This window comes from Stegodyphus dumicola, chromosome X2 (genome assembly GCF_044657685.1).
Source record: "Stegodyphus dumicola isolate Sdum_Otavi_A_Nest chromosome X2, ASM4465768v1".
Lineage (NCBI taxonomy): Eukaryota > Metazoa > Arthropoda > Arachnida > Araneae > Eresidae > Stegodyphus > Stegodyphus dumicola.
This window is the reverse complement of record NC_140781.1, coordinates 23,447,559-23,519,647: the sequence shown is the minus strand read 5'-3', so window position 1 is coordinate 23,519,647 and position 72,089 is coordinate 23,447,559.

Here is a 72,089-nt window from a genome sequence, read left to right as displayed (position 1 = left end):
AATACTGGCTCAGCGTGCTATAGTTACACCACTAAGGCACGCTATGGAATGGGAACAAATACCTTATATACTCACCATTTTAAAGGGCGACTAGAGTTTTAGGGGACCTAGTCGCCAAATTATGGGTGCGGAGAATCATAATCCACAACCCTTTTAGTTCGGGCATCACTTGTAGACACGTTAGGTTAATTGGAAACAGAAAAGATGAAAAATATGCAACCGCCGTCGCCGGGAATCGAACCACGGACCTCTGGAATACTGGCTCCGCGTGCTACCATTACACCAAGAAAGCATGCTAGGAAAGGGGAACAAATACCTTATATACTCACCTTTTTAAAGGTCGACTAGGGTTTAAGGGACCTAGTCGCCAAATCCTGGGTGCGGAGTATCATCATCCACAACCCTTTTAGTTCGGGCACCACTTGTAGACTCGTTAGGTTAATTGGAAACAGAAAAGATGAAAAATATGCAACCGCCTTCCCCGGAAATCGAACCAAGGACCTCTGGAATACTGGCTCAGCGTGCTACTATTACACCACGAAGGCACGCTATGGAAGTGGGACAAATACCTTATATACTCACCTTTTTAAAGGGCGACTAGGGTTTTAGGGGACCTAGTCGCCAAATCCTGGATGCGGAAAATCATCATCCACAACCCTTTTAGTTCGAGCACCACTTGTAGATAAGTGATAAGTGACGGAGGGCCTGGGCACCATCCCTCTACCATGATGGCCAATTGGTATAGCGCCACGTCCTCCCTTATCTATGTCCGGGTTGAGGGGCCACGCGCGAGCCTCCCACAGGACGCTCTGTCCCAACGCCCGGACCGTACCATCAGCGGTCATGCCGACCAAATGCCAACGGGGTGGACTCCCGTCCAAAGTGTTCGGGCCCAGCGTATATTGATCTCCAAGAAAAGTTTACGTGGCCGAACAGAGGCAGTAATACATTCGTTTGATATCATTATGCATAAGTGCCACTAAAAAATGCATAATAATAATAATAATAATAATTAAATATATATATATATATATATATATAATAAAAAAAATTAAAAAATTAACATATATTTAAAAAAAAACCTAAATGCATGAATACCTGAGAACTTATTGCGTGTGCATTTGAGTACTGAGGACAACGTGTGCACATGAGTGACGTAACAACAACGTAACCTGGAGACTGAATGCATAAATATTTGCATACATTTGCGACATGTTCTTTCGTACAAATCGACCTAATTAAAACACATATATACATAAATTCATATATACATATATACATAAATTCACAAATGCCGGTTAAATACATAATAAATAAACACCTATATGGCTGAGACCAATTACGTGCGCACATGCGTACTAAATGCGATGTTACCTTGAATCTGAACACATAATTAATAGCAATCTAGTAACTTTACATATTATGCATACCCCTGTTGTATATATATCAGCATGTTGCCAATATTTACTTTACGCATTTTTACTTATTGGTACTTATATCTTTGCATAATTATCATTACATAATTTATATATATTGTAACTTGACTAGTTTTAATCGTGCCAAAGCGTGTGTCTCTTCAGGCTGCTCTACGCTACTATCACTAGGCACTTTGACATAAATCAACACCTAATGCCGAGAGTTTTGACATTATGTTGCAGACTTTTCGTACCAAATGTTTTTGTTTTATTAGGTACTTGCAATATGCCTGAGTGTTTGTCGAGGGAATAGTCAGGTGTTGCCCAGCAGTAAGTTGGCAAGTAGTCACATAATGTTCCAGCGTTCCTTGTGAGACGCAAACGCATAATCAGTGTTACTGATTCCAAAGCGTTCGAAGTAAACTGGGAATGGACCATGGCAGCTGATATACCGGATTAGTTGTGGGTTCCCGATGTTCCTTTCCGAGTCGACATATGCAATGTGGTATGCGGTACGTCGCCCGGTGGTGCTTGAGTCCCACTTCTGTTGCCATTTAGAGAGAACTTGCAACCTGATAGATCTTTTGGAGATGTGAGAGTGTCCATGGAAGGTGGATAAACTGGCCTTTGCAGTTGGTGGCAGCCTATTTGGAATGTTGGTCTGCTATTTCATTCCCTGTGTGGCCAACGTGAGCCTTAATCCATTTAAGGTAGATCTCTTTATGTGGGTGTGTCTTTACCACTTGTAGTGTACTTGTAATACCACAAGTGTCTTTACCACTTGTAGATCCGTTAGGTTAATTGGAAGCAAAAAAGATGAAAAATATGCTACCGCCTTCGCCGGGAATCGAACCAAGGACCTCCGGAATACTGGCTCAGCGTGCTATAGTTACACCACTAAGGCACGCTATGGAATGGGAACAAATACCTTATATACTCACCATTTTAAATTGCGATTAGAGTTTTAGGGGACCTAGTCGCCAAATTATGGGTGCGGAGAATCATAATCCACAACCCTTTTAGTTCGGGCATCACTTGTAGACTCGTTAGGTTAATTGGAAACAGAAAAGATGAAAAATATGCAACCGCCGTCGCCGGGAATCGCACCACGGATCTCTGGAATACTGGCTCCGCGTGCTACCATTACACCAAGAAGGCATGCTAGGAAAGTGGAACAAATACCTTATATACTCACCTTTTTAAAGGGCGACTAGAGTTTCAGGGGACCTAGTCGCCAAATCCTGGGTGCGGAGAATCATCATCCACAACCCTTTTAGTTGGGGCACCACTTGTATACTCGTTACGTTTATTGGAAGCGGAAAAGATGAAAAATAAGCAACCGCCTTCTCCGGAAATCGAACCAAGGACCTCTGGAGTACTGGCTCAGCGTGCTACTGTTACAAAAAGAAGGCACGCTAGGTAAGTGGGACAAATAACTTATAAACTCACCGTTTTAAAAGGGCGACAAGGGTTTTAGGGGACCTAGTCGCCAAATCCTGGGTGCGGAGAATCATCATGCACAATCCTTTTAGTTCGGGCCCCACTTGTAGACTCGTTAGGTTAATTGGAAACAGAAAAGATGAAAAATATGCAACCGCCTTCCCCGGAAATCGAACCAAGGACCTCTGGAATACTGGCTCAGCGTGCTACCATTACACCACGAAGGCACGCTATGGAAGTGGGACAAATACCTTATATACTCACCTTTTTAAAGGGCGACTAGTGTTTTAGGGGAACTAGTCGCCAATTCCTGGGTGCGGAGACTCATCATCCACGACCATTTTAGTTCTGCCACCACTTGTAGACTCGTTAGGTAAACTGGAAGCAGAAACGATGAAAAATATGCAACCTCCTTCACAGGGAATCGAACCACGGACTTCTGGAATACTGGCTCCGCGTGCTACCATTACACCAAGAAGGCATGCTAGGAAAGTGGAACAAATACCTTATATACTCACCTTTTTAAAGGGCGACTAGAGTTTCAGGGGACCTAGTCGCCAAATCCTGGGTGCGGAGAATCATCATCCACAACCCTTTTAGTTGGGGCACCACTTGTATACTCGTTACGTTTATTGGAAGCGGAAAAGATGAAAAATAAGCAACCGCCTTCTCCGGAAATCGAACCAAGGACCTCTGGAGTACTGGCTCAGCGTGCTACTGTTACAAAAAGAAGGCACGCTAGGTAACTGGGACAAATACCATATATACTCACCGTTTTAAAGTGCGACTAGGGATTTAGGGGACCTAGTCGCCAAATCCTGGGTGCGGAGAATCATCATCCACAACCCTTTTAGTTCGTTCACGACTTGTAGACTCGTTAGGTTAATTGGAAGCAGAAAAGATGAAAAATATGCAACCGCCTTTGCCCGAAATTGAACCACCTACCCCTGGAATACTGGCTCAGCGTGCTACCGTTACACCAAAAATCACGCTAGGAAAGTGGGACAAATACCTTATATACTCACCTTTTTAAAGGGCGACTATGTTTTAGGGGACCTTGTCGCCAAATCCTGGGTGCGCAAAATCATCATCCACAACCCTTTTAGTTCGGGCACCACTTGTAGGTTCCTTAGGTTAATTGGAAGCAGAAAAGATGAAAAATATGCAACCGCCTTCGCTGGGAATCGAACCACGGACCTCTGGAATACTGGCTCAGCGTGCTACCGTTACACCATGAAAGCACGCTATGGAAGTGGGACAAATATTTTATATACTCACGTTTTTAAAGGGCGACGAGGGTTTTAGGTGACCTAGTCGCGAAATCCTGGGTGAGGAGAAACATTATCCACAACATTTTTAGTTCGGGCACCACTTGTAGACTCGTTAGGTTAATTGGAAGCAGAAAAGATGAAAAATATGCAACCGCTTTTGCCCGGAATCGAACCACGGAACTCTGGAATACTGGCTCAGCGTGCTACCGTTATAACAAGAAGGCAGGCTAGGTAACTGGGACAAATACCATATATACTCACCGTTTTAAAGTGCGACTAGGGATTTAGGGAACCTAGTCGCCAAATGCTGGGTGCGGCGAATCATCATCCACAACCCTTTTAGTTCGTTCACCACTTGCAACCGCCTTCCTCGGGAATCGAACCAAGGACATCTGGAATACTGGCTCAGCGTGCTACCGTTACACCAAGAAGGCACGCTATGGAAGTGGGACAAATACCTTATATACTCACCTTTTTAAAGGGCGACTAGGGTTTTAGGGTACCTAGTCGCCAAATCCTGGATGCGGAAAATCATCATCCACAACACTTTTAGTTCGAGCACCACTTGTAGATAAGTGATAAGTGACGGAGGGCCTGGGCACCATCCCTCTATCATGATGGCCAATTGGTATAGCGCCACGTCCTCCCTTATCTAGAGTCCGGCTTGAGGGGCTACGCGCGAGCCTCCCACAGGACGCTCTGTCCCAACGCCCGGACCGTACCATCAGCGGTCATGCCGACAAAATGCCAACGGGGTGGACTCCCGTCCAAAGTGTTCGGGCCCAGCGTATATTGATCTCCAAGAAAAGTTTACGTGGCCGAACAGAGGCAGTAATACATTCATTTGATATCATTATGCATAAGTGCCACTAAAAAATGCATAATAATAATAATAATAATAATAATATATATATATATATATATATAATAAAAAAATTAAAAAATTAACATATATTTAAAAAAAACCTAAATGCATGAATACCTGAGAACTTATTGCGTGTGCATTTGAGTACTGAGTACAACGTTACCTGGATACTGAATACATTAATTTTAGCATACTTTTGTAACATGTTCATTCGTAAACACCGACCTAATTAACCACATAAATACGCACATAAATACACACATAAATACACTTAAGGACATAATAAATAAATACCTAAATACATAAAAACCTGAGAACTGGTTACGTGTGCACATGAGTGACGTAACAACAACGTAACCTGGAGACTGAATGCATAAATATTTGCATACATTTGCGACATGTTCTTTCGTACAAATCGACCTAATTAAAACACATATATACATAAATTCACATATACATATATACATAAATTCACAAATGCCGGTTAAATACATAATAAATAAACACCTATATGGCTGAGACCAATTACGTGCGCACATGCGTACTAAATGCGATGTTACCTTGAATCTGAACACATAATTAATAGCAATCTAGTAACTTTACATATTATGTATACCCCTGTTGTATATATATCAGCATGTTGCCAATATTTACTTTACGCATTTTTACTCATTGGTACTTATTTCTTTGCATAATTATCATTACATAATTTATATATATTGTAACTTGACTAGTTTTAATCGTGCCAAAGCGTGTGTCTCTTCAGGCTGCTTTATGCTACTATCACTAGGCACTTTGACATAAATCAACACCTAATGCCGAGAGTTTTGACATTATGTTGCAGACTTTTCGTTCCAAATGTTTTTGTTTTATTAGGTACTTGCAATATGCCTGAGTGTTTGTCGAGTGAATAGTCAGGTGTTGCCCAGCAGTAAGTTGGCAAGTAGTCACATAGTGTTCCAGCGTTCCTTGTGAGACGCAAACGCATAATCAGTGTTACTGATTCCAAAGCGTTCGAAGTAAACTGGGAATGGACCATGGCAGCTGATATACCGGATTAGTTGTGGGTTCCCGATGTTCCTTTCCGGGTCGACATATGCAATGTGGTATGCGGTACGTCGCCCGGTGGTGCTTGAGTCACACTTCTGTTGCCATTTAGAGAGAACTTGCAACCTGATAGATCTTTGGAGATGTGAGAGTGTCCATGGAAGGTGGATAAACTGGCCTTTGCAGTTGGTGGCAGCCTATTTGGCCTGTTGGTCTGCTATTTCATTCCCTGTGTGGCCAACGTGAGCCTTAATCCATTTAAGGTAGATCTCTTTATGTGGGTGTGTCTTTACCACTTGTAGTGTACTTGTAATACCACAAGTGTCTTTACCACTTGTAGATTCGTTAGGTTAATTGGAAGCAAAAAAGATGAAAAATATGCTACCGCCTTCGCCGGGAATAGAACCAAGGACCTCCGGAATACTGGCTCAGCGTGCTATAGTTACACCACTAAGGCACGCTATGGAATGGGAAAAAATACCTTATATACTCACCATTTTAAAGGGCGACTAGAGTTTTAGGGGACCTAGTCGCCAAATTATGGGTGCGGAGAATCATAATCCACAACCCTTTTAGTTGGGGCATCACTTGTAGACTCGTTAGGTTAATTGGAAACAGAAAAGATGAAAAATATGCAACCGCCGTCGCCGGGAATCGAACCACGGACCTCTGGAATACTGGCTCAGCGTGCTACTGTTACAAAAAGAAGGCACGTTAGGTAAGTGGGACAAATAACTTATAAACTCACCGTTTTAAAGGGCGACTAGGGTTTTAGGGGACCTAGTCGCCAAATCCTGGGTGCGGAGAATCATCATCCACAATCCTTTTAGTTCGATCACCACTTGTACCCTCGTTAGGTTAATTGGAAGCAGAAAAGTTGAAAAATATGCAACCGCCTTCCCCGGGAATCGAACCAAGGTCCTCTGGAATACTGGCTCAGCGTGCTACCATTACACCACGAAGGCACGCTATGGAAGTGGGACAAATACCTTATATACTCACCTTTTTAAAGGGCGACTAGTGTTTTAGGGGAACTAGTCGCCAATTCCTGGGTGCGGAGAATCATCATCCACAACAGTTTTAGTTCGGGCACCACTTGTAGTCTCGTTAGGTTAATTGGAAGCAGAAAAGATGAAAAATATGCAACCGCCTTCCCAGGGAATCGAACCACGGACCTCTGGAATACAGGCTCAGCGTGCTACCGTTACAACAAGAAGGCACGCTAGGTAACTGGAACAAATACCTTATATCCTCACCGTTTTAAAGGGCGACTAGGGTTTTAGAGGACCTAGTCGCCGAAGCCTGGGTGCGGAGAATCATCATCCACAACCCTTTTAGTTCGATCACCACTTGTAGACACGTTAGGTTAATTGGAAGTAGAAAATATGAAAAATATGCAACCGCCTTTGCCGGGAATCGAACCACGGACCTCTGGAATACTGGCTCAGCGTGCTACCGTTACACCAAGAAGGCACGCTAGGAAAGTGGGACAATTACCTTATATACTTACCTTTTTAAAGGGCGACTAGGGTTTTAGCGGACCTAGTCGACCAATCCTAGGTGCGGAAAATCATCATCCACAACCCTTTTAGTTCGGGCACCACTCGTAGACTCGTTAGGTTAATTGGAAGCAGAAAAGATGAAAAATATGCAACCGCCTTCGCCGGAAATCGAACCATGGACCTCTGTAACACAGGCTCAGCGTGCTGCCGTTACATCAAGAAGGCACGCTAGGGATGTGGACAAATACCTTATATACTCACCTTTTTAAAGAGCGACTAGCGTTTTAGGTGACCTAGTCGCCAAATCCTGGGTGAGGAGAAACATCATCCACAATCCTTTTAGTTCGATCACCACTTGTAGACACGTTAGGTTAATTGGAAGTAGAAAATATGAAAAATATGCAACCGCCTTTGCCCGGAATCGAACCACGGACCTCTGGAATACTGGCTCAGCGTGCTACCGTTACACCACGAAAGCACGCTATGGAAGTGGGACAAATATTTTATATACTCACGGTTTTTAAGGGCGACGAGGGTTTTAGGTGACCTAGTCGCCAAATCCTGGGTGAGGAGAAACATCATCCACAACATTTTTAGTTCAGGCACCACTTGTAGACTCGTTAGGTTAATTGGGAGCAGAAAAGATGAAAAATATGCAACCGCTTTTGCCCGGAATCGAACCACGGAACTCTGGAATACTGGCTCAGCGTGCTACCGTTATAACAAGAAGGCAGGCTAGGTAACTGGGACAAATACCATATATACTCACCGTTTTAAAGTGCGACTAGGGATTTAGGGAACCTAGTCGCCAAATCCTGGGTGCGGAGAATCATCATCCACAACCCTTTTAGTTCGTTCACCACTTGTAGACGTGTTAGGTTAATTGGAAACAGAAAAGTTGAAAAATATGCAACTGCCTTTGCCCGGAATTGAACCACCTACCTCTGGAATACTGGCTCAGCGTGCTACCGTTACACCAAAAAGCACGCTAGGAAAGTGGGACAAATACCTTATATACTCACCTTTTTAAAGGGCGACTATGTTTTAGGGGACCTTGTCGCCAAATCCTGGGTGCGCAAAATCATCATCCACAACCCTTTAATTCGGGCACCACTTGTAGGTTCCTTAGGTTAATTGGAAGGAGAAAAGATGAAAAATATGCAACCGCCTTCGCTGGGAATCGAACCACGGACCTCTGGAATACTGGCTCAGCGTGCTACCAATATACCAAGACGGAAGCTAGGGAAGTACGACAAATACGTTATATACTCACCTTTTTAAAGGGCGACTAGGGTTTTAGGGGACCTAGTCGCCAAATCCTGGGTGAGCAAAATCATCATCCACAACCCTTTTAGTTCGGGCACCACTTGTAGGTTCCTTAGGTTAATTGGAAGCAGAAAAGATGAAAAATATGCAACCGCCTTCCTCGGGAATCGAACCAAGGACATCTGGAATACTGGCTCAGCGTGCTACCGTTACACCAAGAAGGCACGCTATGGAAGTGGGACAAATACCTTATATACTCACCTTTTTAAAGGGCGACTAGGGTTTTAGGGTACCTAGTCGCCAAATCCTGGATGCGGAAAATCATCATCCACAACACTTTTAGTTCCAGCACCACTTGTAGATAAGTGATAAGTGACGGAGGGCCTGGGCACCATCCCTCTACCATGATGGCCAATTGGTATAGCGCCACGTCCTCCCTTATGTAGAGTCCGGCTTGAGGGGCTACGCGCGAGCCTCCCACAGGACGCTCTGTCCCAACGCCCGGACCGTACCATCAGCGGTCATGCCGACCAAATGCCAACGGGGTGGACTCCCGTCCAAAGTGTTCGGGCCCAGCGTATATTGATCTCCAAGAAAAGTTTACGTGGCCGAACAGAGGCAGTAATACATTCATTTGATATCATTATGCATAAGTGCCACTAAAAATGCATAATAATAATAATAATAATTAAATATATATATATATATATATAATAAAAAAAATTAAAAAATTAACATATATTTAAAAAAAACCTAAATGCATGAATACCTGAGAACTTATTGCGTGTGCATTTGAGTACTGAGTACAACGTTACCTGGATACTGAATACATTAATTTTAGCATACTTTTGTAACATGTTCATTCGTAAACACCGACCTAATTAACCACATAAATACGCACATAAATACACATATAAATACACTTAAGGACATAATAAATAAATACCTAAATACATAAAAACCTGAGAACTGGTTACGTGTGCACATGAGTGACGTAACAACAACGTAACCTGGAGACTGAATGCATAAATATTTGCATACATTTGCGACATGTTCTTTCGTACAAATCGACCTAATTAAAACACATATATACATAAATTCATATATACATATATACATAAATTCATATATACATATATACATAAATTCATATATACATATATACATAAATTCACAAATGCCGGTTAAATACATAATAAATAAACACCTATATGGCTGAGACCAATTACGTGCGCACATGCGTACTAAATGCGATGTTACCTTGAATCTGAACACATAATTAATAGCAATCTAGTAACTTTACATATTATGCATACCCCTGTTGTATATATATCAGCATGTTGCCAATATTTACTTTACGCATTTTTACTCATTGGTACTTATATCTTTGCATAATTATCATTACATAATTTATATATATTGTAACTTGACTAGTTTTAATCGTGCCAAAGCGTGTGTCTCTTCAGGCTGCTTTATGCTACTATCACTAGGCACTTTGACATAAATCAACACCTAATGCCGAGAGTTTTGACATTATGTTGCAGACTTTTCGTACCAAATGTTTTTGTTTTATTAGGTACTTGCAATATGCCTGAGTGTTTGTCGAGGGAATAGTCAGGTGTTGCCCAGCAGTAAGTTGGCATGTAGTCACATAATGTTCCAGCGTTCCTTGTGAGACGCAAACGCATAATCAGTGTTACTGATTCCAAAGCGTTCGAAGTAAACTGGGAATGGACCATGGCAGCTGATATACCGGATTAGTTGTGGGTTCCCGATGTTCCTTTCCGGGTCGACATATGCAATGTGGTATGCGGTACGTCGCCCGGTGGTGCTTGAGTCCCACTTCTGTTGCCATTTAGAGAGAACTTGCAACCTGATAGATCTTTTGGAGATGTGAGAGTGTCCATGGAAGGTGGATAAACTGGCCTTTGCAGTTGGTGGCAGCCTATTTGGCCTGTTGGTCTGCTATTTCTTTCCCTGTGTGGCCAACGTGAGCCTTAATCCATTTAAGGTAGATCTCTTTATGTGGGTGTGTCTTTACCACTTGTAGTGTACTTGTAATACCACAAGTGTCTTTAAAACTTGTAGATTCGTTAGGTTAATTGGAAGCAAAAAAGATGAAAAATATGCTACCGCCTTCGCCGGGAATCGAACCAAGGACCTCCGGAATACTGGCTCAGCGTGCTATAGTTACACCACTAAGGCATGCTATGGAATGGGAACAAATACCTTATACACTCACCATTTTAAAGGGCGACTAGAGTTTTAGGGGACCTAGTCGCCAAATTATGGGTGCGGAGAATCATAATCCACAACCCTTTTAGTTCGGGCATCACTTGTAGACTCGTTAGGTTAATTGGAAACAGAAAAGATGAAAAATATGCAACCGCCGTCGCCGGGAATCGCACCACGGATCTCTGGAATACTGGCTCCGCGTGCTACCATTACACCAAGAAGGCATGCTAGGAAAGTGGAACAAATACCTTATATACTCACCTTTTTAAAGGGCGACTAGAGTTTCAGGGGACCTAGTCGCCAAATCCTGGGTGCGGAGAATCATCATCCACAACCCTTTTAGTTGGGGCACTACTTGTATACTCGTTACGTTTATTGGAAGCGGAAAAGATGAAAAATAAGCAACCGCCTTCTCCGGAAATCGAACCAAGGACCTCTGGAGTAGTGGCTCAGCGTGCTACTGTTACAAAAAGAAGGCACGCTAGGTAAGTGGGACAAATAACTTATATACTTATCAGGTTCAATGTTTCTTCTAACCTTCTTCGGAAACATACAATGACCTGACTAGAACAGAGAGCTTACTAAAGCTATGTTCACTAATTGTAGTAAGTAGACAGGATACAGACGAAGGGTATATGAAACCCTTTATTTTTTCTCTATATACAATGACTTCCGTACTTCGGAATACAATGACCCTCCACTCGGGGTCTAACTTAAAAGATATCAAAATAAAACTAAACTCTAATTTAACTTTAGAATAAGATTGGCCTTATAATAACAGAAAGCGTATGTAGCACAGAGACTGTGAACACTACAATACGTTTAATTTATCAAGAGGATTAAAACCTCTGGCCTGGAAGGCAAAGTAGCAACTGCGTAACTTCTAAGGTAAGCGGCCTGCTTCGATCTCACGGCTTCCTCTTTCTGCTTGGCAAAAAGGCCACACTTAAATACTTGGCGTTCGCCAGACAACTTTGCATAAACTCCTTCACGCTTATAATTCTGGCCGGAAGTAGAAAATAAGAAGTGATAGTAAAGATTTAAAATAAAATAAACGTTAGTAAAACTTAAGATCCTTACATACTTCCCGCCAGAGTTAATTAGTTTGAAACTGAGGTCTAAAACGACCTTGTTGAAAACTTTTAGCTCTAGAAACTAACGCGAGGCCAACCTTTAACAATCATAACTTAGCTAGAAACTAGAAAATTTTAAAAGAAAGAAATTTGTTACAATAGCAGCTCCCGGAATATACAACAATCTTTTTTCTTTTTCATCTGTACTGCATCAAAACAGGAGCTTTATTCAATTCTGGTTCCTTCCAGAGATCTGGAAGGAAAACTAGTTTAATGAAATGTTACAGAATCACATTGTAAATAACATATACAATATACTTTTCTTAACATTCTTATTTCATTCATGACTATTTTAATTATCTCTCCCCGTGCTCTCTGACATGTGTTGTAAAAACACCAAACACGAATGTGTTTCTGTCTATGTGTTCAACAGTTCCTCCTACAATCAAAACACTAACGTGTTAAAATTCAACATACGAGACCTCTTAACACACCCTAATTTCAACTCTAGACCCTGAGGTACTATTCTGAATGTGGCTAACTCTAAAGTGTAGCGTCAGAGAGCCTAACTACATCATTCAACCTTTAACACATATTCACCATGATTTAATCTTTACAGTCACACGAATAACAAATTTTTTTAACATTACTTTCACTTTTACCATATCACGGTATTTCTAAACATTCAAAATAACAGTTCACATGTATACAAGAACATATCAAGATGCCGTTAATTTTACACATTTAAAAACATACATTAGTAGTACATTGTTAACTTCTATTCTTTTCAAAGCAAGTGCCAATTCTTTCTACATTGAAATAATACTACATTTCAAAAAGTCTTTCAGACTAAAACTTCTTTCTTGCTAGAATGTTTTAAATAAAATTTATACAATAACTTTTTACAATATTTAAGTCTTTACACAACGCTATTATACATCAACTTTAGTTTTACGCGCGAGTAATTGAAAAACATAATAAGAAAATCGGTCACAACTCATTTCTCGCCCTTTTGGCGATAAAGGTAGACCTCGCATGAGGTAATACTTCTTGAAATCTGCCACTTGCAGTAAGAATGAAAGATTAACTTAAGTTTGTAAAGTAACATAAAATTTTACTTATCTTTGTAATATTCAGACATCCTTTTCTGGGCCCAGTCTTTAAAGGTGCTGCAGACCGTAGCTTGGTTGATCCTCCTTCTTGTACGGGCTCGCCCTTCAGTGCTTTCCTCTGGAAGCTTCCGTTTTTCACCACTACGGCCACCCTTGAACATCTTCCTTTTGTGCTCTGCTTGTGGTTTTGGCCGTTTGAAGGCAGCTGGTCTTGGTGGAACCGGGAAACTTCTGTCGTGATCCTGCTTGGACCTCGTTGTTGGCCGTTCAAATTTTTCTTGTACTTTTTCCTCCGCCGCTGATGGCCCTTCCGCAGTTCGGCGACTTTTGCTGCGGAGAGTTCTGTCGGATGAGTCAATCTTCCGTTTATCAGGTTCAATGTTTCTTCTAACTTTCTTCGGAAACATACAATGACCTGACTAGAACAGAGAGCTTACTAAAGCTATGTTCACTAATTGTAGTAAGTGGACAGGATACAGACGAAGGGTATACAAAACCCTTTATTTTTTTCTTTATATACAATGACTTCCGTACTTCGGAATACAATGACCCTCCACTCGGGGTCTAACTTAAAAGATATCAAAATAAAACTAAACTCTAATTTAACTTTAGAATAAGATTGGCCTTATAATAACAGAAAGCGTATGTAGCACAGAGACTGTGAACACTACAATACGTTTAATTTATCAAGAGGATTAAAACCTCTGGCCTGGAAGGCAAAGTAGCAACTGCGTAACTTCTAAGGTAAGCGGCCTGCTTCGAACTCACGGCTTCCTCTCTTCTGCTTGGCAAAAAGGCCACACTTAAATACTTGGCGTTCGCCAGACAACTTTGCATAAAACTCCTTCACGCTTATAATTCTGGCCGGAAGTAGAAAATAAGAAGTGATAGTAAAGATTTAAAATAAAATAAACGTTAGTAAAACTTAAGATCCTTACATACTTCCCGCCAGAGTTAATTAGTTTGAAACTGAGGTCTAAAACGACCTTGTTGAAAACTTTTAGCTCTAGAAACTAACGCGAGACCAACCTTTTACAAACATAACTTAGCTAGAAACTAGAAAATTTTAAAAGAAAGAAATTTGTTACAATAGCAGCTCCCGGAATATACAACAATCTTTTTTCTTTTTCATCTGTACTGCATCAAAACAGGAGCTTTATTCAATTCTGGTTCCTTCCAGAGATCTGGAAGGAAAACTAGTTTAATGAAATGTTACAGAATGACATTGCAAATAACATATAGAATATACTTTTCTTAACATTCTTATTTCATTCATGACTATTTTAATTATCTCTCCCCGTGCTCTCTGACATGTGTTGTAAAAACACCAAACACGAATGTGTTTCTGTCTATGTGTTCAACACTTCCTCCTATAATCAAAACACTAACGTGTTAAAATTCAACATACGAGACCTCTTAACACACCCTAATTTCAACTCTAGACCCTGAGGTACTATTCTGAAAGTGGCTAACTCTAAAGTGTAGCGTCAGAGAGCCTAACTACATCATTCAACCTTTAACACATATTCACCATGATTTAATCTTTACAGTCACACGAATAACAAATTTTTTAACATTACTTTCACTTTTACCATATCACGGTATTTCTAAACATTCAAAATAACAGTTCACATGTATACAAGAACATATCAAGATGCCGTTAATTTTACACATTTGAAAACATACCTTAGTAGTACATTGTTAACTTCTATTCTTTTCAAAGCAAGTGTCAATTCTTTCTACATTGAAATAATACTACATTTCAAAAAGTCTTTCAGACTAAAACTTCTTTCTTGTTAGAATGTTTTAAATAAAATTTATACAATAACTTTTTACAATATTTAAGTCTTTATACAACGCTATTATACATCAACTTTAGTTTTACGCGCGAGTAATTGAAAAACATAATAAGAAAATCGGTCACAACTCATTTCTCGCCCTTTTGGCGATAAAGGTAGACCTCGCATGAGGTAAAACTTCTTCAAATCTGCCACTTGCAGTAAGAATGAAAGATTAACTTAAGTTTGTAAAGTAACACAAAATTTTACTTATCTTTGTAATATTCAGACATCCTTTTCTGGGCCCAGTCTTTAAAGGTGCTGCAAACCGTAGCTTGGTTGATCCTCCTTCTTGTACGGGCTCGCCCTTCAGTGCTTTCCTCTGGAAGCTTCCGTTTTTCACCACTACGGCCACCCTTGAACATCTTCCTTCTGTCCTCTGCTTGTGGTCTTGGCCGTTTGAAGGCAGCTGGTCTTGGTGGAACCGGGAAACTTCTGTCGTGATCCTGCTTGGACCTCGTTGTTGGCCGTTCAAATTTTTCTTGTACTTTTTCCTCCGCCGCTGATGGCCCTTCCGCAGTTCGGCGACTTTTGCTGCGGAGAGTTCTGTCGGATGAGTCAATCTTCCGTTTCACAGCCGGGTTATAGTTGCCGTCCTTTCTCCCGGTCTTTTCCACATACGTCGTCCTTCTCCCTTCTTCATTCTGGGGGTGTTCGTGAACTCTGTTTTTTGGACGGTGGAACGACTTCTTTTTCTTTGTACCTTCAATTTTTCCGCGGGGCAATTTTCTTTTCACTTGCTTCTGTCTCTCATTGGCTTGCCCTTGTACTTGTCGTTTTCCCACCTCTGGAACTTGTACCTGCGGTGTCTGCCGTACCGGATCCTGCAAAAGATCTGAAAAGATTTGCATTTTATTACGGTCATAGAATGGTTTTATCTGGTCAATGTTTGCGGAACAGGTTTCGCCATTTCTTGCCTTTAATACTACAACAGCGTGAGTTATTTTTTCTATAACATATGGTCCTTCAAAGCGTGGGAAAAATTTGGCAGTTTTATCTTCTGGTGCTGAAGAAAGTGAATGCTTAATTTTTAGTACTTCATCCCCTACTTTATAAGTTACTCCCCGTCGTTTCAAATCATAATAGAGCTTCTGTTTTCTTTGTGCTACTTCCGTATTCTTCTTTGCTTCCTTAATTAGTTTTTCTATATCACCCATTTTAAATTCTGGGGCTCTTTGTTGCACATAAAATAATTTATCTAACGGTGTTATAATCTTTCTGCCTAGAAATAACTCAGCAGGAGTTTTTCCCGTTGTATCATGTTTTGCGGTCCTAAGGGCGAAAGCAAATTCATTGACATAGTTATCCCAGCTTTTATGAAAATTTTTAACATAACTACGGATAATTTTCACTATATTTCTGTTGACCCGTTCCGCTATATTTGATTGCGGCCGATACGGGACCATTTTTAAATGACGTATGCCCAGTTTTTGGCACATGTCTTCAAATATATTACTTACAAATTGAGGACCATTATCCGATATAACTTTTAGGGGCGCCCCGTATTTTAAAATATATTTATTTAAAATAGAATCGGTAACTAATTTCGCGGAGGCTCGTTTTAAGGGAACAATTTCGGTCCATTTACTAAAATGATCAACTATAACAAGGAGATAGCGACTTTTGTTTAACTGACTTTTTGGGAAAGGGCCCAATAAATCGATGCCGATTATTTCATTTGGAAATTCGGATTTAATACTATTTAGAAACCCGGCCGGGCGGAAATTAATATAATTAACGGCTTGACATGTTGGGCAGGACTGGACATACGCCCTTGTTAACTTTTGCAGTTCAGGAAAGTAGACTGCCTCGCGTACGCGTTGAGTAGTTTTTCGAATACCAGCATGAGAAGCTAAAGGGCTGTCATGGAGCTCTTGCAGGATATTTAATCTAAGACTAGCTGGGATAACAGGTCGAAATTCGTTGTTGGAATTCGTAGTTTTTGTATAAAATAATAGACCATCTATTAGTTCGTAATGGGCCGCCCTATTTCTTATCGCCACAATATCTTGGTGGCTAAAATTTTCAGGATCCTTCAAATACTCATAAATACTTCCAAACTCAGGATCCTTACCCAGTTCGGTTATTACAGTTTCTCGGGAATTTATTGTACACGCTGTCAGCATTGCAACTTTTACGGTATTACCCTGTTCGTCTAATTTAATTCGTGACAGGGCATCTGCTACGATATTTTCCTTTCCGGGGGTATGCTTGATTACCAGATTATATTCTTGCAGCTTGAGTGCCCATCTTATTAACCTTGGGGATAAATTTTTTCCAGAGTACAATCTAGTTACCGCCGCATGATCAGAATATACTGTTATCGGCGCCTTTCCAAAATAGACTCGGAACTTTTGCACTGCTAACAGAACTGCAAGTGCCTCTCTCTCGGTCGCGGAATAGTTTCTTTGTGTTTGATTTAAAGTTCGGCTAAAAAATGCTACTGGCTGCTGATTTTGCGAAAGTACCGCTCCTACCGCATAATCCGAAGCATCCGCTGAAATTTCTAAATTTTCATCCTTTTCAGGAAATTTCAACACAGGGGCTTGCGTTAATGCTTGTTTTAATTTTTCGAAAGCACTATTGGCTTCGGCCGTCCACGAGAATCTTGCCTTTTTCCTTTTTAATTTTAACAATGGCTCAGCGATAGCCGCAAAATCTTTTATAAAGGACCTATAATATGAACAAAGTCCTAGAAAAGAAGAGAGCTTCTTTGCCGTGTTTGGAGTCGGATACTTTTGTACAGCGATTATTTTTGATTCATCTGTCTCGATCCCTTTTTGCGATATTTTGTAACCTAAATATTTTAATTCAGGGGCTGCAAATTTGCATTTTTCGACATTAACTTTTAGACCGGCCTCATTTAATAAAGAAAACACCTGTCTTAAATCCTGTACATGTTGGTCTAGATTATCACTAGTAATAATGATATCGTCTAAATAGATAAATGTGGACTTTCCGAGAACAGGTCTTAACACAATGTCCATGCATCGCTGAAATGTTGCTGGGGCGCCTGAAAGGCCAAACGGCATTCGCAAAAATGCATAAGTGCCAGACTTGGTTATAAAAGCAGTCTTAGGCACGTCCTCAGGCCTGATCCCTATTTGAAAATAACCATTCGTTAAGTCTAAAGTTGTCATAAATTTGGTTGATTTTATGTTCCTTAAAATTTCTTCTATAATCGGTAACGGATATACCGGATATTTCGTTATGGAATTTAATTTACGGTAATCAATAGCGAATCTCCACCTTTTTGGATGCTCCAAAGGATAATCATTATTTTTCTTACATAAAACCACCGGACTAGCATAACTACTTGAGATAGGCGTTACGATCTTTTTACGTAGCATATCGGTAATATGCCATTCTATAATTTTTTCCTTATTCTTATCATACCGGTATGGTTTTTGACGAACCGGCAATGCATCTCCGGTGTCAATACTATGGTTAGTAACCTGGGTAAATCCTGGAATATCACTAAATAAGGAAGCAAATTCACTTACCACTTGTCGGATTCTATCTTGCTCGTCATTAGGCAGGTGGTCGAGATTTACCCTTGGCGGTTCAACCTTTTCTACACGCACTGGCTTCATCGTCAGCTTAAGAGACGCTTCATTAAAATCCAGTGTAGCTTGTGCGTCTGAAAGAAAGTCTATTCCTAGTATTAAGTGTGCTTGCAAATTCTTTACTATAAAAAACATCACCTTTACTTGTTCGTCCTTGATACGGATGTACAAAGGTACTTTACCTACGCACTTACATTGTTCTCCTTGCGCCGCTAATACTGTTGTATTATCCGCATTATATATGCGGTATTTGTGAAAATACTTTCTAAAAAGGACTTCTGCCACACAGGAACACTGCGCGCCGGTATCCAGGAGTGCGGTGGCCGGGATATTATTTACCAAGACTTCAATCTTCGGAAGAGTTAAATTTTTCACCATTACTGTATTTAACTTGTAGGAAGAGGGGTTTTCGTGGCCTTCGGATTTCCGCACCCTCTCGTCAGCAGAAATCCGTTTTAGTTTAAATTATTTTTTCTTTCGGTGCTTTCCTTCTTTCTCCACTGGCCTTGAGACTTTTTTCCTGGGTTGCTATTGAACTGTCGACGTTCGCCGGCTGTTTTTGAATGCTCGGGTTTCCTTGCCCACTGATTCGCTTTTTCTCCGTAGCCATGTGCTTGAGTTTGCTGTAGTCTTGGCGTACCAAATTGGTTTCGCTGTTGATATTGGCGTCTTCTTTCGACGTCCGCCGTTCTTCTACTTTCAAACTGGATTGCTAGCTCAAATAATTTTTCCAGTGTAGTCGGATTTCTCAATTCAATAAAGTCTTGCACTTGGGGTAGTAACCTCGGCAAAATCACTTGAATTATTTCAGGATCCGGACGGTTTCCATACAAGAGCTTGAAAACGTGAATTTTTCTTAAAATAAACCTGGAGAGGTTTTCCATTCTTTGTTGATATATACTGAAAAGTTCTGTTTCTAATTTCGCACGATCCCTTACAACAGGGAAGGCTTTTAGTAGGGCAGTCTTGAAATTTTCGTAGGTATAGGTGGGACTTCCTGCTTGACCCAAGAGACTTCTGCCGATACATTTGAACCAGTTAAGCGCTTGGCCCCTCAAAGCGCTGGTAGCTAAGGTAACTTTTTGAAACTCGTGCACGGGGTAGAGCATGAAGTGGTCATCCAATTTTTCCAAAAAACTGGTTACCTGTGAGTTTCCATTAAACGTTGCTTCCGGTTTCATCGAAGCGCGCATGGTCTGGACAATATACCCAAATCCTTCCAGGGCGGCAGCTGGCATTTCTGGATTCTGAGCTGTTTCTGCAGGCAGCACAGGTTCTTCTTGAAACTCGGCCATGGTTATTCTTCGTCGGGCGCCACTATCAGGTTCAATGTTTCTTCTAACTTTCTTCGGAAACATACAATGACCTGACTAGAACAGAGAGCTTACTAAAGCTATGTTCACTAATTGTAGTAAGTGGACAGGATACAGACGAAGGGTATACAAAACCCTTTATTTTTTTCTTTATATACAATGACTTCCGTACTTCGGAATACAATGACCCTCCACTCGGGGTCTAACTTAAAAGATATCAAAATAAAACTAAACTCTAATTTAACTTTAGAATAAGATTGGCCTTATAATAACAGAAAGCGTATGTAGCACAGAGACTGTGAACACTACAATACGTTTAATTTATCAAGAGGATTAAAACCTCTGGCCTGGAAGGCAAAGTAGCAACTGCGTAACTTCTAAGGTAAGCGGCCTGCTTCGAACTCACGGCTTCCTCTCTTCTGCTTGGCAAAAAGGCCACACTTAAATACTTGGCGTTCGCCAGACAACTTTGCATAAAACTCCTTCACGCTTATAATTCTGGCCGGAAGTAGAAAATAAGAAGTGATAGTAAAGATTTAAAATAAAATAAACGTTAGTAAAACTTAAGATCCTTACACGTTTCACAGCCGGGTTATAGTTGCCGTCCTTTCTCCCGGTCTTTTCCACATACGTCGTCCTTCTCCCTTCTTCATTCTGGGGGTGTTCGTGAACTCTGTTTTTTGGACGGTGGAACGGCTTCTTTTTCTTTGTACCTTCAATTTTTCCGCGGGGCAATTTTCTTTTCACTTGCTTCTGTCTCTCATTGGCTTGCCCTTGTACTTGTCGTTTTCCCACCTCTGGAACTTGTACCTGCGGTGTCTGCCGTACCGGATCCTGCAAAAGATCTGAAAAGATTTGCATTTTATTACGGTCATAGAATGGTTTTATCTGGTCAATGTTTGCGGAACAGGTTTCACCATTTCTTGCCTTTAATACTACAACAGCGTGAGTTATTTTTTCTATAACATATGGTCCTTCAAAGCGTGGAAAAAATTTGGCAGTTTTATCTTCTGGTGCTGAAGAAAGTGAATGCTTAATTTTTAGTACTTCATCCCCTACTTTATAAGTTACTCCCCGTCGTTTCAAGTCATAATACAATTTTTGTTTTCTTTGTGCTACTTCCGTATTCTTTTTTGCTTCTTTTATTAGTTTTTCTATATCACCCATTTTAAATTCTGGGGCTCTTTGTTGCACATAAAATAGTTTATCTAACGGTGTTATAACCTTTCTGCCTAGAAATAACTCAGCAGGAGTTTTGCCCGTTGTATTATGTTTTGCGGTCCTAAGGGCGAAAGCAAATTCATTGACATAGTTATCCCAGCTTTTATGAAAATTTTTAACATAACTACGGATAATTTTCACTATATTTCTGTTGACCCGTTCCGCTATATTTGATTGCGGCCGATACGGGACCATTTTTAAATGACGTATGCCCAGTTTTTGGCACATGTCTTCAAATATATTACTTACAAATTGAGGACCATTATCCGATATAACTTTTAGGGGCGCCCCGTATTTTAAAATATATTTATTTAAAATAGAATCGGTAACTAATTTCGCGGAGGCTCGTTTTAAGGGAACAATTTCGGTCCATTTACTAAAATGATCAACTATAACAAGGAGATAGCGACTTTTGTTTAACTGACTTTTTGGGAAAGGGCCCAATAAATCGATGCCGATTATTTCATTTGGAAATTCGGATTTAATACTATTTAGAAACCCGGCCGGGCGGAAATTAATATAATTAACGGCTTGACATGTTGGGCAGGACTGGACATACGCCCTTGTTAACTTTTGTAGTTCAGGAAAGTAGACTGCCTCGCGTACGCGTTGAGTAGTTTTTCGAATACCAGCATGAGAAGCTAAAGGGCTGTCATGGAGCTCTTGCAGGATATTTAATCTAAGACTAGCTGGGATAACAGGTCGAAATTCGTTGTTGGAATTCGTAGTTTTTGTATAAAATAATAGACCATCTATTAGTTCGTAATGGGCCGCCCTATTTCTTATCGCCACAATATCTTGGTGGCTAAAATTTTCAGGATCCTTCAAATACTCATAAATACTTCCAAACTCAGGATCCTTACCCAGTTCGGTTATTACAGTTTCTCGGGAATTTATTGTACACGCACGCTGTCAGCATTGCAACTTTTACGGTATTACCCTGTTCGTCTAATTTAATTCGTGACAGGGCATCTGCTACGATATTTTCCTTTCCGGGGGTATGCTTGATTACCAGATTATATTCTTGCAGCTTGAGTGCCCATCTTATTAACCTTGGGGATAAATTTTTTCCAGAGTACAATCTAGTTACCGCCGCATGATCAGAATATACTGTTATCGGCGCCTCTCCAAAATAGACTCGGAACTTTTGCACTGCTAACAGAACTGCAAGTGCCTCTCTCTCGGTCGCGGAATAGTTTCTTTGTGTTTGATTTAAAGTTCGGCTAAAAAATGCCACTGGCTGCTGATTTTGCGAAAGTACCGCTCCTACCGCATAATCCGAAGCATCCGCTGAAATTTCTAAATTTTCATCCTTTTCAGGAAATTTCAACACAGGGGCTTGCGTTAATGCTTGTTTTAATTTTTCGAAAGCATTATTGGCTTCGGCCGTCCACGAGAATCTTGCCTTTTTCCTTTTTAATTTTAACAATGGCTCAGCGATAGCCGCAAAATCTTTTATAAAGGACCTATAATATGAACAAAGTCCTAGAAAAGAAGAGAGCTTCTTTGCCGTGTTTGGAGTCGGATACTTTTGTACAGCGATTATTTTTGATTCATCTGTCTCGATCCCTTTTTGCGATATTTTGTAACCTAAATATTTTAATTCAGGGGCTGCAAATTTGCATTTTTCGACATTAACTTTTAGACCGGCCTCATTTAATAAAGAAAACACCTGTCTTAAATCCTGTACATGTTGGTCTAGATTATCACTAGTAATAATGATATCGTCTAAATAGATAAATGTGGACTTTCCGAGAACAGGTCTTAACACAATGTCCATGCATCGCTGAAATGTTGCTGGGGCGCCTGAAAGGCCAAACGGCATTCGCAAAAATGCATAAGTGCCAGACTTGGTTATAAAAGCAGTCTTAGGCACGTCCTCAGGCCTGATCCCTATTTGAAAATAACCATTCGTTAAGTCTAAAGTTGTCATAAATTTGGTTGATTTTATGTTCCTTAAAATTTCTTCTATAATCGGTAACGGATATACCGGATATTTCGTTATGGAATTTAATTTACGGTAATCAATAGCGAATCTCCACCTTTTTGGATGCTCCAAAGGATAATCATTATTTTTCTTACATAAAACCACCGGACTAGCATAACTACTTGAGATAGGCGTTACGATCTTTTTACGTAGCATATCGGTAATATGCCATTCTATAATTTTTTCCTTATTCTTATCATACCGGTATGGTTTTTGACGAACCGGCAATGCATCTCCGGTGTCAATACTATGGTTAGTAACCTGGGTAAATCCTGGAATATCACTAAATAAGGAAGCAAATTCACTTACCACTTGTCGGATTCTATCTTGCTCGTCATTAGGCAGGTGGTCGAGATTTACCCTTGGCGGTTCAACCTTTTCTACACGCACTGGCTTCATCGTCAGCTTAAGAGACGCTTCATTAAAATCCAGTGTAGCTTGTGCGTCTGAAAGAAAGTCTATTCCTAGTATTAAGTGTGCTTGCAAATTCTTTACTATAAAAAACATCACCTTTACTTGTTCGTCCTTGATACGGATGTACAAAGGTACTTTACCTACGCACTTACATTGTTCTCCTTGCGCCGCTAATACTGTTGTATTATCCGCATTATATATGCGGTATTTGTGAAAATACTTTCTAAAAAGGACTTCTGCCACACAGGAACACTGCGCGCCGGTATCCAGGAGTGCGGTGGCCGGGATATTATTTACCAAGACTTCAATCTTCGGAAGAGTTAAATTTTTCACCATTACTGTATTTAACTTGTAGGAAGAGGGGTTTTCGTGGCCTTCGGATTTCCGCACCCTCTCGTCAGCAGAAATCCGTTTTAGTTTAAATTATTTTTTCTTTCGGTGCTTTCCTTCTTTCTCCACTGGCCTTGAGACTTTTTTCCTGGGTTGCTATTGAACTGTCGACGTTCGCCGGCTGTTTTTGAATGCTCGGGTTTCCTTGCCCACTGATTCGCTTTTTCTCCGTAGCCATGTGCTTGAGTTTGCTGTAGTCTTGGCGTACCAAATTGGTTTCGCTGTTGATATTGGCGTCTTCTTTCGACGTCCGCCGTTCTTCTACTTTCAAACTGGATTGCTAGCTCAAATAATTTTTCCAGTGTAGTCGGATTTCTCAATTCAATAAAGTCTTGCACTTGGGGTAGTAACCTCGGCAAAATCACTTGAATTATTTCAGGATCCGGACGGTTTCCATACAAGAGCTTGAAAACGTGAATTTTTCTTAAAATAAACCTGGAGAGGTTTTCCATTCTTTGTTGATATATACTGAAAAGTTCTGTTTCTAATTTCGCACGATCCCTTACAACAGGGAAGGCTTTTAGTAGGGCAGTCTTGAAATTTTCGTAGGTATAGGTGGGACTTCCTGCTTGACCCAAGAGACTTCTGCCGATACATTTGAACCAGTTAAGCGCTTGGCCCCTCAAAGCGCTGGTAGCTAAGGTAACTTTTTGAAACTCGTGCACGGGGTAGAGCATGAAGTGGTCATCCAATTTTTCCAAAAAACTGGTTACCTGTGAGTTTCCATTAAACGTTGCTTCCGGTTTCATCGAAGCGCGCATGGTCTGGACAATATACCCAAATCCTTCCAGGGCGGCAGCTGGCATTTCTGGATTCTGAGCTGTTTCTGCAGGCAGCACAGGTTCTTCTTGAAACTCGGCCATGGTTATTCTTCGTCGGGCGCCACTATCAGGTTCAATGTTTCTTCTAACTTTCTTCGGAAACATACAATGACCTGACTAGAACAGAGAGCTTACTAAAGCTATGTTCACTAATTGTAGTAAGTGGACAGGATACAGACGAAGGGTATACAAAACCCTTTATTTTTTTCTTTATATACAATGACTTCCGTACTTCGGAATACAATGACCCTCCACTCGGGGTCTAACTTAAAAGATATCAAAATAAAACTAAACTCTAATTTAACTTTAGAATAAGATTGGCCTTATAATAACAGAAAGCGTATGTAGCACAGAGACTGTGAACACTACAATACGTTTAATTTATCAAGAGGATTAAAACCTCTGGCCTGGAAGGCAAAGTAGCAACTGCGTAACTTCTAAGGTAAGCGGCCTGCTTCGAACTCACGGCTTCCTCTCTTCTGCTTGGCAAAAAGGCCACACTTAAATACTTGGCGTTCGCCAGACAACTTTGCATAAAACTCCTTCACGCTTATAATTCTGGCCGGAAGTAGAAAATAAGAAGTGATAGTAAAGATTTAAAATAAAATAAACGTTAGTAAAACTTAAGATCCTTACACGTTTCACAGCCGGGTTATAGTTGCCGTCCTTTCTCCCGGTCTTTTCCACATACGTCGTCCTTCTCCCTTCTTCATTCTGGGGGTGTTCGTGAACTCTGTTTTTTGGACGGTGGAACGGCTTCTTTTTCTTTGTACCTTCAATTTTTCCGCGGGGCAATTTTCTTTTCACTTGCTTCTGTCTCTCATTGGCTTGCCCTTGTACTTGTCGTTTTCCCACCTCTGGAACTTGTACCTGCGGTGTCTGCCGTACCGGATCCTGCAAAAGATCTGAAAAGATTTGCATTTTATTACGGTCATAGAATGGTTTTATCTGGTCAATGTTTGCGGAACAGGTTTCACCATTTCTTGCCTTTAATACTACAACAGCGTGAGTTATTTTTTCTATAACATATGGTCCTTCAAAGCGTGGAAAAAATTTGGCAGTTTTATCTTCTGGTGCTGAAGAAAGTGAATGCTTAATTTTTAGTACTTCATCCCCTACTTTATAAGTTACTCCCCGTCGTTTCAAGTCATAATACAATTTTTGTTTTCTTTGTGCTACTTCCGTATTCTTTTTTGCTTCTTTTATTAGTTTTTCTATATCACCCATTTTAAATTCTGGGGCTCTTTGTTGCACATAAAATAGTTTATCTAACGGTGTTATAACCTTTCTGCCTAGAAATAACTCAGCAGGAGTTTTGCCCGTTGTATTATGTTTTGCGGTCCTAAGGGCGAAAGCAAATTCATTGACATAGTTATCCCAGCTTTTATGAAAATTTTTAACATAACTACGGATAATTTTCACTATATTTCTGTTGACCCGTTCCGCTATATTTGATTGCGGCCGATACGGGACCATTTTTAAATGACGTATGCCCAGTTTTTGGCACATGTCTTCAAATATATTACTTACAAATTGAGGACCATTATCCGATATAACTTTTAGGGGCGCCCCGTATTTTAAAATATATTTATTTAAAATAGAATCGGTAACTAATTTCGCGGAGGCTCGTTTTAAGGGAACAATTTCGGTCCATTTACTAAAATGATCAACTATAACAAGGAGATAGCGACTTTTGTTTAACTGACTTTTTGGGAAAGGGCCCAATAAATCGATGCCGATTATTTCATTTGGAAATTCGGATTTAATACTATTTAGAAACCCGGCCGGGCGGAAATTAATATAATTAACGGCTTGACATGTTGGGCAGGACTGGACATACGCCCTTGTTAACTTTTGTAGTTCAGGAAAGTAGACTGCCTCGCGTACGCGTTGAGTAGTTTTTCGAATACCAGCATGAGAAGCTAAAGGGCTGTCATGGAGCTCTTGCAGGATATTTAATCTAAGACTAGCTGGGATAACAGGTCGAAATTCGTTGTTGGAATTCGTAGTTTTTGTATAAAATAATAGACCATCTATTAGTTCGTAATGGGCCGCCCTATTTCTTATCGCCACAATATCTTGGTGGCTAAAATTTTCAGGATCCTTCAAATACTCATAAATACTTCCAAACTCAGGATCCTTACCCAGTTCGGTTATTACAGTTTCTCGGGAATTTATTGTACACGCACGCTGTCAGCATTGCAACTTTTACGGTATTACCCTGTTCGTCTAATTTAATTCGTGACAGGGCATCTGCTACGATATTTTCCTTTCCGGGGGTATGCTTGATTACCAGATTATATTCTTGCAGCTTGAGTGCCCATCTTATTAACCTTGGGGATAAATTTTTTCCAGAGTACAATCTAGTTACCGCCGCATGATCAGAATATACTGTTATCGGCGCCTCTCCAAAATAGACTCGGAACTTTTGCACTGCTAACAGAACTGCAAGTGCCTCTCTCTCGGTCGCGGAATAGTTTCTTTGTGTTTGATTTAAAGTTCGGCTAAAAAATGCCACTGGCTGCTGATTTTGCGAAAGTACCGCTCCTACCGCATAATCCGAAGCATCCGCTGAAATTTCTAAATTTTCATCCTTTTCAGGAAATTTCAACACAGGGGCTTGCGTTAATGCTTGTTTTAATTTTTCGAAAGCATTATTGGCTTCGGCCGTCCACGAGAATCTTGCCTTTTTCCTTTTTAATTTTAACAATGGCTCAGCGATAGCCGCAAAATCTTTTATAAAGGACCTATAATATGAACAAAGTCCTAGAAAAGAAGAGAGCTTCTTTGCCGTGTTTGGAGTCGGATACTTTTGTACAGCGATTATTTTTGATTCATCTGTCTCGATCCCTTTTTGCGATATTTTGTAACCTAAATATTTTAATTCAGGGGCTGCAAATTTGCATTTTTCGACATTAACTTTTAGACCGGCCTCATTTAATAAAGAAAACACCTGTCTTAAATCCTGTACATGTTGGTCTAGATTATCACTAGTAATAATGATATCGTCTAAATAGATAAATGTGGACTTTCCGAGAACAGGTCTTAACACAATGTCCATGCATCGCTGAAATGTTGCTGGGGCGCCTGAAAGGCCAAACGGCATTCGCAAAAATGCATAAGTGCCAGACTTGGTTATAAAAGCAGTCTTAGGCACGTCCTCAGGCCTGATCCCTATTTGAAAATAACCATTCGTTAAGTCTAAAGTTGTCATAAATTTGGTTGATTTTATGTTCCTTAAAATTTCTTCTATAATCGGTAACGGATATACCGGATATTTCGTTATGGAATTTAATTTACGGTAATCAATAGCGAATCTCCACCTTTTTGGATGCTCCAAAGGATAATCATTATTTTTCTTACATAAAACCACCGGACTAGCATAACTACTTGAGATAGGCGTTACGATCTTTTTACGTAGCATATCGGTAATATGCCATTCTATAATTTTTTCCTTATTCTTATCATACCGGTATGGTTTTTGACGAACCGGCAATGCATCTCCGGTGTCAATACTATGGTTAGTAACCTGGGTAAATCCTGGAATATCACTAAATAAGGAAGCAAATTCACTTACCACTTGTCGGATTCTATCTTGCTCGTCATTAGGCAGGTGGTCAAGATTTAACCTCGGCGGTTCAACCTTTTCTACACGCACTGGTTTCATCGTCAGCTTAAGAGACGCTTCATTAAAATCCAGTGTAGCTTGTGCGTCTGAAAGAAAGTCTATTCCTAGTATTAAGTGTGCTTGCAAATTCTTTACTATAAAAAACATCACCTTTACTTGTTCGTCCTTGATACGGATGTACAAAGGTACTTTACCTACGCACTTACATTGTTCTCCTTGCGCCGCTAATACTGTTGTATTATCCGCATTATATATGCGGTATTTGCGAAAATACTTTCTAAAAAAGACTTCTGCCACACAGGAACACTGCGCGCCGGTATCCAGGAGTGCGGTGGCCGGGATATTATTTACCAAGACTTCAATCTTCGGAAGAGTTAAATTTTTCACCATTACTGTATTTAACTTGTAGGAAGAGGGGTTTTCGTGGCCTTCGGATTTCCGCACCCTCTCGTCAGCAGAAATCCGTTTTAGTTTAAATTATTTTTTCTTTCGGTGCTTTCCTTCTTTCTCCACTGGCCTTGAGACTTTTTTCCTGGGTTGCTATTGAACTGTCGACGTTCGCCGGCTGTTTTTGAATGCTCGGGTTTCCTTGCCCACTGATTCGCTTTTTCTCCGTAGCCATGTGCTTGAGTTTGCTGTAGTCTTGGCGTACCAAATTGGTTTCGCTGTTGATATTGGCGTCTTCTTTCGACGTCCGCCGTTCTTCTACTTTCAAACTGGATTGCTAGCTCAAATAATTTTTCCAGTGTAGTCGGATTTCTCAATTCAATAAAGTCTTGCACTTGGGGTAGTAACCTCGGCAAAATCACTTGAATTATTTCAGGATCCGGACGGTTTCCATACAAGAGCTTGAAAACGTGAATTTTTCTTAAAATAAAGCTCGAGATGTTTTCCATTCTTTGTTGATATATACTGAAAAGTTCTGTTTCTAATTTCGCACGATCCCTTACAACAGGGAAGGCTTTTAGTAGGGCAGTCTTGAAATTTTCGTAGGTATAGGTGGGACTTCCTGCTTGACCCAAGAGACTTCTGCCGATACATTTGAACCAGTTAAGCGCTTGGCCCCTCAAAGCGCTGGTAGCTAAGGTAACTTTTTGAAACTCGTGCACGGGGTAGAGCCTGAAGTGGTCATCCAATTTTTCCAAAAAACTGGTTACCTGTGAGTTTCCATTAAACGTTGCTTCTGGTTTCATCGAAGCGCGCATGGTCTGGACAATATACCCAAATCCTTCCAGGGCGGCAGCTGGCACTTCTGGATTCTGAGCTGTTTCTGCAGGCAGCACAGGTTCTTCTTGAAACTCGGCCATGGTTATTCTTCGTCGGGCGCCACTATCAGGTTCAATGTTTCTTCTAACCTTCTTCGGAAACATACAATGACCTGACTAGAACAGAGAGCTTACTAAAGCTATGTTCACTAATTGTAGTAAGTAGACAGGATACAGACGAAGGGTATACAAAACCCTTTATTTTTTCTTTATATACAATGACTTCCGTACTTCGGAATACAATGACCCTCCACTCGGGGTCTAACTTAAAAGATATCAAAATAAAACTAAACTCTAATTTAACTTTAGAATAAGATTGGCCTTATAATAACAGAAAGCGTATGTAGCACAGAGACTGTGAACACTACAATACGTTTAATTTATCAAGAGGATTAAAACCTCTGGCCTGGAAGGCAAAGTAGCAACTGCGTAACTTCTAAGGTAAGCGGCCTGCTTCGAACTCACGGCTTCCTCTTTCTGCTTGGCAAAAAGGCCACACTTAAATACTTGGCGTTCGCCAGACAACTTTGCATAAACTCCTTCACGCTTATAATTCTGGCCGGAAGTAGAAAATAAGAAGTGATAGTAAAGATTTAAAATAAAATAAACGTTAGTAAAACTTAAGATCCTTACAAACTCACCGTTTTAAAGGGCGACAAGGGTTTTAGGGGACCTAGTCGCCAAATCCTGGGTGCGGAGAATCATCATCCACAATCCTTTTAGTTCGGGCCCCACTTGTAGACTCGTTAGGTTAATTGGAAACAGAAAAGATGAAAAATATGCAACCGCCTTCCCCGGAAATCGAACCAAGGACCTCTGGAATACTGGCTCAGCGTGCTACCATTACACCACGAAGGCACGCTATGGAAGTGGAACAAATACCTTATATACTCACCTTTTTAAAGGGCGACTAGTGTTTTAGGGGAACTAGTCGCCAATTCCTGGGTGCGGAGAATCATCATCCACGACCTTTTTAGTTCTGCCACCACTTGTAGACTCGTTAGGTAGACTGGAAGCAGAAACGATGAAAAATATGCAACCTCCTTCACCGGGAATCGAACCACGGAACTCTGGAATACTGGCTCAGCGTGCTACCGTTATAACAAGAAGGCAGGCTAGGTAACTGGGACAAATACCATATATACTCACCGTTTTAAAGTGCGACTAGGGATTTAGGGAACCTAGTCGCCAAATGCTGGGTGCGGAGAATCATCATCCACAACCCTTTTAGTTCGTTCACCACTTGTAGACTCGTTACGTTAATTGGAAACAGAAAAGTTGAAAAATTTGCAACCGCCTTTGGCCGGAATTGAACCACCTACCTCTGGAATACTGGCTCAGCGTGCTACCGTTACACCAAAAAGCACGCTAGGAAAGTGGGACAAATACCTTATATACTCACCTTTTTAAAGGGCGACTATGTTTTAGGGGACCTTGTCGCCAAATCCTGGGTGCGCAAAATCATCATCCACAACCCTTTAATTCGGGCACCACTTGTAGGTTCCTTAGGTTAATTGGAAGGAGAAAAGATGAAAAATATGCAACCGCCTTCGCTGGGAATCGAACCACGGACCTCTGGAATACTGGCTCAGCGTGCTACCAATATACCAAGACGGAAGCTAGGGAAGTACGACAAATACGTTATATACTCACCTTTTTAAAGGGCGACTAGGGTTTTAGGGGACCTAGTCGCCAAATCCTGGGTGAGCAAAATCATCATCCACAACCCTTTAATTCGGGCACCACTTCTAGGTTCCTTAGGTTAATTGGAAGCAGAAAAGATGAAAAATATGCAACCGCCTTCCTCGGGAATCGAACCAAGGACATCTGGAATACTGGCTCAGCGTGCTACCGTTACACCAAGAAGGCACGCTATGGAAGTGGGACAAATACCTTATATACTCACCTTTTTAAAGGGCGACTAGGGTTTTAGGGTACCTAGTCGCCAAATCCTGGATGCGGAAAATCATCATCCACAACACTTTTAGTTCCAGCACCACTTGTAGATAAGTGATAAGTGACGGAGGGCCTGGGCACCATCCCTCTACCATGATGGCCAATTGGTATAGCGCCACGTCCTCCCTTATGTAGAGTCCGGCTTGAGGGGCTACGCGCGAGCCTCCCACAGGACGCTCTGTCCCAACGCCCGGACCGTACCATCAGCGGTCATGCCGACCAAATGCCAACGGGGTGGACTCCCGTCCAAAGTGTTCGGGCCCAGCGTATATTGATCTCCAAGAAAAGTTTACGTGGCCGAACAGAGGCAGTAATACATTCATTTGATATCATTATGCATAAGTGCCACTAAAAATGCATAATAATAATAATAATAATTAAATATATATATATATATATATATAATAAAAAAAATTAAAAAATTAACATATATTTAAAAAAAACCTAAATGCATGAATACCTGAGAACTTATTGCGTGTGCATTTGAGTACTGAGTACAACGTTACCTGGATACTGAATACATTAATTTTAGCATACTTTTGTAACATGTTCATTCGTAAACACCGACCTAATTAACCACATAAATACGCACATAAATACACATATAAATACACTTAAGGACATAATAAATAAATACCTAAATACATAAAAACCTGAGAACTGGTTACGTGTGCACATGAGTGACGTAACAACAACGTAACCTGGAGACTGAATGCATAAATATTTGCATACATTTGCGACATGTTCTTTCGTACAAATCGACCTAATTAAAACACATATATACATAAATTCATATATACATATATACATAAATTCATATATACATATATACATAAATTCATATATACATATATACATAAATTCACAAATGCCGGTTAAATACATAATAAATAAACACCTATATGGCTGAGACCAATTACGTGCGCACATGCGTACTAAATGCGATGTTACCTTGAATCTGAACACATAATTAATAGCAATCTAGTAACTTTACATATTATGCATACCCCTGTTGTATATATATCAGCATGTTGCCAATATTTACTTTACGCATTTTTACTCATTGGTACTTATATCTTTGCATAATTATCATTACATAATTTATATATATTGTAACTTGACTAGTTTTAATCGTGCCAAAGCGTGTGTCTCTTCAGGCTGCTTTATGCTACTATCACTAGGCACTTTGACATAAATCAACACCTAATGCCGAGAGTTTTGACATTATGTTGCAGACTTTTCGTACCAAATGTTTTTGTTTTATTAGGTACTTGCAATATGCCTGAGTGTTTGTCGAGGGAATAGTCAGGTGTTGCCCAGCAGTAAGTTGGCATGTAGTCACATAATGTTCCAGCGTTCCTTGTGAGACGCAAACGCATAATCAGTGTTACTGATTCCAAAGCGTTCGAAGTAAACTGGGAATGGACCATGGCAGCTGATATACCGGATTAGTTGTGGGTTCCCGATGTTCCTTTCCGGGTCGACATATGCAATGTGGTATGCGGTACGTCGCCCGGTGGTGCTTGAGTCCCACTTCTGTTGCCATTTAGAGAGAACTTGCAACCTGATAGATCTTTTGGAGATGTGAGAGTGTCCATGGAAGGTGGATAAACTGGCCTTTGCAGTTGGTGGCAGCCTATTTGGCCTGTTGGTCTGCTATTTCTTTCCCTGTGTGGCCAACGTGAGCCTTAATCCATTTAAGGTAGATCTCTTTATGTGGGTGTGTCTTTACCACTTGTAGTGTACTTGTAATACCACAAGTGTCTTTAAAACTTGTAGATTCGTTAGGTTAATTGGAAGCAAAAAAGATGAAAAATATGCTACCGCCTTCGCCGGGAATCGAACCAAGGACCTCCGGAATACTGGCTCAGCGTGCTATAGTTACACCACTAAGGCATGCTATGGAATGGGAACAAATACCTTATACACTCACCATTTTAAAGGGCGACTAGAGTTTTAGGGGACCTAGTCGCCAAATTATGGGTGCGGAGAATCATAATCCACAACCCTTTTAGTTCGGGCATCACTTGTAGACTCGTTAGGTTAATTGGAAACAGAAAAGATGAAAAATATGCAACCGCCGTCGCCGGGAATCGCACCACGGATCTCTGGAATACTGGCTCCGCGTGCTACCATTACACCAAGAAGGCATGCTAGGAAAGTGGAACAAATACCTTATATACTCACCTTTTTAAAGGGCGACTAGAGTTTCAGGGGACCTAGTCGCCAAATCCTGGGTGCGGAGAATCATCATCCACAACCCTTTTAGTTGGGGCACCACTTGTATACTCGTTACGTTTATTGGAAGCGGAAAAGATGAAAAATAAGCAACCGCCTTCTCCGGAAATCGAACCAAGGACCTCTGGAGTAGTGGCTCAGCGTGCTACTGTTACAAAAAGAAGGCACGCTAGGTAAGTGGGACAAATAACTTATAAACTTATCAGGTTCAATGTTTCTTCTAACCTTCTTCAGAAACATACAATGACCTGACTAGAACAGAGAGCTTACTAAAGCTATGTTCACTAATTGTAGTAAGTAGACAGGATACAGACGAAGGGTATACGAAACCCTTTATTTTTTCTCTATATACAATGACTTCCGTACTTCCGAATACAATGACCCTCCACTCGGGGTCTAACTTAAAAGATATCAAAATAAAACTAAACTCTAATTTAACTTTAGAATAAGATTGGCCTTATAATAACAGAAAGCGTATGTAGCACAGAGACTGTGAACACTACAATACGTTTAATTTATCAAGAGGATTAAAACCTCTGGCCTGGAAGGCAAAGTAGCAACTGCGTAACTTCTAAGGTAAGCGGCCTGCTTCGAACTCACGGCTTCCTCTTTCTGCTTGGCAAAAAGGCCACACTTAAATACTTGGCGTTCGCCAGACAACTTTGCATAAACTCCTTCACGCTTATAATTCTGGCCGGAAGTAGAAAATAAGAAGTGATAGTAAAGATTTAAAATAAAATAAACGTTAGTAAAACTTAAGATCCTTACATACTTCCCGCCAGAGTTAATTAGTTTGAAACTGAGGTCTAAAACGACATTGTTGAAAACTTTTAGCTCTAGAAACTAACGCGAGGCCAACCTTTAACAATCATAACTTAGCTAGAAACTAGAAAATTTTAAAAGAAAGAAATTTGTTACAATAGCAGCTCCCGGAATATACAACAATCTTTTTTCTTTTTCATCTGTACTGCATCAAAACAGGAGCTTTATTCAATTCTGGTTCCTTCCAGAGATCTGGAAGGAAAACTAGTTTAATGAAATGTTACAGAATCACATTGTAAATAACATATAGAATATACTTTTCTTAACATTCTTATTTCATTCATGACTATTTTAATTATCTCTCCCCGTGCTCTCTGACATGTGTTGTAAAAACACCAAACACGAATGTGTTTCTGTCTATGTGTTCAACAGTTCCTCCTACAATCAAAACACTAACGTGTTAAAATTCAACATACGAGACCTCTTAACACACCCTTATTTCAACTCTAGACCCTGAGGTACTATTCTGAATGTGGCTAACTCTAAAGTGTAGCGTCAGAGAGCCTAACTACATCATTCAACCTTTAACACATATTCACCATGATTTAATCTTTACAGTCACACGAATAACAAATTTTTTTAACATTACTTTCACTTTTACCATATCACGGTATTTCTAAACATTCAAAATAACAGTTCACATGTATACAAGAACATATCAAGATGCCGTTAATTTTACACATTTGAAAACATACATTAGTAGTACATTGTTAACTTCTATTCTTTTCAAAGCAAGTGCCAATTCTTTCTACATTGAAATAATACTACATTTCAAAAAGTCTTTCAGACTAAAACTTCTTTCTTGCTAGAATGTTTTAAATAAAATTTATAGAATAACTTTTTACAATATTTAAGTCTTTACACAACGCTATTATACATCAACTTTAGTTTTACGCGCGAGTAATTGAAAAACATAATAAGAAAATCGGTCACAACTCATTTCTCGCCCTTTTGGCGATAAAGGTAGACCTCGCATGAGGTAATACTTCTTGAAATCTGCCACTTGCAGTAAGAATGAAAGATTAACTTAAGTTTGTAAAGTAACATAAAATTTTACTTATCTTTGTAATATTCAGACATCCTTTTCTGGGCCCAGTCTTTAAAGGTGCTGCAGACCGTAGCTTGGTTGATCCTCCTTCTTGTACGGGCTCGCCCTTCAGTGCTTTCCTCTGGAAGCTTCCGTTTTTCACCACTACGGCCACCCTTGAACATCTTCCTTTTGTGCTCTGCTTGTGGTTTTGGCCGTTTGAAGGCAGCTGGTCTTGGTGGAACCGGGAAACTTCTGTCGTGATCCTGCTTGGACCTCGTTGTTGGCCGTTCAAATTTTTCTTGTACTTTTTCCTCCGCCGCTGATGGCCCTTCCGCAGTTCGGCGACTTTTGCTGCGGAGAGTTCTGTCGGATGCGTCAATCTTCCGTTTCACAGCCGGGTTATAGTTGCCGTCCTTTCTCCCGGTCTTTTCCACATACGTCGTCCTTCTCCCTTCTTCATTCTGGGGGTGTTCGTGAACTCTGTTTTTTGGACGGTGGAACGGCTTCTTTTTCTTTGTACCTTCAATTTTTCCGCGGGGCAATTTTCTTTTCACTTGCTTCTGTCTCTCATTGGCTTGCCCTTGTACTTGTCGTTTTCCCACCTCTGGAACTTGTACCTGCGGTGTCTGCCGTACCGGATCCTGCAAAAGATCTGAAAAGATTTGCATTTTATTACGGTCATAGAATGGTTTTATCTGGTCAATGTTTGCGGAACAGGTTTCACCATTTCTTGCCTTTAATACTACAACAGCGTGAGTTATTTTTTCTATAACATATGGTCCTTCAAAGCGTGGAAAAAATTTGGCAGTTTTATCTTCTGGTGCTGAAGAAAGTGAATGCTTAATTTTTAGTACTTCATCCCCTACTTTATAAGTTACTCCACGTCGTTTCAAGTCATAATACAATTTTTGTTTTCTTTGTGCTACTTCCGTATTCTTTTTTGCTTCTTTTATTAGTTTTTCTATATCACCCATTTTAAATTCTGGGGTTCTTTGTTGCACATAAAATAGTTTATCTAACGGTGTTATAACCTTTCTGCCTAGAAATAACTCAGCAGGAGTTTTGCCCGTTGTATCATGTTTTGCGGTCCTAAGGGCGAAAGCAAATTCATTGACATAGTTATCCCAGCTTTTATGAAAATTTTTAACATAACTACGGATAATTTTCACTATATTTCTGTTGACCCGTTCCGCTATATTTGATTGCGGCCGATACGGGACCATTTTTAAATGACGTATGCCCAGTTTTTGGCACATGTCTTCAAATATATTACTTACAAATTGAGGACCATTATCCGATATAACTTTTAGGGGCGCCCCGTATTTTAAAATATATTTATTTAAAATAGAATCGGTAACTAATTTCGCGGAGGCTCGTTTTAAGGGAACAATTTCGGTCCATTTACTAAAATGATCAACTATAACAAGGAGATAGCGACTTTTGTTTAACTGACTTTTTGGGAAAGGGCCCAATAAATCGATGCCGATTATTTCATTTGGAAATTCGGATTTAATACTATTTAGAAACCCGGCCGGGCGGAAATTAATATAATTAACGGCTTGACATGTTGGGCAGGACTGGACATACGCCCTTGTTAACTTTTGTAGTTCAGGAAAGTAGACTGCCTCGCGTACGCGTTGAGTAGTTTTTCGAATACCAGCATGAGAAGCTAAAGGGCTGTCATGGAGCTCTTGCAGGATATTTAATCTAAGACTAGCTGGGATAACAGGTCGAAATTCGTTGTTGGAATTCGTAGTTTTTGTATAAAATAATAGACCATCTATTAGTTCGTAATGGGCCGCCCTATTTCTTATCGCCACAATATCTTGGTGGCTAAAATTTTCAGGATCCTTCAAATACTCATAAATACTTCCAAACTCAGGATCCTTACCCAGTTCGGTTATTACAGTTTCTCGGGAATTTATTGTACACGCTGTCAGCATTGCAACTTTTACGGTATTACCCTGTTCGTCTAATTTAATTCGTGACAGGGCATCTGCTACGATATTTTCCTTTCCGGGGGTATGCTTGATTACCAGATTATATTCTTGCAGCTTGAGTGCCCATCTTATTAACCTTGGGGATAAATTTTTTCCAGAGTACAATCTAGTTACCGCCGCATGATCAGAATATACTGTTATCGGCGCCTCTCCAAAACAGACTCGGAACTTTTGCACTGCTAACAGAACTGCAAGTGCCTCTCTCTCGGTCGCGGAATAGTTTCTTTGTGTTTGATTTAAAGTTCGGCTAAAAAATGCCACTGGCTGCTGATTTTGCGAAAGTACCGCTCCTACCGCATAATCCGAAGCATCCGCTGAAATTTCTAAATTTTCATCCTTTTCAGGAAATTTCAACACAGGGGCTTGCGTTAATGCTTGTTTTAATTTTTCGAAAGCATTATTGGCTTCGGCCGTCCACGAGAATCTTGCCTTTTTCCTTTTTAATTTTAACAATGGCTCAGCGATAGCCGCAAAATCTTTTATAAAGGACCTATAATATGAACAAAGTCCTAGAAAAGAAGAGAGCTTCTTTGCCGTGTTTGGAGTCGGATACTTTTGTACAGCGATTATTTTTGATTCATCTGTCTCGATCCCTTTTTGCGATATTTTGTAACCTAAATATTTTAATTCAGGGGCTGCAAATTTGCATTTTTCGACATTAACTTTTAGACCGGCCTCATTTAATAAAGAAAACACCTGTCTTAAATCCTGTACATGTTGGTCTAGATTATCACTAGTAATAATGATATCGTCTAAATAGATAAATGTGGACTTTCCGAGAACAGGTCTTAACACAATGTCCATGCATCGCTGAAATGTTGCTGGGGCGCCTGAAAGGCCAAACGGCATTCGCAAAAATGCATAAGTGCCAGACTTGGTTATAAAAGCAGTCTTAGGCACGTCCTCAGGCCTGATCCCTATTTGAAAATAACCATTCGTTAAGTCTAAAGTTGTCATAAATTTGGTTGATTTTATGTTCCTTAAAATTTCTTCTATAATCGGTAACGGATATACCGGATATTTCGTTATGGAATTTAATTTACGGTAATCAATAGCGAATCTCCACCTTTTTGGATGCTCCAAAGGATAATCATTATTTTTCTTACATAAAACCACCGGACTAGGATAACTACTTGAGATAGGCGTTACGATCTTTTTACGTAGCATATCGGTAATATGCCATTCTATAATTTTTTCCTTATTCTTATCATACCGGTATGGTTTTTGACGAACCGGCAATGCATCTCCGGTGTCAATACTATGGTTAGTAACCTGGGTAAATCCTGGAATATCACTAAATAAGGAAGCAAATTCACTTACCACTTGTCGGATTCTATCTTGCTCGTCATTAGGCAGGTGGTCAAGATTTAACCTCGGCGGTTCAACCTTTTCTACACGCACTGGTTTCATCGTCAGCTTAAGAGACGCTTCATTAAAATCCAGTGTAGCTTGTGCGTCTGAAAGAAAGTCTATTCCTAGTATTAAGTGTGCTTGCAAATTCTTTACTATAAAAAACATCACCTTTACTTGTTCGTCCTTGATACGGATGTACAAAGGTACTTTACCTACGCACTTACATTGTTCTCCTTGCGCCGCTAATACTGTTGTATTATCCGCATTATATATGCGGTATTTGCGAAAATACTTTCTAAAAAAGACTTCTGCCACACAGGAACACTGCGCGCCGGTATCCAGGAGTGCGGTGGCCGGGATATTATTTACCAAGACTTCAATCTTCGGAAGAGTTAAATTTTTCACCATTACTGTATTTAACTTGTAGGAAGAGGGGTTTTCGTGGCCTTCGGATTTCCGCACCCTCTCGTCAGCAGAAATCCGTTTTAGTTTAAATTATTTTTTCTTTCGGTGCTTTCCTTCTTTCTCCACTGGCCTTGAGACTTTTTTCCTGGGTTGCTATTGAACTGTCGACGTTCGCCGGCTGTTTTTGAATGCTCGGGTTTCCTTGCCCACTGATTCGCTTTTTCTCCGTAGCCATGTGCTTGAGTTTGCTGTAGTCTTGGCGTACCAAATTGGTTTCGCTGTTGATATTGGCGTCTTCTTTCGACGTCCGCCGTTCTTCTACTTTCAAACTGGATTGCTAGCTCAAATAATTTTTCCAGTGTAGTCGGATTTCTCAATTCAATAAAGTCTTGCACTTGGGGTAGTAACCTCGGCAAAATCACTTGAATTATTTCAGGATCCGGACGGTTTCCATACAAGAGCTTGAAAACGTGAATTTTTCTTAAAATAAAGCTCGAGATGTTTTCCATTCTTTGTTGATATATACTGAAAAGTTCTGTTTCTAATTTCGCACGATCCCTTACAACAGGGAAGGCTTTTAGTAGGGCAGTCTTGAAATTTTCGTAGGTATAGGTGGGACTTCCTGCTTGACCCAAGAGACTTCTGCCGATACATTTGAACCAGTTAAGCGCTTGGCCCCTCAAAGCGCTGGTAGCTAAGGTAACTTTTTGAAACTCGTGCACGGGGTAGAGCCTGAAGTGGTCATCCAATTTTTCCAAAAAACTGGTTACCTGTGAGTTTCCATTAAACGTTGCTTCTGGTTTCATCGAAGCGCGCATGGTCTGGACAATATACCCAAATCCTTCCAGGGCGGCAGCTGGCATTTCTGGATTCTGAGCTGTTTCTGCAGGCAGCACAGGTTCTTCTTGAAACTCGGACATGGTTATTCTTCGTCGGGCGCCACTATCAGGTTCAATGTTTCTTCTAACCTTCTTCGGAAACATACAATGACCTGACTAGAACAGAGAGCTTACTAAAGCTATGTTCACTAATTGTAGTAAGTAGACAGGATACAGACGAAGGGTATACAAAACCCTTTATTTTTTCTTTATATACAATGACTTCCGTACTTCGGAATACAATGACCCTCCACTCGGGGTCTAACTTAAAAGATATCAAAATAAAACTAAACTCTAATTTAACTTTAGAATAAGATTGGCCTTATAATAACAGAAAGCGTATGTAGCACAGAGACTGTGAACACTACAATACGTTTAATTTATCAAGAGGATTAAAACCTCTGGCCTGGAAGGAAAAGTAGCAACTGCGTAACTTCTAAGGTAAGCGGCCTGCTTCGAACTCACGGCTTCCTCTTTCTGCTTGGCAAAAAGGCCACACTTAAATACTTGGCGTTCGCCAGACAACTTTGCATAAACTCCTTCACGCTTATAATTCTGGCCGGAAGTAGAAAATAAGAAGTGATAGTAAAGATTTAAAATAAAATAAACGTTAGTAAAACTTAAGATCCTTACAAACTCACCGTTTTAAAGGGCGACAAGGGTTTTAGGGGACCTAGTCGCCAAATCCTGGGTGCGGAGAATCATCATCCACAATCCTTTTAGTTCGGGCACCACTTGTAGACTCGTTAGGTTAATTGGGAGCAGAAAAGATGAAAAATATGCAACCGCTTTTGCCCGGAATCGAACCACGGAACTCTGGAATACTGGCTCAGCGTGCTACCGTTATAACAAGAAGGCAGGCTAGGTAACTGGGACAAATACCATATATACTCACCGTTTTAAAGTGCGACTAGGGATTTAGGGAACCTAGTCGCCAAATCCTGGGTGCGGAGAATCATCATCCACAAACCTTTTAGTTCGTTCACCACTTGTAGACGTGTTAGGTTAATTGGAAACAGAAAAGTTGAAAAATATGCAACCGCCTTTGGCCGGAATTGAACCACCTACCTCTGGAATACTGGCTCAGCGTGCTACCGTTACACCAAAAAGCACGCTAGGAAAGTGGGACAAATACCTTATATACTCACCTTTTTAAAGGGCGACTATGTTTTAGGGGACCTTGTCGCCAAATCCTGGGTGCGCAAAATCATCATCCACAACCCTTTAATTCGGGCACCACTTGTAGGTTCCTTAGGTTAATTGGAAGGAGAAAAGATGAAAAATATGCAACCGCCTTCGCTGGGAATCGAACCACGGACCTCTGGAATACTGGCTCAGCGTGCTACCAATATACCAAGACGGAAGCTAGGGAAGTACGACAAATACGTTATATACTCACCTTTTTAAAGGGCGACTAGGGTTTTAGGGGACCTAGTCGCCAAATCCTGGGTGAGCAAAATCATCATCCACAACCCTTTTAGTTCGGGCACCACTTGTAGGTTCCTTAGGTTAATTGGAAGCAGAAAAGATGAAAAATATGCAACCGCCTTCCTCGGGAATCGAACCAAGGACATCTGGAATACTGGCTCAGCGTGCTACCGTTACACCAAGAAGGCACGCTATGGAAGTGGGACAAATACCTTATATACTCACCTTTTTAAAGGGCGACTAGGGTTTTAGGGTACCTAGTCGCCAAATCCTGGATGCGGAAAATCATCATCCACAACACTTTTAGTTCCAGCACCACTTGTAGATAAGTGATAAGTGACGGAGGGCCTGGGCACCATCCCTCTACCATGATGGCCAATTGGTATAGCGCCACGTCCTCCCTTATGTAGAGTCCGGCTTGAGGGGCTACGCGCGAGCCTCCCACAGGACGCTCTGTCCCAACGCCCGGACCGTACCATCAGCGGTCATGCCGACCAAATGCCAACGGGGTGGACTCCCGTCCAAAGTGTTCGGGCCCAGCGTATATTGATCTCCAAGAAAAGTTTACGTGGCCGAACAGAGGCAGTAATACATTCATTTGATATCATTATGCATAAGTGCCACTAAAAATGCATAATAATAATAATAATAATTAAATATATATATATATATATATAATAAAAAAAATTAAAAAATTAACATATATTTAAAAAAAACCTAAATGCATGAATACCTGAGAACTTATTGCGTGTGCATTTGAGTACTGAGTACAACGTTACCTGGATACTGAATACATTAATTTTAGCATACTTTTGTAACATGTTCATTCGTAAACACCGACCTAATTAACCACATAAATACGCACATAAATACACATATAAATACACTTAAGGACATAATAAATAAATACCTAAATACATAAAAACCTGAGAACTGGTTACGTGTGCACATGAGTGACGTAACAACAACGTAACCTGGAGACTGAATGCATAAATATTTGCATACATTTGCGACATGTTCTTTCGTACAAATCGACCTAATTAAAACACATATATACATAAATTCATATATACATATATACATAAATTCATATATACATATATACATAAATTCATATATACATATATACATAAATTCACAAATGCCGGTTAAATACATAATAAATAAACACCTATATGGCTGAGACCAATTACGTGCGCACATGCGTACTAAATGCGATGTTACCTTGAATCTGAACACATAATTAATAGCAATCTAGTAACTTTACATATTATGCATACCCCTGTTGTATATATATCAGCATGTTGCCAATATTTACTTTACGCATTTTTACTCATTGGTACTTATATCTTTGCATAATTATCATTACATAATTTATATATATTGTAACTTGACTAGTTTTAATCGTGCCAAAGCGTGTGTCTCTTCAGGCTGCTTTATGCTACTATCACTAGGCACTTTGACATAAATCAACACCTAATGCCGAGAGTTTTGACATTATGTTGCAGACTTTTCGTACCAAATGTTTTTGTTTTATTAGGTACTTGCAATATGCCTGAGTGTTTGTCGAGGGAATAGTCAGGTGTTGCCCAGCAGTAAGTTGGCATGTAGTCACATAATGTTCCAGCGTTCCTTGTGAGACGCAAACGCATAATCAGTGTTACTGATTCCAAAGCGTTCGAAGTAAACTGGGAATGGACCATGGCAGCTGATATACCGGATTAGTTGTGGGTTCCCGATGTTCCTTTCCGGGTCGACATATGCAATGTGGTATGCGGTACGTCGCCCGGTGGTGCTTGAGTCCCACTTCTGTTGCCATTTAGAGAGAACTTGCAACCTGATAGATCTTTTGGAGATGTGAGAGTGTCCATGGAAGGTGGATAAACTGGCCTTTGCAGTTGGTGGCAGCCTATTTGGCCTGTTGGTCTGCTATTTCATTCCCTGTGTGGCCAACGTGAGCCTTAATCCATTTAAGGTAGATCTCTTTATGTGGGTGTGTCTTTACCACTTGTAGTGTACTTGTAATACCACAAGTGTCTTTAAAACTTGTAGATTCGTTAGGTTAATTGGAAGCAAAAAAGATGAAAAATATGCTACCGCCTTCGCCGGGAATCGAACCAAGGACCTCCGGAATACTGGCTCAGCGTGCTATAGTTACACCACTAAGGCATGCTATGGAATGGGAACAAATACCTTATATACTCACCATTTTAAAGGGCGACTAGAGTTTTAGGGGACCTAGTCGCCAAATTATGGGTGCGGAGAATCATAATCCACAACCCTTTTAGTTCGGGCATCACTTGTAGACTCGTTAGGTTAATTGGAAACAGAAAAGATGAAAAATATGCAACCGCCGTCGCCGGGAATCGCACCACGGATCTCTGGAATACTGGCTCCGCGTGCTACCATTACACCAAGAAGGCATGCTAGGAAAGTGGAACAAATACCTTATATACTCACCTTTTTAAAGGGCGACTAGAGTTTCAGGGGACCTAGTCGCCAAATCCTGGGTGCGGAGAATCATCATCCACAACCCTTTTAGTTGGGGCACCACTTGTATACTCGTTACGTTTATTGGAAGCGGAAAAGATGAAAAATAAGCAACCGCCTTCTCCGGAAATCGAACCAAGGACCTCTGGAGTAGTGGCTCAGCGTGCTACTGTTACAAAAAGAAGGCACGCTAGGTAAGTGGGACAAATAACTTATAAACTTATCAGGTTCAATGTTTCTTCTAACCTTCTTCAGAAACATACAATGACCTGACTAGAACAGAGAGCTTACTAAAGCTATGTTCACTAATTGTAGTAAGTAGACAGGATACAGACGAAGGGTATACGAAACCCTTTATTTTTTCTCTATATACAATGACTTCCGTACTTCCGAATACAATGACCCTCCACTCGGGGTCTAACTTAAAAGATATCAAAATAAAACTAAACTCTAATTTAACTTTAGAATAAGATTGGCCTTATAATAACAGAAAGCGTATGTAGCACAGAGACTGTGAACACTACAATACGTTTAATTTATCAAGAGGATTAAAACCTCTGGCCTGGAAGGCAAAGTAGCAACTGCGTAACTTCTAAGGTAAGCGGCCTGCTTCGAACTCACGGCTTCCTCTTTCTGCTTGGCAAAAAGGCCACACTTAAATACTTGGCGTTCGCCAGACAACTTTGCATAAACTCCTTCACGCTTATAATTCTGGCCGGAAGTAGAAAATAAGAAGTGATAGTAAAGATTTAAAATAAAATAAACGTTAGTAAAACTTAAGATCCTTACATACTTCCCGCCAGAGTTAATTAGTTTGAAACTGAGGTCTAAAACGACATTGTTGAAAACTTTTAGCTCTAGAAACTAACGCGAGGCCAACCTTTAACAATCATAACTTAGCTAGAAACTAGAAAATTTTAAAAGAAAGAAATTTGTTACAATAGCAGCTCCCGGAATATACAACAATCTTTTTTCTTTTTCATCTGTACTGCATCAAAACAGGAGCTTTATTCAATTCTGGTTCCTTCCAGAGATCTGGAAGGAAAACTAGTTTAATGAAATGTTACAGAATCACATTGTAAATAACATATAGAATATACTTTTCTTAACATTCTTATTTCATTCATGACTATTTTAATTATCTCTCCCCGTGCTCTCTGACATGTGTTGTAAAAACACCAAACACGAATGTGTTTCTGTCTATGTGTTCAACAGTTCCTCCTACAATCAAAACACTAACGTGTTAAAATTCAACATACGAGACCTCTTAACACACCCTTACTTCAACTCTAGACCCTGAGGTACTATTCTGAATGTGGCTAACTCTAAAGTGTAGCGTCAGAGAGCCTAACTACATCATTCAACCTTTAACACATATTCACCATGATTTAATCTTTACAGTCACACGAATAACAAATTTTTTTAACATTACTTTCACTTTTACCATATCACGGTATTTCTAAACATTCAAAATAACAGTTCACATGTATACAAGAACATATCAAGATGCCGTTAATTTTACACATTTGAAAACATACATTAGTAGTACATTGTTAACTTCTATTCTTTTCAAAGCAAGTGCCAATTCTTTCTACATTGAAATAATACTACATTTCAAAAAGTCTTTCAGACTAAAACTTCTTTCTTGCTAGAATGTTTTAAATAAAATTTATACAATAACTTTTTACAATATTTAAGTCTTTACACAACGCTATTATACATCAACTTTAGTTTTACGCGCGAGTAATTGAAAAACATAATAAGAAAATCGGTCACAACTCATTTCTCGCCCTTTTGGCGATAAAGGTAGACCTCGCATGAGGTAATACTTCTTGAAATCTGCCACTTGCAGTAAGAATGAAAGATTAACTTAAGTTTGTAAAGTAACATAAAATTTTACTTATCTTTGTAATATTCAGACATCCTTTTCTGGGCCCAGTCTTTAAAGGTGCTGCAGACCGTAGCTTGGTTGATCCTCCTTCTTGTACGGGCTCGCCCTTCAGTGCTTTCCTCTGGAAGCTTCCGTTTTTCACCACTACGGCCACCCTTGAACATCTTCCTTTTGTGCTCTGCTTGTGGTTTTGGCCGTTTGAAGGCAGCTGGTCTTGGTGGAACCGGGAAACTTCTGTCGTGATCCTGCTTGGACCTCGTTGTTGGCCGTTCAAATTTTTCTTGTACTTTTTCCTCCGCCGCTGATGGCCCTTCCGCAGTTCGGCGACTTTTGCTGCGGAGAGTTCTGTCGGATGAGTCAATCTTCCGTTTCACAGCCGGGTTATAGTTGCCGTCCTTTCTCCCGGTCTTTTCCACATACGTCGTCCTTCTCCCTTCTTCATTCTGGGGGTGTTCGTGAACTCTGTTTTTTGGACGGTGGAACGGCTTCTTTTTCTTTGTACCTTCAATTTTTCCGCGGGGCAATTTTCTTTTCACTTGCTTCTGTCTCTCATTGGCTTGCCCTTGTACTTGTCGTTTTCCCACCTCTGGAACTTGTACCTGCGGTGTCTGCCGTACCGGATCCTGCAAAAGATCTGAAAAGATTTGCATTTTATTACGGTCATAGAATGGTTTTATCTGGTCAATGTTTGCGGAACAGGTTTCACCATTTCTTGCCTTTAATACTACAACAGCGTGAGTTATTTTTTCTATAACATATGGTCCTTCAAAGCGTGGAAAAAATTTGGCAGTTTTATCTTCTGGTGCTGAAGAAAGTGAATGCTTAATTTTTAGTACTTCATCCCCTACTTTATAAGTTACTCCCCGTCGTTTCAAGTCATAATACAATTTTTGTTTTCTTTGTGCTACTTCCGTATTCTTTTTTGCTTCTTTTATTAGTTTTTCTATATCACCCATTTTAAATTCTGGGGTTCTTTGTTGCACATAAAATAGTTTATCTAACGGTGTTATAACCTTTCTGCCTAGAAATAACTCAGCAGGAGTTTTGCCCGTTGTATCATGTTTTGCGGTCCTAAGGGCGAAAGCAAATTCATTGACATAGTTATCCCAGCTTTTATGAAAATTTTTAACATAACTACGGATAATTTTCACTATATTTCTGTTGACCCGTTCCGCTATATTTGATTGCGGCCGATACGGGACCATTTTTAAATGACGTATGCCCAGTTTTTGGCACATGTCTTCAAATATATTACTTACAAATTGAGGACCATTATCCGATATAACTTTTAGGGGCGCCCCGTATTTTAAAATATATTTATTTAAAATAGAATCGGTAACTAATTTCGCGGAGGCTCGTTTTAAGGGAACAATTTCGGTCCATTTACTAAAATGATCAACTATAACAAGGAGATAGCGACTTTTGTTTAACTGACTTTTTGGGAAAGGGCCCAATAAATCGATGCCGATTATTTCATTTGGAAATTCGGATTTAATACTATTTAGAAACCCGGCCGGGCGGAAATTAATATAATTAACGGCTTGACATGTTGGGCAGGACTGGACATACGCCCTTGTTAACTTTTGTAGTTCAGGAAAGTAGACTGCCTCGCGTACGCGTTGAGTAGTTTTTCGAATACCAGCATGAGAAGCTAAAGGGCTGTCATGGAGCTCTTGCAGAATATTTAATCTAAGACTAGCTGGGATAACAGGTCGAAATTCGTTGTTGGAATTCGTAGTTTTTGTATAAAATAATAGACCATCTATTAGTTCGTAATGGGCCGCCCTATTTCTTATCGCCACAATATCTTGGTGGCTAAAATTTTCAGGATCCTTCAAATACTCATAAATACTTCCAAACTCAGGATCCTTACCCAGTTCGGTTATTACAGTTTCTCGGGAATTTATTGTACACGCTGTCAGCATTGCAACTTTTACGGTATTACCCTGTTCGTCTAATTTAATTCGTGACAGGGCATCTGCTACGATATTTTCCTTTCCGGGGGTATGCTTGATTACCAGATTATATTCTTGCAGCTTGAGTGCCCATCTTATTAACCTTGGGGATAAATTTTTTCCAGAGTACAATCTAGTTACCGCCGCATGATCAGAATATACTGTTATCGGCGCCTCTCCAAAACAGACTCGGAACTTTTGCACTGCTAACAGAACTGCAAGTGCCTCTCTCTCGGTCGCGGAATAGTTTCTTTGTGTTTGATTTAAAGTTCGGCTAAAAAATGCCACTGGCTGCTGATTTTGCGAAAGTACCGCTCCTACCGCATAATCCGAAGCATCCGCTGAAATTTCTAAAGTTTCATCCTTTTCAGGAAATTTCAACACAGGGGCTTGCGTTAATGCTTGTTTTAATTTTTCGAAAGCATTATTGGCTTCGGCCGTCCACGAGAATCTTGCCTTTTTCCTTTTTAATTTTAACAATGGCTCAGCGATAGCCGCAAAATCTTTTATAAAGGACCTATAATATGAACAAAGTCCTAGAAAAGAAGAGAGCTTCTTTGCCGTGTTTGGAGTCGGATACTTTTGTACAGCGATTATTTTTGATTCATCTGTCTCGATCCCTTTTTGCGATATTTTGTAACCTAAATATTTTAATTCAGGGGCTGCAAATTTGCATTTTTCGACATTAACTTTTAGACCGGCCTCATTTAATAAAGAAAACACCTGTCTTAAATCCTGTACATGTTGGTCTAGATTATCACTAGTAATAATGATATCGTCTAAATAGATAAATGTGGACTTTCCGAGAACAGGTCTTAACACAATGTCCATGCATCGCTGAAATGTTGCTGGGGCGCCTGAAAGGCCAAACGGCATTCGCAAAAATGCATAAGTGCCAGACTTGGTTATAAAAGCAGTCTTAGGCACGTCCTCAGGCCTGATCCCTATTTGAAAATAACCATTCGTTAAGTCTAAAGTTGTCATAAATTTGGTTGATTTTATGTTCCTTAAAATTTCTTCTATAATCGGTAACGGATATACCGGATATTTCGTTATGGAATTTAATTTACGGTAATCAATAGCGAATCTCCACCTTTTTGGATGCTCCAAAGGATAATCATTATTTTTCTTACATAAAACCACCGGACTAGGATAACTACTTGAGATAGGCGTTACGATCTTTTTACGTAGCATATCGGTAATATGCCATTCTATAATTTTTTCCTTATTCTTATCATACCGGTATGGTTTTTGACGAACCGGCAATGCATCTCCGGTGTCAATACTATGGTTAGTAACCTGGGTAAATCCTGGAATATCACTAAATAAGGAAGCAAATTCACTTACCACTTGTCGGATTCTATCTTGCTCGTCATTAGGCAGGTGGTCAAGATTTAACCTCGGCGGTTCAACCTTTTCTACACGCACTGGTTTCATCGTCAGCTTAAGAGACGCTTCATTAAAATCCAGTGTAGCTTGTGCGTCTGAAAGAAAGTCTATTCCTAGTATTAAGTGTGCTTGCAAATTCTTTACTATAAAAAACATCACCTTTACTTGTTCGTCCTTGATACGGATGTACAAAGGTACTTTACCTACGCACTTACATTGTTCTCCTTGCGCCGCTAATACTGTTGTATTATCCGCATTATATATGCGGTATTTGCGAAAATACTTTCTAAAAAAGACTTCTGCCACACAGGAACACTGCGCGCCGGTATCCAGGAGTGCGGTGGCCGGGATATTATTTACCAAGACTTCAATCTTCGGAAGAGTTAAATTTTTCACCATTACTGTATTTAACTTGTAGGAAGAGGGGTTTTCGTGGCCTTCGGATTTCCGCACCCTCTCGTCAGCAGATATCCGTTTTAGTTTAAATTATTTTTTCTTTCGGTGCTTTCCTTCTTTCTCCACTGGCCTTGAGACTTTTTTCCTGGGTTGCTATTGAACTGTCGACGTTCGCCGGCTGTTTTTGAATGCTCGGGTTTCCTTGCCCACTGATTCGCTTTTTCTCCGTAGCCATGTGCTTGAGTTTGCTGTAGTCTTGGCGTACCAAATTGGTTTCGCTGTTGATATTGGCGTCTTCTTTCGACGTCCGCCGTTCTTCTACTTTCAAACTGGATTGCTAGCTCAAATAATTTTTCCAGTGTAGTCGGATTTCTCAATTCAATAAAGTCTTGCACTTGGGGTAGTAACCTCGGCAAAATCACTTGAATTATTTCAGGATCCGGACGGTTTCCATACAAGAGCTTGAAAACGTGAATTTTTCTTAAAATAAAGCTCGAGATGTTTTCCATTCTTTGTTGATATATACTGAAAAGTTCTGTTTCTAATTTCGCACGATCCCTTACAACAGGGAAGGCTTTTAGTAGGGCAGTCTTGAAATTTTCGTAGGTATAGGTGGGACTTCCTGCTTGACCCAAGAGACTTCTGCCGATACATTTGAACCAGTTAAGCGCTTGGCCCCTCAAAGCGCTGGTAGCTAAGGTAACTTTTTGAAACTCGTGCACGGGGTAGAGCCTGAAGTGGTCATCCAATTTTTCCAAAAAACTGGTTACCTGTGAGTTTCCATTAAACGTTGCTTCTGGTTTCATCGAAGCGCGCATGGTCTGGACAATATACCCAAATCCTTCCAGGGCGGCAGCTGGCATTTCTGGATTCTGAGCTGTTTCTGCAGGCAGCACAGGTTCTTCTTGAAACTCGGACATGGTTATTCTTCGTCGGGCGCCACTATCAGGTTCAATGTTTCTTCTAACCTTCTTCGGAAACATACAATGACCTGACTAGAACAGAGAGCTTACTAAAGCTATGTTCACTAATTGTAGTAAGTAGACAGGATACAGACGAAGGGTATACAAAACCCTTTATTTTTTCTTTATATACAATGACTTCCGTACTTCGGAATACAATGACCCTCCACTCGGGGTCTAACTTAAAAGATATCAAAATAAAACTAAACTCTAATTTAACTTTAGAATAAGATTGGCCTTATAATAACAGAAAGCGTATGTAGCACAGAGACTGTGAACACTACAATACGTTTAATTTATCAAGAGGATTAAAACCTCTGGCCTGGAAGGAAAAGTAGCAACTGCGTAACTTCTAAGGTAAGCGGCCTGCTTCGAACTCACGGCTTCCTCTTTCTGCTTGGCAAAAAGGCCACACTTAAATACTTGGCGTTCGCCAGACAACTTTGCATAAACTCCTTCACGCTTATAATTCTGGCCGGAAGTAGAAAATAAGAAGTGATAGTAAAGATTTAAAATAAAATAAACGTTAGTAAAACTTAAGATCCTTACAAACTCACCGTTTTAAAGGGCGACAAGGGTTTTAGGGGACCTAGTCGCCAAATCCTGGGTGCGGAGAATCATCATCCACAATCCTTTTAGTTCGGGCCCCACTTGTAGACTCGTTAGGTTAATTGGAAACAGAAAAGATGAAAAATATGCAACCGCCTTCCCCGGAAATCGAACCAAGGACCTCTGGAATACTGGCTCAGCGTGCTACCATTACACCACGAAGGCACGCTATGGAAGTGGGACAAATACCTTATATACTCACCTTTTTAAAGGGCGACTAGTGTTTTAGGGGAACTAGTCGCCAATTCCTGGGTGCGGAGAATCATCATCCACGACCCTTTTAGTTCTGCCACCACTTGTAGACTCGTTAGGTAGACTGGAAGCAGAAACGATGAAAAATATGCAACCTCCTTCACCGGGAATCGAACCACGGAACTCTGGAATACTGGCTCAGCGTGCTACCGTTATAACAAGAAGGCAGGCTAGGTAACTGGGACAAATACCATATATACTCACCGTTTTAAAGTGCGACTAGGGATTTAGGGAACCTAGTCGCCAAATGCTGGGTGCGGAGAATCATCATCCACAACCCTTTTAGTTCGTTCACCACTTGTAGACTCGTTACGTTAATTGGAAACAGAAAAGTTGAAAAATATGCAACCGCCTTTGGCCGGAATTGAACCACCTACCTCTGGAATACTGGCTCAGCGTGCTACCGTTACACCAAAATGCACGCTAGGAAAGTGGGACAAATACCTTATATACTCACCTTTTTAAAGGGCGACTATGTTTTAGGGGACCTTGTCGCCAAATCCTGGGTGCGCAAAATCATCATCCACAACCCTTTAATTCGGGCACCACTTGTAGGTTCCTTAGGTTAATTGGAAGGAGAAAAGATGAAAAATATGCAACCGCCTTCGCTGGGAATCGAACCACGGACCTCTGGAATACTGGCTCAGCGTGCTACCAATATACCAAGACGGAAGCTAGGGAAGTACGACAAATACGTTATATACTCACCTTTTTAAAGGGCGACTAGGGTTTTAGGGGACCTAGTCGCCAAATCCTGGGTGAGCAAAATCATCATCCACAACCCTTTAATTCGGGCACCACTTCTAGGTTCCTTAGGTTAATTGGAAGCAGAAAAGATGAAAAATATGCAACCGCCTTCCTCGGGAATCGAACCAAGGACATCTGGAATACTGGCTCAGCGTGCTACCGTTACACCAAGAAGGCACGCTATGGAAGTGGGACAAATACCTTATATACTCACCTTTTTAAAGGGCGACTAGGGTTTTAGGGTACCTAGTCGCCAAATCCTGGATGCGGAAAATCATCATCCACAACACTTTTAGTTCCAGCACCACTTGTAGATAAGTGATAAGTGACGGAGGGCCTGGGCACCATCCCTCTACCATGATGGCCAATTGGTATAGCGCCACGTCCTCCCTTATCTAGAGTCCGGCTTGAGGGGCTACGCGCGAGCCTCCCACAGGACGCTCTGTCCCAACGCCCGGACCGTACCATCAGCGGTCATGCCGACCAAATGCCAACGGGGTGGACTCCCGTCCAAAGTGTTCGGGCCCAGCGTATATTGATCTCCAAGAAAAGTTTACGTGGCCGAACAGAGGCAGTAATACATTCATTTGATATCATTATGCATTAGTGCCACTAAAAATGCATAATAATAATAATAATAATTAAATATATATATATATATATATAATAAAAAAAATTAAAAAATTAACATATATTTAAAAAAAACCTAAATGCATGAATACCTGAGAACTTATTGCGTGTGCATTTGAGTACTGAGTACAACGTTACCTGGATACTGAATACATTAATTTTAGCATACTTTTGTAACATGTTCATTCGTAAACACCGACCTAATTAACCACATAAATACGCACATAAATACACACATAAATACACTTAAGGACATAATAAATAAATACCTAAATACATAAAAACCTGAGAACTGGTTACGTGTGCACATGAGTGACGTAACAACAACGTAACCTGGAGACTGAATGCATAAATATTTGCATACATTTGCGACATGTTCTTTCGTACAAATCGACCTAATTAAAACACATATATACATAAATTCATATATACATATATACATAAATTCACAAATGCCGGTTAAATACATAATAAATAAACACCTATATGGCTGAGACCAATTACGTGCGCACATGCGTACTAAATGCGATGTTACCTTGAATCTGAACACATAATTAATAGCAATCTAGTAACTTTACATATTATGCATACCCCTGTTGTATATATATCAGCATGTTGCCAATATTTACTTTACGCATTTTTACTCATTGGTACTTATATCTTTGCATAATTATCATTACATAATTTATATATATTGTAACTTGACTAGTTTTAATCGTGCCAAAGCGTGTGTCTCTTCAGGCTGCTTTATGCTACTATCACTAGGCACTTTGACATAAATCAACACCTAATGCCGAGATTTTTGACATTATGTTGCAGACTTTTCGTACCAAATGTTTTTGTTTTATTAGGTACTTGCAATATGCCTGAGTGTTTGTCGAGGGAATAGTCAGGTGTTGCCCAGCAGTAAGTTGGCAAGTAGTCACATAATGTTCAGGCGTTCCTTGTGAGACGCAAACGCATAATCAGTGTTACTGATTCCAAAGCGTTCGAAGTAAACTGGGAATGGACCATGGCAGCTGATATACCGGATTAGTTGTGGGTTCCCGATGTTCCTTTCCGGGTCGACATATGCAATGTGGTATGCGGTACGTCGCCCGGTGGTGCTTGAGTCCCACTTCTGTTGCCATTTAGAGAGAACTTGCAACCTGATAGATCTTTTGGAGATGTGAGAGTGTCCATGGAAGGTGGATAAACTGGCCTTTGCAGTTGGTGGCAGCCTATTTGGCCTGTTGGTCTGCTATTTCATTCCCTGTGTGGCCAACGTGAGCCTTAATCCATTTAAGGTAGATCTCTTTATGTGGGTGTGTCTTTACCACTTGTAGTGTACTTGTAATACCACAAGTGTCCTTACCACTTGTAGATCCGTTAGGTTAATTGGAAGCAAAAAAGATGAAAAATATGCTACCGCCTTCGCCGGGAATCGAACCAAAGACCTCCGGAATACTGGCTCAGCGTGCTATAGTTACACCACTAAGGCACGCTATGGAATGGGAAAAAATACCTTATATACTCACTATTTTAAAGGGCGACTAGAGTTTTAGGGGACCTAGTCGCCAAATTATGGGTGCGGAGAATCATAATCCACAACCCTTTTAGTTGGAGCATCACTTGTAGACTCGTTAGGTTAATTGGAAACAGAAAAGATGAAAAATATGCAACCGCCGTCGCCGGGAATCGAACCACGGACCTCTGGAATACTGGCTCAGCGTGCTACTGTTACAAAAAGAAGGCACGCTAGGTAAGTGGGACAAATAACTTATAAACTCACCGTTTTAAAGGGCGACTAGGGTTTTAGGGGACCTAGTCGCCAAATCCTGGGTGCGGAGAATCATCATCCACAATCCTTTTAGTTCGATCACCACTTGTAGACTCGTTAGGTTAATTGGAAGCAGAAAAGTTGAAAAATATGCAACCGCCTTCCCCGGGAATCGAACCAAGGTCCTCTGGAATACTGGCTCAGCGTGCTACCATTACACCACGAAGGCACGCTATTGAAGTGGGACAAATACCTTATATACTCACCTTTTTAAAGGGCGACTAGTGTTTTAGGGGAACTAGTCGCCAATTCCTGGGTGCGGAGAATCATCATCCACAACCCTTTTAGTTCGATCACCACTTGTAGACACGTTAGGTTAATTGGAAGCAGAAAAGTTGAAAAATATGCAACCGCCTTCCCCGGGAATCGAACCAAGGTCCTCTGGAATACTGGCTCAGCGTGCTACCGTTACACCACGAAAGCACGCTATGGATGTGGGACAAATAATTTATATACTCACGTTTTTAAAGGGGGGACCTAGTCGACATATCCTGGGTGAGGAGAATCATCATCCACAACAGTTTTAGTTCGGGCACCACTTGTAGTCTCGTTAGGTTAATTGGAAGCAGAAAAGATGAAAAATATGCAACCGCCTTCCCAGGAAATCGAACCACGGACCTCTGGAATACAGGCTCAGCGTGCTACCGTTACAACAAGAAGGCACGCTAGGTAACTGGAACAAATACCTTATATCCTCACCGTTTTAAAGGGCGACTAGGGTTTTAGAGGACCTAGTCGCCGAAGCCTGGGTGCGGAGAATCATCATCCACAACCCTTTTAGTTCGATCACCACTTGTAGACACGTTAGGTTAATTGGAAGTAGAAAATATGAAAAATATGCAACCGCCTTTGCCGGGAATCGAACCACGGACCTCTGGAATACTGGCTCAGCGTGCTACCGTTACACCAAGAAGGCACGCTAGGAAAGTGGGACAAATACCTTATATACTTACCTTTTTAAAGGGCGACTATGGTTTTAGCGGACCTAGTCGACCAATCCTAGGTGCGGAAAATCATCATCCACAACCCTTTTAGTTCGGGCACCACTCGTAGACTCGTTAGGTTAATTGGAAGCAGAAAAGATGAAAAATATGCAACCGCCTTCGCCGGAAATCGAACCATGGACCTCTGTAATACAGGCTCAGCGTGCTGCCGTTACATCAAGAAGGCACGCTAGGGATGTGGACAAATACCTTATATACTCACCTTTTTAAAGAGCGACTAGCGTTTTAGGTGACCTAGTCGCGAAATCCTGGGTGAGGAGAAACATCATCCACAACAGTTTTAGTTCGGGCACCACTTGTAGACTCGTTAGGTTAATTGGAAGCAGAAAAGATGAAAAATATGTAACCGCCTTTGCCCGGAATCGAACCACGGACCTCTGGAATACTGGCTCAGCGTGCTACCGTTACACCACGAAAGCACGCTATGGAAGTGGGACAAATATTTTATATACTCACGGTTTTAAAGGGCGACGAGGGTTTTAGGTGACCTAGTCGCCAAATCCTGGGTGAGGAGAAACATCATCCACAACATTTTTAGTTCAGGCACCACTTGTAGACTCGTTAGGTTAATTGGAAGCAGAAAAGATGAAAAATATGCAACCGCTTTTGCCCGGAAACGAACCACGGAACTCTGGAATACTGGCTCAGCGTGCTACCGTTATAACAAGAAGGCAGGCTAGGTAACTGGGACAAATACCATATATACTCACCGTTTTAAAGTGCGACTAGGGATTTAGGGAACCTAGTCGCCAAATCCTGGGTGCGGAGAATCATCATCCACAACCCTTTTAGTTCGTTCACCACTTGTAGACGTGTTAGGTTAATTGGAAACAGAAAAGTTGAAAAATATGCAACCGCCTTTGCCCGGAATTGAACCACCTACCTCTGGAATACTGGCTCAGCGTGCTACCGTTACACCAAAAAGCACGCTAGGAAAGTGGGACAAATACCTTATATACTCACCTTTTTAAAGGGCGACTATGTTTTAGGGGACCTTGTCGCCAAATCCTGGGTGCGCAAAATCATCATCCACAACCCTTTAATTCGGGCACCACTTGTAGGTTCCTTAGGTTAATTGGAAGGAGAAAAGATGAAAAATATGCAACCGCCTTCGCTGGGAATCGAACCACGGACCTCTGGAATACTGGCTCAGCGTGCTACCAATATACCAAGACGGAAGCTAGGGAAGTACGACAAATACGTTATATACTCACCTTTTTAAAGGGCGACTAGGGTTTTAGGGGACCTAGTCGCCAAATCCTGGGTGAGCAAAATCATCATCCACAACCCTTTAATTCGGTCACCACTTGTAGGTTCCTTAGGTTAATTGGAAGCAGAAAAGATGAAAAATATGCAACCGCCTTCCTCGGGAATCGAACCAAGGACATCTGGAATACTGGCTCAGCGTGCTACCGTTACACCAAGAAGGCACGCTATGGAAGTGGGACAAATACCTTATATACTCACCTTTTTAAAGGGCGACTAGGGTTTTAGGGTACCTAGTCGCCAAATCCTGGATGCGGAAAATCATCATCCACAACACTTTTAGTTCCAGCACCACTTGTAGATAAGTGATAAGTGACGGAGGGCCTGGGCACCATCCCTCTACCATGATGGCCAATTGGTATAGCGCCACGTCCTCCCTTATCTAGAGTCCGGCTTGAGGGGCTACGCGCGAGCCTCCCACAGGACGCTCTGTCCCAACGCCCGGACCGTACCATCAGCGGTCATGCCGACCAAATGCCAACGGGGTAGACTCCCGTCCAAAGTGTTCGGGCCCAGCGTATATTGATCTCCAAGAAAAGTTTACGTGGCCGAACAGAGGCAGTAATACATTCATTTGATATCATTATGCATAAGTGCCACTAAAAAATGCATAATAATAATAATAATAATTAAATATATATATATATATATATATAATAAAAAAAATTAAAAAATTAACATATATTTAAAAAAAACCTAAATGCATGAATACCTGAGAACTTATTGCGTGTGCATTTGAGTACTGAGTACAACGTTACCTGGATACTGAATACATTAATTTTAGCATACTTTTGTAACATGTTCATTCGTAAACACCGACCTAATTAACCACATAAATACGCACTTAAATACACACATAAATACACTTAAGGACATAATAAATAAATACCTAAATACATAAAAACCTGAGAACTGGTTACGTGTGCACATGAGTGACGTAACAACAACGTAACCTGGAGACTGAATGCATAAATATTTGCATACATTTGCGACATGTTCTTTCGTACAAATCGACCTAATTAAAACACATATATACATAAATTCATATATACATATATACATAAATTCACAAATGCCGTTTAAATACATAATAAATAAACACCTATATGGCTGAGACCAATTACGTGCGCACATGCGTACTAAATGCGATGTTACCTTGAATCTGAACACATAATTAATAGCAATCTAGTAACTTTACATATTATGCATACCCCTGTTGTATATATATCAGCATGTTGCCAATATTTACTTTACGCATTTTTACTCATTGGTACTTATATCTTTGCATAATTATCATTACATAATTTATATATATTGTAACTTGACTAGTTTTAATCGTGCCAAAGCGTGTGTCTCTTCAGGCTGCTTTATGCTACTATCACTAGGCACTTTGACATAAATCAACACCTAATGCCGAGATTTTTGACATTATGTTGCAGACTTTTCGTACCAAATGTTTTTGTTTTATTAGGTACTTGCAACTGAGTGTTTGTCGAGGGAATAGTCAGGTGTTGCCCAGCAGTAAGTTGGCAAGTAGTCACATAATGTTCCAGCGTTCCTTGTGAGACGCAAACGCATAATCAGTGTTACTGATTCCAAAGCGTTCGAAGTAAACTGGGAATGGACCATGGCAGCTGATATACCGGATTAGTTGTGGGTTCCCGATGTTCCTTTCCGGGTCGACATATGCAATGTGGTATGCGGTACGTCGCCCGGTGGTGCTTGAGTCCCACTTCTGTTGCCATTTAGAGAGAACTTGCAACCTGATAGATCTTTTGGAGATGTGAGAGTGTCCATGGAAGGTGGATAAACTGGCCTTTGCAGTTGGTGGCAGCCTATTTGGCCTGTTGGTCTGCTATTTCATTCCCTGTGTGGCCAACGTGAGCCTTAATCCATTTAAGGTAGATCTCTTTATGTGGGTGTGTCTTTACCACTTGTAGTGTACTTGTAATACCACAAGTGTCTTTACCACTTGTAGATTCGTTAGGTTAATTGGAAGCAAAAAAGATGAAAAATATGCTACCGCCTTCGCCGGGAATCGAACCAAGGACCTCCGGAATACTGGCTCAGCGTGCTATAGTTACACCACTAAGGCACGCTATGGAATGGGAAAAAATACCTTACATACTCACCATTTTAAAGGGCGACTAGAGTTTTAGGGGACCTAGTCGCCAAATTATGGGTGCGGAGAATCATAATCCACAACCCTTTTAGTTGGGGCATCACTTGTAGACTCGTTAGGTTAATTGGAAACAGAAAAGATGAAAAATATGCAACCGCCGTCGCCGGGAATCGAACCACGGACCTCTGGAATACTGGCTCAGCGTGCTACTGTTACAAAAAGAAGGCACGCTAGGTAAGTGGGACAAATAACTTATAAACTCACCGTTTTAAAGGGCGACTAGGGTTTTAGGGGACCTAGTCGCCAAATCCTGGGTGCGGAGAATCATCATCCACAATCCTTTTAGTTCGATCACCACTTGTAGACTCGTTAGGTTAATTGGAAGCAGAAAAGTTGAAAAATATGCAACCGCCTTCCCCGGGAATCGAACCAAGGTCCTCTGGAATACTGGCTCAGCGTGCTACCATTACACCACGAAGGCACGCTATGGAAGTGGGACAAATACCTTATAAACTCACCGTTTTAAAGGGCGACTAGGGTTTAGGGGACCTAGTCGCCAAATCCTGGGTGCGGAGAATCATCATCCACAATCCTTTTAGTTCGGGCCCCACTTGTAGACTCGTTAGGTTAATTGGAAACAGAAAAGATGAAAAATATGCAACCGCCTTCCCCGGAAATCGAACCAAGGACCTCTGGAATACTGGCTCAGCGTGCTACCATTACACCACGAAGGCACGCTATGGAAGTGGGACAAATACCTTATATACTCACCTTTTTAAAGGGCGACTAGTGTTTTAGGGGAACTAGTCGCCAATTCCTGGGTGCGGAGAATCATCATCCACAACCCTTTTAGTTCGATCACCACTTGTAGACACGTTAGGTTAATTGGAAGCAGAAAAGTTGAAAAATATGCAACCGCCTTCCCCGGAAATCAAACCAAGGTCCTCTGGAATACTGGCTCAGCGTGCTACCGTTACACCACGAAAGCACGCTATGGATGTGGGACAAATAATTTATATACTCACGTTTTAAAGGGGGGACCTAGTCGACAAATCCTGGGTGAGGAGAATCATCATCCACAACAGTTTTAGTTCGGGCACCACTTGTAGACTCGTTAGGTTAATTGGAAGCAGAAAAGATGAAAAATATGCAACCGCCTTCCCAGGGAATCGAACCACGGACCTCTGGAATACAGGCTCAGCGTGCTACCATTACAACAAGAAGGCACGCTAGGTAACTGGAACAAATACCTTATATCCTCACCGTTTTAAAGGGCGACTAGGGTTTTAGAGGACCTAGTCGCCGAAGCCTGGGTGCGGAGAATCATCATCCACAACCCTTTTAGTTCGATCACCACTTGTAGACACGTTAGGTTAATTGGAAGTAGAAAATATGAAAAATATGCAACCGCCTTTGCCGGGAATCGAACCACGGACCTCTGGAATACTGGCTCAGCGTGCTACCGTTACACCAAGAAGGCACGCTAGGAAAGTGGGACAATTACCTTATATACTTACCTTTTTAAAGGGCGACTATGGTTTTAGCGGACCTAGTCGACCAATCCTAGGTTCGGAAAATCATTATCCACAACCTTTTTAGTTCGGGCACTACCTGTAGACTCGTTAGGTTAATTGGAAGCAGAAAAGATGAAAAACATGCAAACGCCTTCGCCGGGAATCGAACCACGGACCTCTGGAATACTATCTCAGCGTGCTAACGTTACACCAAGAAGGCACGCTAGGAAAGTGGGACAAATACCTTATATACTTACCTTTTTAAAGGGCGAATATGGTTTTAGCGGACCTAGTCGACCAATCCTAGGTGCGGAAAATCATCATCCACAACCCTTTTAGTTCGGGCACCACTCGTAGACTCGTTAGGTTAATTGGAAGCAGAAAAGATGAAAAATATGCAACCGCCTTTGCCCGGAATCGAACCACCTATCTCTGGAATACTGGCTCAGCGTGCTACCGTTACACCAAGAACGCACGCTAGGAAAGTGTGACATATAACTTATATACTCACCTTGCGCAAAATCATCATCCACAACCCTTTCAGTTCGGGCACCACTTGTAGGTTCCTTAGGTTAAATGGAAGGAGAAAAGATGAAAAATATGCAACCGCCTTCGCTGGGAATCGAACCACCTATCTCTGGAATACTGGCTCAGCGTGCTACTTTTACACCAAGAAAGCACGCTAGGAAAGTGAGACAAATAACTTATATACTCACCTTGCGCAAAATCATCATCCACAACCCTTTTAGTTCGGGCACCACTTGTAGGTTCCTTAGGTTAATTGGAAGAAGAAAAGATAAAAATATGCAACCGCCTTCCCAGGGAATCGAACCACGGACCTCTGGAATACAGTCTCAGCGTGCTACCGTTACAACAAGAAGGCACGCTAGGTAACTGGAACAAATACCTTATATACTCACCGTTTTAAAGGGCAACCGCCTTTGCCGGGATTCGAACCACGGACCTCTGGAATACTGGCTCAGCGTGCTACCGTTACACCAAGAAGGCACGCTAGGAAAGTGGGACAAATACCTTATATACTTACCTTTTTAAAGGGCGACTATGGTTTTAACGGACCTAGTCGACCAATCCTAGGTGCGGAAAATCATCATCCACAACCTTTTTAGTTCGGGCACTACCTGTAGACTCGTTAGGTTAATTGGAAGCAGAACAGATGAAAAACATGCAAACGCCTTCGCCGGGAATCGAACCATGGACCTCTGTAATACAGGCTCAGCGTGCTGCCGTTACATCAAGAAGGCACGCTAGGGATGTGGGACAAATGCCTTATATACTCACCTTTTTAAAGAGCGACTAGCGTTTTAGGTGACCTAGTCGTTAAATCCTGGGTGAAGAGAAACATCATCCACAACAGTTTTAGTTCGGGCACCAGTTGTAGACTCGTTAGGTTAATTGGAAGCAGAAAATATGAAAAATATGCAACCGCCTTTGCCCGGAATCGAACCACGGAACTCTGGAATACTAGCTCAGCGTGCTACCGTTACTCCATGAAGGCACGCTAGGGAAGTGCGACAGATACGTTATATACTCACCTTTTTAAAGGGCGACTATGGTTTTAGCGGACCTAGTCGACCAATCCTAGGTGCGGAAAATCATCATCCACAACCTTTTTAGTTCGGGCACTACCTGTAGACTCGTTAGGTTAATTGGAAGCAGAACAGATGAAAAACATGCAAACGCCTTCGCCGGGAATCGAACCATGGACCTCTGTAATACAGGCTCAGCGTGCTGCCGTTACATCAAGAAGGCACGCTAGGGATGTGGGACAAATGCCTTATATACTCACCTTTTTAAAGAGCGACTAGCGTTTTAGGTGACCTAGTCGTTAAATCCTTGGTGAGGAGAAACATCATCCACAACAGTTTTAGTTCGGGCACCACTTGTAGGTTCCTTAGGTTAATTGGAAGCAGAAAAGATGAAAAATATGCAACCGCCTTCGCTGGGAATCGTACCACGGACCTCTGGAATACTGGCTCAGCGTGCTACCGTTACACCACGAAAGCACGCTATGGAAGTGGGACAAGTATTTTATATACTCACGTTTTTAAAGGGCAACTAGGGTTTTAGGTGACCTAGTCGCCAAATCCTGGGAGAGGAGAAACATCATCCACAACAGTTTTATTTCGGGCACCACTTGTAGACTCGTTAGGTTAATTGGAAGCAGAAAAGATGAAAAATATGCAACCGCCTTTGCCCGGAATCGAACCACGGAACTCTGGAATACTGGCTCAGCGTGCTACCGTTATAACATGAAGGCAGGCTAGGTAACTCGGACAAATACCATATATACTCACCGTTTAAAAGTGCGACTAGGGATTTAGGGGACCTAGTCGCCAAATCCTGGGTGCGGAGAATCATCATCCACAATCCTTTTAGTTCGGGCCCCACTTGTAGACTCGTTAGGTTAATTGGAAACAGAAAAGATGAAAAATATGCAACCGCCTTCCCCGGAAATCGAACCAAGGACCTCTGGAATACTGGCTCAGCGTGCTACCATTACACCACGAAGGCACGCTATGGAAGTGGGACAAATACCTTATATACTCACCTTTTTAAAGGGCGACTAGTGCATGCTAGGTAACTGGGACAAATACCATATATACTCACCGTTTAAAAGTGCGACTAAGGATTTAGGGGACCTAGTCGCCAAATTATGGGTGCGGAGAATCATAATCCACAACCCTTTTAGTTCGTTCACCACTTGTAGACTCGTTAGGTTAATTGGAAGCAGAAAAGATGAAAAATATGCAACCGCCTTTGCCCGGAATCGAACCACCTATCTCTGGAATACTGGCTCAGCGTGCAACTTTTACACCAAGAAAGCACGCTAGGAAAGTGAGACAAATAACTTATATACTCACCTTGCGCAAAATCATCATCCACAACCCTTTTAGTTCGGGCACCACTTGTAGGTTCCTTAGGTTAATTGGAAGAAGAAAAGATAAAAATATGCAACCGCCTTCCCAGGGAATCGAACCACGGACCTCTGGAATACAGTCTCAGCGTGCTACCGTTACAACAAGAAGGCACGCTAGGTAACTGGAACAAATACCTTATATACTCACCGTTTTAAAGGGCAACCGCCTTTGCCGGGATTCGAACCACGGACCTCTGGAATACTGGCTCAGCGTGCTACCGTTACACCAAGAAGGCACGCTAGGAAAGTGGGACAAATACCTTATATACTTACCTTTTTAAAGGGCGACTATGGTTTTAACGGACCTAGTCGACCAATCCTAGGTGCGGAAAATCATCATCCACAACCTTTTTAGTTCGGGCACTACCTGTAGACTCGTTAGGTTAATTGGAAGCAGAACAGATGAAAAACATGCAAACGCCTTCGCCGGGAATCGAACCATGGACCTCTGTAATACAGGCTCAGCGTGCTGCCGTTACATCAAGAAGGCACGCTAGGGATGTGGGACAAATGCCTTATATACTCACCTTTTTAAAGAGCGACTAGCGTTTTAGGTGACCTAGTCGTTAAATCCTGGGTGAAGAGAAACATCATCCACAACAGTTTTAGTTCGGGCACCAGTTGTAGACTCGTTAGGTTAATTGGAAGCAGAAAATATGAAAAATATGCAACCGCCTTTGCCCGGAATCGAACCACGGAACTCTGGAATACTAGCTCAGCGTGCTACCGTTACTCCATGAAGGCACGCTAGGGAAGTGCGACAGATACGTTATATACTCACCTTTTTAAAGGGCGACTATGGTTTTAGCGGACCTAGTCGACCAATCCTAGGTGCGGAAAATCATCATCCACAACCTTTTTAGTTCGGGCACTACCTGTAGACTCGTTAGGTTAATTGGAAGCAGAACAGATGAAAAACATGCAAACGCCTTCGCCGGGAATCGAACCATGGACCTCTGTAATACAGGCTCAGCGTGCTGCCGTTACATCAAGAAGGCACGCTAGGGATGTGGGACAAATGCCTTATATACTCACCTTTTTAAAGAGCGACTAGCGTTTTAGGTGACCTAGTCGTTAAATCCTTGGTGAGGAGAAACATCATCCACAACAGTTTTAGTTCGGGCACCACTTGTAGGTTCCTTAGGTTAATTGGAAGCAGAAAAGATGAAAAATATGCAACCGCCTTCGCTGGGAATCGTACCACGGACCTCTGGAATACTGGCTCAGCGTGCTACCGTTACACCACGAAAGCACGCTATGGAAGTGGGACAAGTATTTTATATACTCACGTTTTTAAAGGGCAACTAGGGTTTTAGGTGACCTAGTCGCCAAATCCTGGGAGAGGAGAAACATCATCCACAACAGTTTTATTTCGGGCACCACTTGTAGACTCGTTAGGTTAATTGGAAGCAGAAAAGATGAAAAATATGCAACCGCCTTTGCCCGGAATCGAACCACGGAACTCTGGAATACTGGCTCAGCGTGCTAAAGTTATAACATGAAGGCAGGCTAGGTAACTCGGACAAATACCATATATACTCACCGTTTAAAAGTGCGACTAGGGATTTAGGGGACCTAGTCGCCAAATCCTGGGTGCGGAGAATCATCATCCACAATCCTTTTAGTTCGGGCCCCACTTGTAGACTCGTTAGGTTAATTGGAAACAGAAAAGATGAAAAATATGCAACCGCCTTCCCCGGAAATCGAACCAAGGACCTCTGGAATACTGGCTCAGCGTGCTACCATTACACCACGAAGGCACGCTATGGAAGTGGGACAAATACCTTATATACTCACCTTTTTAAAGGGCGACTAGTGCATGCTAGGTAACTGGGACAAATACCATATATACTCACCGTTTAAAAGTGCGACTAAGGATTTAGGGGACCTAGTCGCCAAATTATGGGTGCGGAGAATCATAATCCACAACCCTTTTAGTTCGTTCACCACTTGTAGACTCGTTAGGTTAATTGGAAGCAGAAAAGATGAAAAATATGCAACCGCCTTTGCCCGGAATCGAACCACCTATCTCTGGAATACTGGCTCAGCGTGCTACTTTTACACCAAGAAAGCACGCTAGGAAAGTGAGACAAATAACTTATATACTCACCTTGCGCAAAATCATCATCCACAACCCTTTTAGTTCGGGCACCACTTGTAGGTTCCTTAGGTTAATTGGAAGAAGAAAAGATAAAAATATGCAACCGCCTTCCCAGGGAATCGAACCACGGACCTCTGGAATACAGTCTCAGCGTGCTACCGTTATGCCAAGACGGAAGCTAGGGAAGTCCGACAAATATCTTATATACTCACCTTTTTAAAGGGCGACTAGGGTTTTAGGGGACTTTGTCGCCAAATCCTGCGTGCGGAGAATCATCATCCACAACCCTTTTAGTTCGAGCACCACTTGTAGATAAGTGATAAGTGACGGAGGGCCTGGGCACCATCCCTCTACCATGATGGCCAATTGGTATAGCGCCACGTCCTCCCTTATCTAGAGTCCGGCTTGAGGGGCCACGCGCGAGCCTCCCCCAGGACGCTCTGTCCCAACGCCCGGACCGTACCATCAGCGGTCATGCCGACCAAATGCCAACGGGGTGGACTCCCGTCCAAAGTGTTCGGGCCCAGCGTATATTGATCTCCAAGAAAAGTTTACGTGGCCGAACAGAGGCAGTAATACATTCGTTTGATATCATTATGCATAAGTGCCACTAAAAAATGCATAATAATAATAATAATAATAATTAAATATGTATATATAATAAAAAAATTAAAAAATTAACATATATTTAAAAAAAAACCTAAATGCATGAATACCTGAGAACTTATTGCGTGTGCATTTGAGTACTGAGTACAACGTGTGCACATGAGTGACGTAACAACAACGTAACCTGGAGACTGAATGCATAAATATTTGCATACATTTGCGACATGTTCTTTCGTACAAATCGACCTAATTAAAAATCATATATACATAAATTCATATATACATATATACATAAATTCACAAATGCCGGTTAAATACATAATAAATAAACACCTATATGGCTGAGACCAATTACGTGCGCACATGCGTACTAAATGCGATGTTACCTTGAATCTGAACACATAATTAATAGCAATCTAGTAACTTTACATATTATGCATACACTTGTAGATTCGTTAGGTTAATTGGAAGCAAAAAAGATGAAAAATATGCTACCGCCTTCCCCGGGAATCGAACCAAGGACCTCCGGAATACTGGCTCAGCGTGCTATAGTTACACCACTAAGGCACGCTATGGAATGGGAACAAATACCTTATATACTCAACATTTTAAAGGGCGACTAGAGTTTTAGGGGACCTAGTCGCCAAATTATGGGTGCGGAGAATCATAATCCACAACCCTTTTAGTTCGGGCATCACTTGTAGACTCGTTAGGTTAATTGGAAACAGAAAAGATGAAAAATATGCAACCGCCGTCGCCGGGAATCGAACCACGCGCCTCTGGAATACTGGCTCCGCGTGCTACCATTACACCAAGAAGGCATGCCAGGAAAGTGGAACAAATACCTTATATACTCACCTTTTTAAAGGGCGACTAGGGTTTCAGGGGACCTAGTCGCCAAATCCTCGGTGCGGAGAATCATCATTCACAACCCTTTTAGTTGGGGCACCACTTGTATACTCGTTACGTTTATTGGAAGCGGAAAAGATTAAAAATAAGCAACCGCCTTCGCTGGGAATCGAACCAAGGACCTCTGGAGTACTGGCTCAGCGTGCTACCATTACACCACGAAGGCACGCTATGGAAGTGGGACAAATACCTTATATACTCACCTTTTTAAAGGGCGACTAGTGTTTTAGGGGAACTAGTCACCAATTCCTGGGTGCGGAGAATCATCATTCACGACCCTTTTAGTTCTGCCACCACTTGTAGACTCGTTAGGTTAATTGGAAACAGAAAAGATGAAAAATATGCAACCGCCTTCCCCGGAAATCGAACCAAGGACCTCTGGAATACTGGCTCAGCGTGCTACCATTACACCACGAAGGCACGCTAGGGAAGTGGGACAAATAACTTATATACTCACCTTTTTAAAGGTCGACTAGGGTTTAAGGGACCTAGTCGCCAAATCCTGGGTGCGGAGTATCATCATCCACAACCCTTTTAGTTCGGGCACCACTTGTAGTCGTGTTAGGTTAATTGGAAGCAGAAAAGATGAAAAATATGCAACCGTCTTCGCCGGGATTCGAACCACAGACCTCTGGAATACTTTCTCAGCGTGCTACCGTTACATCAAGAACGCACGCTAAGGAAGTGGGACAAATAACTTATATATTCACCTTTTTAAAGGGCGACTAGGGTTTTAGCGGACCTAGTCGACCAATCCTAGGTGCGGCAAATCATCATCCACAACCTTTTTAGTTGGGGCACTACCTGTAGACTCGTTAGGTTAATTCGAAGCAGAAAAGAAGAAAAACATGCAAACGCCTTTGCCGGAAATCGAACCATGGACCTCTGTAATACAGGCTGAGCGTGCTACCGTTATAACAAGAAGGCAGGCTAGGTAACTGGGACAAATACCATATATACTCACCGTTTTAAAGTGCGACTAGGGATTTAGGGGACCTAGTCGCCAAATCCTGGGTGCGGAGAATCCGCCTTTGCCCGGAATCGAACCACGGACCTCTGAAATACTGGCTCAGCGTGCTACCGTTACACCATGAAGGCACGCTAGGGAGGTGCGACAAATACGTTATATACTCACCTTTTTATAGGGCGACTATGTTTTAGGGGACCTAGTCGTCAAATCCTGGGTGCGCAAAATCATCATCCACAACCTTTTTAGTTCGGGCACCACTTGTAGGTTCCTTAGGTTAATTGGAAGCAGAAAAGATGAAAAATATGCAACCGCTTTCGCTGGGAATCGAACCACCTACCTCTGGAATACTGGCTCAGCGTGCTCCCGTTACACCAAAAAGCACGCTAGGAAAGTGGGACAAATACCTTATATACTCACCTTTTTAAAGGGCGACTATGTTTTAGGGGACCTTGTCGCCAAATCCTGGGTGCGCAAAATCATCATCCACAACCCTTTAATTCGGGCACCACTTGTAGGTTCCTTAGGTTAATTGGAAGGAGAAAAGATGAAAAATATGCAACCGCCTTCGCTGGGAATCGAACCACGGACCTCTGGAATACTGGCTCAGCGTGCTACCAATATACCAAGACGGAAGCTAGGGAAGTACGACAAATACGTTATATACTCACCTTTTTAAAGGGCGACTAGGGTTTTAGGGGACCTAGTCGCCAAATCCTGGGTGAGCAAAATCATCATCCACAACCCTTTAATTCGGTCACCACTTGTAGGTTCCTTAGGTTAATTGGAAGCAGAAAAGATGAAAAATATGCAACCGCCTTCCTCGGGAATCGAACCAAGGACATCTGGAATACTGGCTCAGCGTGCTACCGTTACACCAAGAAGGCACGCTATGGAAGTGGGACAAATACCTTATATACTCACCTTTTTAAAGGGCGACTAGTGTTTTAGGGTACCTAGTCGCCAAATCCTGGATGCGGAAAATCATCATCCACAACACTTTTAGTTCCAGCACCACTTGTAGATAAGTGATAAGTGACGGAGGGCCTGGGCACCATCCCTCTACCATGATGGCCAATTGGTATAGCGCCACGTCCTCCCTTATCTAGAGTCCGGCTTGAGGGGCTACGCGCGAGCCTCCCACAGGACGCTCTGTCCCAACGCCCGGACGGTACCATCAGCGGTCATGCCGACCAAATGCCAACGGGGTAGACTCCCGTCCAAAGTGTTCGGGCCCAGCGTATATTGATCTCCAAGAAAAGTTTACGTGGCCGAACAGAGGCAGTAATACATTCATTTGATATCATTATGCATAAGTGCCACTAAAAAATGCATAATAATAATAATAATAATTAAATATATATATATATATATAATAAAAAAAATTAAAAAATTAACATATATTTAAAAAAAAACCTAAATGCATGAATACCTGAGAACTTATTGCGTGTGCATTTGAGTACTGAGTACAACGTTACCTGGATACTGAATACATTAATTTTAGCATACTTTTGTAACATGTTCATTCGTAAACACCGACCTAATTAACCACATAAATACGCACTTAAATACACACATAAATACACTTAAGGACATAATAAATAAATACCTAAATACATAAAAACCTGAGAACTGGTTACGTGTGCACATGAGTGACGTAACAACAACGTAACCTGGAGACTGAATGCATAAATATTTGCATACATTTGCGACATGTTCTTTCGTACAAATCGACCTAATTAAAACACATATATACATAAATTCATATATACATATATACATAAATTCACAAATGCCGTTTAAATACATAATAAATAAACACCTATATGGCTGAGACCAATTACGTGCGCACATGCGTACTAAATGCGATGTTACCTTGAATCTGAACACATAATTAATAGCAATCTAGTAACTTTACATATTATGCATACCCCTGTTGTATATATATCAGCATGTTGCCAATATTTACTTTACGCATTTTTACTCATTGGTACTTATATCTTTGCATAATTATCATTACATAATTTATATATATTGTAACTTGACTAGTTTTAATCGTGCCAAAGCGTGTGTCTCTTCAGGCTGCTTTATGCTACTATCACTAGGCACTTTGACATAAATCAACACCTAATGCCGAGATTTTTGACATTATGTTGCAGACTTTTCGTACCAAATGTTTTTGTTTTATTAGGTACTTGCAATATGCCTGAGTGTTTGTCGAGGGAATAGTCAGGTGTTGCCCAGCAGTAAGTTGGCAAGTAGTCACATAATGTTCCAGCGTTCCTTGTGAGACGCAAACGCATAATCAGTGTTACTGATTCCAAAGCGTTCGAAGTAAACTGGGAATGGACCATGGCAGCTGATATACCGGATTAGTTGTGGGTTCCCGATGTTCCTTTCCGGGTCGACATATGCAATGTGGTATGCGGTACGTCGCCCGGTGGTGCTTGAGTCCCACTTCTGTTGCCATTTAGAGAGAACTTGCAACCTGATAGATCTTTTGGAGATGTGAGAGTGTCCATGGAAGGTGGATAAACTGGCCTTTGCAGTTGGTGGCAGCCTATTTGGCCTGTTGGTCTGCTATTTCATTCCCTGTGTGGCCAACGTGAGCCTTAATCCATTTAAGGTAGATCTCTTTATGTGGGTGTGTCTTTACCACTTGTAGTGTACTTGTAATACCACAAGTGTCCTTACCACTTGTAGATTCGTTAGGTTAATTGGAAGCAAAAAAGATGAAAAATATGCTACCGCCTTCGCCGGGAATCGAACCAAGGACCTCCGGAATACTGGCTCAGCGTGCTATAGTTACACCACTAAGGCACGCTATGGAATGGGAAAAAATACCTTATATACTCACCATTTTAAAGGGCGACTAGAGTTTTAGGGGACCTAGTCGCCAAATTATGGGTGCGGAGAATCATAGTCCACAACCCTTTTAGTTGGGGCATCACTTGTAGACTCGTTAGGTTAATTGGAAACAGAAAAGATGAAAAATATGCAACCGCCGTCGCCGGGAATCGAACCACGGACCTCTGGAATACTGGCTCAGCGTGCTACTGTTACAAAAAGAAGGCACGCTAGGTAAGTGGGACAAATAACTTATAAACTCACCGTTTTAAAGGGCGACTAGGGTTTTAGGGGACCTAGTCGCCAAATCCTGGGTGCGGAGAATCATCATCCACAATCCTTTTAGTTCGATCACCACTTGTAGACTCGTTAGGTTAATTGGAAGCAGAAAAGTTGAAAAATATGCAACCGCCTTCCCCGGGAATCGAACCAAGGTCCTCTGGAATACTGGCTCAGCGTGCTACCATTACACCACGAAGGCACGCTATGGAAGTGGGACAAATACCTTATATACTCACCTTTTTAAAGGGCGACTAGTGTTTTAGGGGAACTAGTCGCCAAATCCTGGGTGCGGAGAATCATCATCCACAACCCTTTTAGTTCGATCACCACTTGTAGACACGTTAGGTTAATTGGAAGCAGAAAAGTTGAAAAATATGCAACCGCCTTCCCCGGGAATCGAACCAAGGTCCTCTGGAATACTGGCTCAGCGTGCTACCGTTACACCACGAAAGCACGCTATGGATGTGGGACAAATAATTTATATACTCACGTTTTTAAAGGGGGGACCTAGTCGACATATCCTGGGTGCGGAGAATCATCATCCACAACAGTTTTAGTTCGGGCACCACTTGTAGACTCGTTAGGTTAATTGGAAGCAGAAAAGATGAAAAATA